The sequence below is a fragment of the Vicia villosa genome, linkage group LG1, assembly GCF_029867415.1.
Source record: "Vicia villosa cultivar HV-30 ecotype Madison, WI linkage group LG1, Vvil1.0, whole genome shotgun sequence".
Lineage (NCBI taxonomy): Eukaryota > Viridiplantae > Streptophyta > Magnoliopsida > Fabales > Fabaceae > Vicia > Vicia villosa.
Window position 1 is genome coordinate 122,622,007 of NC_081180.1, and position 72,089 is coordinate 122,694,095.

The window sequence follows — 72,089 nt, forward strand, 5'->3', positions numbered from 1 at the left end:
AGCCCTCTTGATTGGTTATTTCAAGCGGAGCAATTTTTTAATTTTTATAATATGCCACATGAGAACCGCTTATCCTTAATATCCTTTTACATGAAGGGTGATGCCCTTAGTTGGTTTAAATGGATGCATAATAGTCAATTATTATCTGATTGGGTTTCTTTTACAAGAGCTTTAGAGCTGCGTTTCGGCCCATCAACTTATGATAACCATCAGGCAGAATTGTTTAAATTAAAACAAGAAGGATCCGTGGTTGAGTATCAAACAAAATTTGAACAATTGGGCAATCAAGTGGTGGGTCTGCCACAAGATGCTATATTAAATTGCTTTATTTCTGGTCTTAATGCTGATATTAGAAATGAAATGGCAATTCAACGATCCACAAATATCTCACAAGCTATTGGGTTAGCTAAATTGATTGAAACAAAGCTCAAGGAATCTAAACCCAAATTCCCAAAAACCTATGTTAACCCTTATCCCAAACCAAACCAGCTTACCTCTACTACCCCACAACAAAAAGGCCTTTACCATTCCCCAGCCCAATCAACTTTTCGGCCCAAAAGCTCACCCACATTCCAACCGTCCCACCTACCCATTAAAAAATTATCCCAGGCCCAAATTCAGGAACGTCGAGCCCAAGGTTTATGTTTTAATTGTGATGAAAAGTTCATTCCAGGACATAAGTGTGCTACAGGCAGATTCTTAATTCTACTATGTGATGATGAGGCCATAGAACATAATCAATTGGTGGAAGAACAACTAGAACTTGTTAAAGAGACAGAGCTAGAAGATACTTATTTTCAATTGTCTACTCAAGCATTAACCGGTCAATTCTCTCCTCAAACTCTCAAATTTCGAGGAACTATTGGTGGATTACCAGTTATGATTTTAGTGGACACAGGCAGCACCCACAATATACTACAACCTTGCATTGCCCAACACCTTAATCTAAAAACTACTCCAATTCCACAGTTTTCTGTTATGGTGGGAAATGGCTCTCACCTTCAATGTGAAGGAATTTGCAACAATGTCAAATTGATTTTAAAAGAACAACAGTTTCAATTGCCTTTCTACCTCCTACCTATTGAGGGAGCTGATGTAGTCCTAGGTATGGCTTGGTTAAGGACACTTGGAACCATTCAAGCAGACTTCTCTATTCCATCAATCACCTTCAACCACAATGACTCACCCATGACTTTACAAGGAGATTCTGCCTCACTTCCCAAACACACCACTTTTCACCAATTTAAACACCTTGTCAACCAAGACTCGATTGCTTCACTACATCTCATGATTTTTCAACCCTGCCCACCCTCTCTTTCAAACACCCAACCTTCCCTTCTAGAACAACTACCCACAGATACTGCACCTCAAATTACCAACCTACTTCACAAATTTTCCAAAATCTTTCAAAATCATACAAGTTTTCCACCACCTAGACCACATGATCACCACATAAATTTACTTCCTAACACCGCCCCAGTCAACGTTAAGCCCTATAGATACCCTCACTCCCAAAAGACTGCTATGACTACCATCATTAATGACATGCTTAAAGAAGGTTTGATCACTCCCAGTCACAGCCCTTTCTCTTCTCCAGTTTTGTTAGTAAAAAAAAGGATGGCATTTGGCGATTTTGTGTTGACTACCGAGCTCTTAATGCGGTAACGGTTAAAGACAGATTCCCCATTCCCACAATAGATGAATTGCTAGATGAACTTGGTTCTGCTAAGTGTTTCACCAAATTAGATCTACGCTCAGGTTATCACCAGATCCGAATGGCATCTCAAGATACACATAAAACGACTTTTCGTACTTTCGACAGACACTATGAATTCTTGGTCATGCCCTTTGGCTTGACAAACGCACCCTCTACTTTCCAATCAGCAATGAATGATCTTTTGAGACCTTACTTAAGAAAATTCGTTTTAGTTTTTTTTGATGATATCCTAATCTATAGTTCTAATTTTACTGACCACCTTGCTCATTTACAGATTATTTTTGAGTTACTAATGTCCAATTTTTATGTGGTGAAGTTGTCTAAATGTGTGTTCGCAGTTTCTAAGGTTCATTACCTAGGACATGTTATATCTCAAGGGACAGTAACACCAGATGCAGAAAAGATTAAGGCAATTTTGGATTGGCCTCAACCACGTTCTCTCACGACACTCAGAGGTTTTTTGGGCCTTACCGGTTTTTATCGCAGATTTGTAAAACAATACGCCTCTCTCGCCGCTCCCCTCACCGATTTGCTACGATCCACTAAATTTGTTTGGAGTACATCAGCGGCCGCAACCTTTACAGAATTACAGAAACGAATGACCGACATGCCGGTCTTATCACTACCAGATTTTACAAAGAAATTTGTGGTTGAAACAAACGCTTCAGGGGTTGCCGTCGGTGCTGTGTTATCCCAAGATGGTCATCCGATCGCCTTCTTCAGCAAGAAGTTATGCCCGCGTATGCAAGCTGCTTCAGTGTATGTGAGGGAGATGTTCGCTGTAACAGAAGCGATTAAAAAGTGGCGTCAGTATTTAATCGGTCAAGAGTTCAATATCTACACAGATCAAAAGAGCTTGCGCAATCTATTGCTACAGAAAATTCAGACCCCAGAGCAACAGAAATGGGCAGCTAAGCTGCAAGGATTTAATTTTCAGATATTTTACAAACCTGGTAAGTCTAACGTGGTTGCAGACGCTTTGAGCCAGAAATACACTGCGGAAGAGCCCATGTTACTTGCCTTGTCCTCCCCCATTCCTGATATCCTCTCCAGTTGGCGTGAATATTATGCCACAAATGAGTCAGGAAAGAGTTTGATCAGAAGACTTATTCAAAATGATACTCAAACTGATTATACATTCTCAAACGGATTGTTATTCTACAAAGCCAAGATTTTTATACCTGATTTCCAACATATCCGTCCAAAGCTCCTTGCTGAATTTCACGCAACACCAACAACAGGTCATTCAGGTCTAAAAGCAACCCTTTCACGCATTTCTGCTTCCTTTTGCTGGCCAGGTTTATACAAAGAGACAAAGAACATGATTCAGAAATGCAGCGAATGTCAACATAACAAGTATCTAACACAGAAAAAACATGGACTACTTCAACCATTACCTGTCCCTAAACAAGTGTGGGAAGACATCTCGATGGACTTTATCACACATCTGCCAAACTCCTTCGGTCACACAACTATATGGGTTATTTGCGATCGTCTTACAAAATCTGCTCACTTTATCGCCATGCCTTCTCATTTCACAGCCCAGGATCTTGCTAAACGCTTTATAGTCGACGTTGCTCGTCTCCACGGTCAACCGAAGTCGATTGTCTCCGATAGGGACCCATTATTTCTCAGTACCTTTTGGAAAGCATTTTTTAAAGAACAAGGTACAATGTTAAGATACAGCACGACATATCATCCCGAAACCGATGGGCAAACGGAAGTTATAAATAGATCGATTGGAACGTACCTCCGCTGTTTTGTCAGCTCCCAGCCACGGAAGTGGTACAAGTTTCTTCACCTTGCAGAATATTGGTACAATACTTCACATCATTCGACCATTCAAATGACTCCGTTTCGGGCACTCTATGGTCGCGACCCACCCTCTTTGGTTGATTATGTTGAGGGATCTGTCTCAGAACCGGCGCTAGAAGAACTCCTGCAACAAAGACATGGGATATTTAAAACTCTAAACCACAATCTACAGAAAAGCCAGATCCAGATGGAGAAACAAGCAAACACAAAGAGAAAGGAACTTACTTTTCAGGTCGGAGACCGTGTCTTGCTCAAGTTACAACCGTACCGCCAACAAACCGTCCATAAACGTTCCTCTCAGAAGCTGACTTCACGATATTTTGGGCCTTTTACCATCGTCAAACGGATCGGACAGGTTGCCTACATGTTGGATCTCCCATCCACCTCTCGTGTTCATCCCGTTTTTCACGTGTCCCTGCTCCGTCCTTACTATGGTCATGACTCCTTGCAAGATTTTCGCCACCTTCCACCGTCACATCTCTTTCCGATTCATCCGGATCTGCAAGGCAACACGTTAGACTCAGACAAGACAACAGATTCACAAACAAAAGACAATACGTTAAACACTCACCAACATCCTTCACGTGACCAGCTTCAAGCTTCAAGGGATGATGTGTACTTTCAGGAAAACTCAGAAATTTTTTTGGACAAAGAAGAGTGGAAGCAGAAAGAGTTAGCGGAGAGAAATGGAAGTGAAGAGAAAAATAAGAATGCTAAGTCTTTGAAGCAACTTATGCCCTCCAATAACTGTGATGTTAACGTTACTTTGCCCAGAGTTAAAGTACAAAATGGCCCCACTTTGAGTGAGATTTCAATTCAACACAAGGCTCGAGGTACCCTTTCACGTGAGTCCACAGCTGTTACCAACGTTGCTTTTCCAACACACAAACAGCTGTTCCCAACTCACAAATCCGCGGCGCCTCCTGGGACAGACACGTGTCCCACGCGTGTTTCCACAAACCCTAATGTCTTCACTTCTGTACCCGGCCCAAGTCCTTGCAGCAACAAACAAAGGCCCACTCAACTTGCACCTCCCAATTTGAACCTTGAGGACAAGGTTCTTAATGGGGCCATGAGTATTGATATGAAGTTGGACCGGCCCAAGAGAAATAAAAAAATATCTGTTTTACTTAAGGATTACTATCATTAAATAGGTGCTGTTAGTAATTTTATTAAGAGTTTTTTATTGTAATTCTGGCCCATAGTCTTTAGGCCCATTAGTAGTCTAAACCCTAGCTATTTATATTGTATTTTCAGCTTTGAAAGAGTTATGAAGAAAGTATGAAGTTTGTTTAATGTCAATTTCTTTTTATGCCATTTAGATCTTAATTTAACCTAGCTACATCTAACATGAAGTCAATATATATTAAAGATAACTCAAACGGTCAAAGATACTTCAAATGATTGAACAAACTATTCTCCCGAATCAAATCATAGTCTTGAAGATCAAAACAATAATATAAGTAGTGCCAATAATATAATACACATGTTCCTCAATTCACTCTCTTTTAAACAATGAACATTTCTCACATATTAATCCAATATATATATACGCTAACAAATCTTCTCCTCTAACATTTTCATCTCATGGAAATTTTTAGATACATGTGTAAAATGTGTTTCAATAGAATTTGGTTTTCAAACAAATTAATATTTAAATAGGTAGATTTTGATATTATTCATACCGACAATAAGAATAATGAATATTTTGTTAAGAAACAAATATTTAAAAATTAGCATAATATGCTTGTAGACAATGAAAGATTAATTTTTTTTTCATTTACTTCAAACCATCAACTCTTTAGATATAATATTGTAGCATGTTTGATTTATGCTGTTATCTTTCTATTAAAATATAAAAATGTAATTGACATATGTAGCAGCTGCAGAGCCAATACAAAAGAGTGAATGAGGCTCAATACTTCGTTTGAGTTAGATTTGAATGGTAGCTTAGGAAAGCTTTTCACGCGCAAAATAAAAATAAATTGCTTTCAATGAGAGTTGAACTCATGACCTCCCGCTTACTAAACGGGTGCTCTAACCAACTGAGCTATGAAAGCTTGCTGATAAGATTCTGATACTGTAAATATTAATTCGTAATAATAATCGAATAATTATTAAAGAAATAGATTTCACTAATTTACTTCCCTGCAAAATATACACAAAATAGGTCAAACCTTGTATTAACTCGTGAATTGATGTTACATAAAGTAGTACTAGCATGTTTTTTTTTTTGGGTTTCTTAAACGTAACTGAACATTTGAGAAATTAAAATTATTTTGTTACATTCAATGCCAAAGGATAAGTCCATGTTCCATGGTCAAAGTTTACTGAAACTCAAATTAACCAACAGTAAGTCGAATAATTGATTCTTTGAACCAATTCCTGTAAAGTACACAAATCAATGACTTACATAGTTAAATTTACATCATAAAATACAAGCTGTTTATTAATCATCTTGGTGTAACATACTACAATCCTTGTGATTGGAAATAGTATAACCGTGTTCTGTCAAAAAGAGAAGTAACTACTTATTTTAAATTTCATAGAATCAATACTGTTTCTCAAATAGGGGAGCAAACGCGAGTGGATATAACTGTAACAACTTGTTTTATTTTATTTTTATCAAAACAACTCTAACAATTTATTAGAAAGTAAAATTTTGTCCAGCTACACTGGTAACCTGATGGAGCTTAACAACCCAGAATCAATTTTGACTGAAGTTACTCCTCAGTCCTCACAAGCTTTGATCAAACTTACATTGGAACAGTAAAGGCATCATTATTAGATATAAGTTAGATACAAGTGCAATAAATTTTTTTACAGCCAATTAGAGTTATTACATAATATTAAATTAAAATAGCAGTCTGTGTTCGAAAAAAGTTAAGCAATTAGGAAAGTCATTCATTAGGTTCTTAAAAAGACAACTTTATTTACTTTGTTTATTTTATTAGTTGGCTATATCATGGCTTAGCTAACAGAATCCATTTTATTTCCTGTGAAGTTACATGAAAGTCTGTCTTACTTGGATACAAAAGATATGCAACTCCATTTATAAATCCTATAACCTCACAAAACCTCTATTTTTATTGCATGAATTTCTTTTATGGAAACAAAATTCTAATCCCCCTTAAATGCAATTGCCTGAGGGGGAGAAGATATATAAATGTAAAGAAAAAACATGAAAATGACTTCACCAAGTTCTGCAGGCAAAGAATGTTTAAGTAGGGGTTCATACAACTGCCCTCTTTACATTTTCTGGCTTTCTGTATAATTTTCTACTGTACCACAACAACTTCTAAAGCTCTTTTTCTTCTAACACACCTAATCCGCGCTACCTCTTTCGTGGCAAAACAAAAAAATATTGCAAGAGAATGAATATTGCCTCTTCATCCGCTTGTAGCCCAGCCACGTGTAGCGGCTGTGGTTACTTCAAAACTCCATGATCTTTTCTTAGACATGCTGCTGTACTATGTCCAAGCAGGCAAGAGATGGTATGTGAATGGAAAGGTCACTCCAATGAGAGGTGACCAATATTATAAAGAATATGATATGAAATATCGCCACGGATCACAAAATAATTTCCTTAATGACCAAGAGAACCAACATAACAAAGCACATGATAAGAAGGACCGTCGCACACATTACCATGCCCCCCTTTTTCTGAGTTCTCTCTGCCTGCATGTCCCATAAACCAAATAATTACCATGGAGCAAAAGAGATAAAGAGAACATTATAGAGAGGGAATGAGAGAAACTGGAAACTAAAGCCAACATAAATAGTAGACAATAAAGAGAAGAAGGACCTTCTGAAGCTGTTTAAGGCCATCCTCAACTGTGGTTGCCACATTCTGAATGTTGTAGTCTATTCTATCAACAATGGTTCCCTGTGTATAGAGGATGTCAGTTTTCATAAGGGTGTGGAATTAAGAAAGTTATTGTCTCCTCCCAGAGGGAAAGGATCTGCTGACCTGGTCTATGACTAGTACTGATAAATCCTTCATAATCTGAGCAAGCTCATTAACAGATTCCACAACCTACAACAGCAAATAACAAAAACACCGAATCCGTTAAAGAGACAACTGAGTCAAATGTGTAATTAATGACAGTGCATGTGCATCTTCTTTTTTTTACCTGTTGGATCTCTTTTTCTCTTTCAACTGTGAAAGCTTCACTCTTTTTTAGCTTGGCCATTTGATGCTCGTTAAATATCTAGATATAAATGATGTGGCAGTATCAGTGATCAACAGTTAACATATATAATAATCAACTACACCCGGTACAGGGAATGATCATATGGATAATAGAATTAGTCAACTACAGTTCCAGGCTTCCGGTGAACCAGTAGCTAATATAGAGGATAAGAACATAAAAATATTAGCCCACCTCCCCCTTCTCAAGAAACACAAAGGTAAGCCCCCCAAAAAAAACCTGAAAAGGAAATAGAAATACCATATTGTCCAAGTCATCGTCTTCAAATCTAGATTTATTTCCATTTATGTTGATCTCTAGGTCAACTCCATCTGGACCCTGCATCATTATAAAATGAAAATAATGATTTAAAACAAAACCCATATGTAACATGAGAATTGAGATAGTTTCCCGACAAGGGACAGAGAGAGCAGGGGAATAAGGCAAGAAGTACAATTTTCTTCACTATAATATTCCTTCAAAACAAAAGACCGAGTATACTTCACCACTAGTTCAGTGTTAACTGATGATAGAGAAAATCAAGACTCGAGAGATTTCTTTCCCATAAGAGAAAAGAAAAAGTGACAAGTCATGAGTTTCTACAGTACTCTAAATTAGAATTCAAGGTAAATTAAATTTGTTGAGCAAAAGTGAAGCAAATTGATTTGAAAATTTAAAACATTTTTATTTATTTAATAATTGATATAAATAAACTATGCCAGTCAACCCCAAATAGAAATGCAAATGTATTTTCTTTATTAATGAATGAAAAATTGTGTAACACAAAAGCTTTTCCCTCACCTCTTTTTGCTGTCTGAGGCGCTTCAAATAAGTTGATTGTTTCTTGCGAAGCTCTACAGAGAGGCTTTGAAGGTCAGTAGCAAGAGAACGCTGCATACAGTCCAGACAATAAGAAAACGTTCAGCAAGCTACAACTAATACCATTATAGATTCTTCCAGCTACATGAGGGTGCAGAAATCAAGGCATTTTGGAGACTATTTTACCATCAATTTAAAGAAGATAAAAACGGAAGATATATGCTCATAATCGTAAATTAGAACTTAGAATAATTTTTGTTTGAAATTGGATTCTTCTTATTTACATCAGTAAACAAATGATCATGAGTAGTGTACCATATATGCTTGTCCCAACCATACAACTCAAAGCAAAAGATTTGAAATAGTTTAACAAAGTACAAAAACTTATGGTTGACTTGAATTGAAGAATACAAATAATAAGTCACTGAAACAAGGACAAGTGGAGACTGAAGAGAGAGAACATGGAGTGAGAGAGCAAATCAGTAAATAGTTATAAGTTCATTGGCCATGGTTTTAAGGTCTACTCATACCTCATAGGCTCACACTTAATTAAATGGAGCTTCTTGCTTTTTTTAGTGTTTTTTTTGAATCTTTTTCCTTTTATTTTTTCTGATTTGGAGTACGTCTACCCACCTCCCCCACTCACTGTAGTTTCTCTCTTTTCTATGATAAATACTATCCAGAAAATAGAAACGATTAACCATACGAGTGATACCATGGCAGAGGCTCTGGTTTAGCTTGTGATGATGAGCCCACAAACATTTCAACTTGAATAAATCATGTTAAGACTACAACTTGAATAAATCATGATAAAGAGTCCCGCATTAGAATAAATAAGCTCTGAAAATATGTTATAAGTGGGGGAAATCCTCACGTTACGAACCAGTTTTGTAAGGATTGAGTTAGGCCCAATCCAACTTCTAAGATGGTATCTGAGTCCATTCAAAATCCATTGGGCCACCCATTATCAGATTGCTCGGGTCACATTCCAAATGTCTAGTTCTGGGTGTGAGTTGTGTGTTAAGAGTCTTACATTGGATTCAATAAGGCTATATGGAGAGAATCCTCACCTTACAAGCTGGTTTTGTAAGGGTTGAGTTAAGCTCATCCCAAATTCTAAGAAATTGCATACATTCTTATTGGCCAAAAATAAAAATGCATGTCCTATTAAAAGCATTAAGGGAAAGTTATATAGTGATAACTACCTGCACATTTTTCCTGACATTGGAGTCCTCAGAAGGCCCTGCAGCAGCAAGTCTCCGCAGTCTCTTCTCTGATCTCTTTATCAAGTCAGTTATCTCGTGTGTTAGAGACTCAATAGCATGTTGGTCATCCTTACCGTCTCCAAACGATGGCATTAAGGCCTTCGCATGAGCCTTGGACAACTCTGCCATTTTTTTGCGAGCACGTTGCACATTTGCTGATATTTCTTCAGATACATCCACCCATGCTGGAGGTAGCCCAACAGTAATTGGATGTAGACCCTTACTGCATTCGCAAAAATAATTAATATCCTACAATTACCAAATCTTATTTAACTTGTAACATGCATGCATGTCAAAAACAATAGACAAATAATTGAAATGAGCATAATAGTTTTATAAACATATACGATCCAATTTTCGAAGGAAAAATTCCCTTTCCAAGACAATTCTAATTCCCAAAATAAAGGACAAAGAAAATAAAAAAACTTCACTGCAAATAATCATTCAGTCCACTATTACTGAACGATTGTGATTCCACTTGGTTAATTCGCACATGCAGTTAGTTAGACAGTCTGATACATGTCACAATTAGTTGGGTCTATAAATAGTAGATGATCTCGGTAATTCACTCATTCAATGCACTAGTTGAAGCATTATTCTGTTCCTTATGCTTTGCTCTAATGGTATCAGAACTCCTTTTTGTGGCAATACTGCACTACTCTGCTTTCCAAAAATGCCAAGGAACAATTGTGTGAAGCTGTACCAGCTAGTGCAGCTTCAGAAACAAATGCCACATTTTCACTTGCAATGGACCCAACAAAGATTCCAGATAGTCCTTCATCCTACTGAAAACACATCTGTATTCTTGGTCTCAATTGATGAATAAACCTATGGTTTTGAAGAAAAAGCATTATTTTCTAGATGGTAGCATTCCAATCACGATTAGGTTGATCCATGCTTCGATGCATAGGAAATGTATAATAACCAATTATGTTCTTGGATTTTAAGCTCAGTCACCCCTTCAATCACTCAGAATTTACATTGGAAGTAATGCTAAAGTGTGGAAGAATCTGGAGGAAAGGTTTTCCCAAGGAGACCTTGTCAAGGCAATAACTTGATTCTTTTAGACAGATATGTTTTATGTTTCAGACTATTATACTAAACTTAGGGCTCTTCCAAAGGAACTTGATAACCATTGACCCATAAAAGAATGTTCATGCTAAATCAAGTGCTCTTGTGATGCAATTTGAAATGCATTGATGTATAATAATCAAAATAAGGCGATTAAACTCTTGATGGGATTAAATGCTCGCAAGCAGCAGCACCGAAGACATGTTCATTTACTGACAGTGGGCCAAGGTTAATCCTCCCTCCTCTTCACTCTCTTGTTGTCGTTTCTCTATCTTTCCCTCTCTCGGTCTCTTTCTCTTAATTTTCTTCTTCCCATACTACACTTTTCTAATTTCTTCTTTTTGATTGAATCAGTATTTGATTTCATAATTTGACAGGAGCTCAATGTGGAGGTTGCAGAGCTCTCAAAGAAGATATATGTTCTAAGGTATCTGCCAAAAGCTGATTGCAGAAGCTGCAGAAAAATTATGCAATGTCGACAACAATTAAACACACAATCGCCCATCATGGATGATTGCACACTTCTTAATCATCGCATGCCGCATACATACAAATTGTTTTGATGCAGAGGGTACACAATAACACACAATTGCAAAAGATGGATCAATCTACTGGTTAGGAGTGTTAGTCTACCATGGATCACAATCATCTTGTAATATATGCATTTTCTCTTTAACTAATGTCATATACGCTTCACTAATATTCTAAGTTAAAAACTAAAACTCCTTCCACTATGGCTTCATGTTTCAATCCACAAACTTCAAAAGCATCCTTCCTTTTTTGCATTTCCGAATCATTGAAAATATATAAACCAGAAACAAACTATGGATCTAAATCAAAATGCCACGAGTGTAACCATTTTGAGAATTGATCTACGATAACACCAATAAAACTATACAAAAACTGTAAGATCTGTGAAACCGCACCTCGAACTACCGGGATCCTCAGTACTAAGCGGAGCGTAAGATCGATTCGGATTGAGAAGCGACGTACTGACCAATTCAATGACGGGACCGCCGCCGGAAGAGGTGGACGGCGGCGAAGAAATTGACGGAGCACGAACACTCTTCAATGCGTCTCTGTACTTTCGGAAAAGCGGAGTGCGATTCCGTGTCGCCATTCAGATTCCGAAGATCTGAAAGTGAAACGATACACAGAGCGAATTGAATGATGCTACGTCGTTTCGTTACAGTTTAACCAACCGGAATGAAGGAGAAAGAAAGAAGAAAAGAGTTTCGGACACAGTCAGATCGTACCCTCACGTGATCTAAGTTGACGATATAACAGAGTGGCACGTGACGTGCCTTGTACAACCGTTTGTATGCTTTGAATGGAAGCACAGTTAGTTTGGTTTACTTTAAGCATGCGATATAGTACAAATTCAAAGCTCTTTTTTTAACACCTTATTTTTTATAAATTAATTTTACACCCTAAAATTAAGATTCTTATAAAAAAACTAGGGATTTTATTTTTTATGAACAAAAATGAGGGGAAAGTTAGCAGCTGTTTATTGAGTTTTTTTTTTTTTACAAGAAATATTATATTTTTCTACTACCAAAAAAAGAAGTAAGTACCTGTTTGTAATGAATTCATTTTTAAGAATAAATGTGAGGAAAAAAATCCAAATAACCATATTTAAAAAAAAATTACACAAAAAACCAGGTTTTCAGGAAAATTAATTGTATGACCAGGTTTGGGAGGTGGTCTCCACGTAGGAGCCACCTCCCGTGGCGCCAACAGCAAAACTCTTCTTCATATGCGCCGCCATAGTGCAATTTCATCTTTCAAGCCACCTTGGGTGGCGCATACATGTAGTTTCTTTTTTTTTTCTTGTTTTAACATATGTTTTGTTTAATTTTTTTTTATTTTTAAAATTGTTTTGATTTTAACATATTTAAAAAATATATATGTTAAATTAGCGCAGATAAGATCAGTGAATCAGCTAACACGAGCGTTCATGGAAAACATTAATTCATTCATTAATTAAAAGGTACATTGAAAATAACCAACAAAAAAAGAAAAAAAAATCTAAGAAATTACTACGGTTAAAACAATGTCATTGGGTCCATGCATCATTTGAATGCAATCAATGTCGTATTTCACGTTATCCCAGAAACTTATCGTTGCTCCAGTCACAGCATCGACCCTTGTTTTAAGCCTCTTGATGCTTCTTATTTGTTCGCCTGATTCGTACTCCCCCTCTAAAAAGTTCATGAGAGTCCTCTTGAGTTGCTCGACGGAAGAGATATTCCAAAACATAACCGACATGGGAGGTTTGATTGGAAAGAATATGACATGTCCGTTCCTTCTACGATACTCCGGTTCAGGTTCGATACGCCATGTTGATCTCCGGGGCGACGGCTCTGTTGTCCGGTGACATCCATCTGGCCGAATGCGAGACATTATTGTGTTTGTGTAATTGTTTGGTGTTTGGAGTTTGTGTTTCTGTGTGTAAACTCAACCCTAGGAACCCCTAATTTATAATAGTAGTGGGTAGAAAAGGAGTATTGTTGCGTACTGTTTACAAGCACACCTAACTTGTATGATAAATGAAGGCACACTGATCAATGCATGGCTTGATGGGACTAGACGAAAGCATGCGTATTTGACTGTCCAAAATGCAGACTGAAAGTATGGGTCATGAAGACAATTTCACTACAAGACAAATACATAACTTGTTGATTTAATAAGAGATAATACAAATACATAAGCGGTACAAATACATAAGCGGTATAAATACAAATACAAATACTTAAGAAGTACAAATACAAATACAAAATACAAATGACATATAACTAATTGTTGGTGGAGGCTGATCCACGGTTAGGACAGGTATTTTTATTGTGCCCGACTTCACGACATATGCCACACTTTCGTACCATTTTCTCATGATCCATCTCGGTTCTGATCCGGGTGCTGTTTGGTCGACCTCTTTTCTTTCTCCGCATGTTGTCATTATGCCAAACCACGTCCCCTTCATACGCAGGCCAATAATCCTCCTTTGCCATCACTTGAAATGCATTGTTGTACACTCCGAGCAAGGTTTCCGCCTTGTAAATGGGAGATAAAAGTGCTAACGGATCTTGATGCGCATACGAACATGCTGCAATTACATGAGAGCATGGAAAGCGAAAGGCTTGAAATTTTCCGCAATCGCACCACCCTTCGTCTGTAAGAACCCTGTATTGTTGTCTCGGAAGGCCCTCGTTATGGTCAATCATTTCTTTAACACTGAAGGTCCGGTTGAATCGATCGAAAGATGTCACAATGTGGCTGTTGGCCTTGGCAGATTGCTCTTTCATGAATTTGATGCAGGTTTCGCTGAATACTTCCCCGGATTCTAGAACTGCACTCCAACGCTCACCTCTTCGTGCGAAAAGAGAAGTCATCCTATAGTATGTTGCTTGCACCAAGGCAATAATCGGAAGGTGTCTGATGCCCTTAAACACTCCGTTCATAGACTCCACGAGATTTATAGTCATGTGCCCCCATCGCTTCCCGTTGTCGTATGATCTGGTCCATTTCTCTCTAGCAAGATTATCCACCCATCTGCCTGCATCTGGATTTGCCGCTACAGTTTCATTTCGATAATACTGGAACGTCGGTTGAGTCAATGCATATCCGAAATTGACAAGAGTCTTCCGAAGAGCCCTGCCCTTTATCTTTCGCATGAAATTTTGTGCAATGTGTCGAATACAGTAAACATGTGTTGAAGGTGGGTTTTGCCACGCGTTTGCTGGATTGTTGTACGCACTCTCGATGGAAGCATGTCTGTCTGAAATCAGACAGAGTCCAGGTTGGGGGGCAACGTGTGTCCGAAGATTTCTGAGAAAGAAACCCCAACCTCCAGCAGTTTCTCCTTCCACAAGAGCGGACGCAACAGAAAAAATGTTACTATTTCCGTCTTGTGCCACAGCCATCAACAAGGTGCCTTTATATTTTCCGTACAACCAAGTTCCATCTATTTGAAGAATTGGTTTGCAATATGCAAATCCTTGAACACATGGGCGGAAAGCCCAGAAAAGCCTGTGGAATATCACATTTCCTTGAAGGCACGTTCCGTCTGGAGATTGCGCCGGAAGGGTCTCTAAAATAGTAACAGTTCCAGGAGCATAAATTTGAAGCGCATATAAGAAACGTGGGAGTCGTTTGTACGAATCCTCCCAATTTCCATACACAATTTCGATCGCTTTGGTCTTCGCCAGCCATGCCTTTCTATAAGACGGAGTGTAATTGTAAGTTGCAACGATATTTTTTTTGCCCTAATTTTCCTAGTTGGTCCCCACATGTAGAACCATAATTTAGCCCACTCTTATGCGTGCATGTGATCTACCTGCAACATAACACTGTATGCATGCATGCTTAGTCAATTCGGCACAAAACACGGAATGCAGGCATGTCTAGTCTATTCTGTACAGATCACAGAATGCATGCACGCCTAGTCTATTCTGCCCAAAACACAGAATGAATGTGAACCCATCTTTATTACTTTGAGATCTGTATCACATGCATGCTCACCACTTGGCTCATATCTTCACAAACACTTTGAGATCTGTATCACATACATCCCCTCTATAAATACTCTCTCGGAATACCCTCTTTTCATCAATATTTCATCTGTTATCTTCACAAACACTTATCATTTTCAAATCCGCAGAAAAGTTTCAGAGTTCTTGAAAATGGCTCAACAACTTCTTACCATGGGTGAAACCCACAGAGGAACTAGAGCGAACTTGGCGACATATGTAAGTTCATACTTATTTATTTCTAAACATCTACACTTATATGATATCCAGTTTAATCTATTTATTTGTGGTTCATAGGTTGTTGACCGATTCCGTACACGTTCTCACGCTTATGTTGAACCTGATGAGAGGATTATTCCGAATCTACAAGCATGTGGCTTCAGACATGTCATAAAAATTCACAACAACACCATAGACAGAAAATTCATCCCTGCCTTACAAGAGCGATGGAGGCCTGAAACCCACGCGTTTCATCTTCCAATAGGTGAGTGTACGGTTACTCTAGAGGATGTATATATGTTGCTTGGTCTGTCCATTTATGGGAAGGCTGTTAATGGACCTGTTCAACATGCTAATTCACTATGTGAGAGAGTGTTGGGAAGAGATCTAGTTGTGCCTACTCAAGGTTCAAGAGGCCAGGGTATCAGTCTGGCCTCCCTTAGAGCTTATTATGATGAACTCATATTGAGCGACAACTCTACCGAGGACTATGTTTGGTTAATGACTAAGGTTTATATAATGCTGATGTTTGGTAACCTTTTATTCCCAGAGTCGACAGGTAACACTGTCAACTTTTTTTATTTAAGTAAATTTGATAGTATTAGCAAGATTAGGAAATATAGTTGGGGGTCTGCCGTTTTGGCGATGTTATACCAATCGCTTTGTAAGAACGCGGTTGCCGACAAGTGCACCTTCTATGGATGTGCGTTCCTCCTACAAGTATGGGGTTGGTGGAGACTGTCTACGCTATCCCATGCAAGCAGGAACAACTACACGTTCCCTTATGCAACAAGGTACGTCTTTTTCAACGCTATCCCTTGAATGCTAACTCTCTTTTACATAAAAATCTGAAATGTTTGCTCCTTTTTTTTAGGTTCTGTGGTCCTAAATTGGATTATAGTAAGAATCAAAGGGGGAGTGTTATTTTGTATCGGGACCTATTGGATCACCTCCGAGCACAAGATGTATTACCACTAAACTTTTATATGATCATATAGATGTATTACAATCCATCATCTTTTTTAATAATATATTATTTTTTTCTCCCATGCAGTTTAATTGGAGACCATACTTGATGCTAGACCATGAGCCAAACGAGAGTGACCAAGAAGTTTGGACTGCAGTGACACCTATAATAAGGTTTAACATCGTGGAGATGCACCAATCTGACCGTGTGAGACTACAGTTTGGCATGCATCAACCAATCCCGGATCCCCCCACTGATCTGGGTCGTTGGCATATTAGAAGAGTCAATCACCAATGGGATCACGCAAATTATCGTTCATTCGCACCTGAACTTTGTGAGATGTGGAAGCAGCGTCGCCGCCGTCTACTACAATTCCCTGTTGCCCAACTCCCCATGTTTCCAGCCGCAGACTACGTTGCTTGGTATAGAACAGTCACAACCCCTGATATGTATGTGTCCGACCCCTACTACCTACACGACCCCCGCCAACATCAATACAACCAACAACCACCCCAACAACGTCAACAACGCCAACAACGCCAAACCTCCGAACAACCTTACCATGAAGAATATCAAACAACACCAACAACGCCCTACCAAAGTCCACCCATCCAACAACAATCATGGGGCTTCACCCAACAACTCCATGACGCCGACCCCTCCACTAGGCTACCCATCCAACAACAATCATGGGGCTTCACCCAACAACACTACGACGTCGGCTCCTCCACCTCCACTAGGCAACCCATCCAACAACAATCATGGGGCTTCACCCAACAACACGGCGACGCCGGCCCCTCCAACTCCAATAGGCAACCCAGCCCCGACATGGGTCTAGATGGCGAATACGACCCAAACGAGCAAATGATCACTCAATCGTCACAATACCAACAACATGGCTACTCCACACCCCAACTATCACAACACCAACAATATGGCTACACCACACCCCAACAAACAATGCCATTTTTCCAAGGCCAATCAAGCGTTGGGTTTTACCGACCATATGACGCAACTCCACCGCCAAGACCAATCTTCGAGGGCATGGGGACCCGACTATTTGACAGCAGGATACAAGACTACATGTCCAACGAGCGCAGGGAGGGGCTAATCCGAGGCCCACCTACCCAGACACAACAAGAACAACCAAGGAATAGGGGGGGTCGTGGAGAAGTGGGTCTTCGAGAACCTTCCAATCGGATTCGAACAATTTCAGATTGCGGAACTGGCGGTCGGAGGGGTCATGGTCCGAGGGGTCGCGGTCCGAGGGGTCATGAATAGCATAATATCCATGTTTTAAAAATATTCTTTTTTTTTTTCCGTATTTGTAATGTTTGTCCCGTACTTCCTGTATTTGTAATGTTTTTTTGTATTTCTTGTATTTGTAATGTTTCTTCCCTATTTATATCATTAAACACTACCTGTCTAATTATTTATTTAATAGTTTTTTTTAATTATGTTAAAAAAATTTAAGAAAAATCAAAAACCAAATAAAATAAACATGTTAAAACAAGAAAAAAAACAAAAAAAAAAAATTTAAAAAAAACAAGCAACACATATGCGCCACCCAGGTGGCTTGAAAGAAAAAAATACAAGTTGGCGCCACCCCAGGTGGCGCATATGAAGAGGAGAATTGTACCTTTACGCCACCCCAGGTGGCTCCTATATGGAGACCACCTGCAAAACCTGGTCTTACAGGTAATTTTCCTGAAAACCTGGTTTTTAGTGTAAATTTTTTTTTAAACCTGGTTATTTGGATTTTTTTTTCTAAATGTGAATCAAAAAATTTAAATGTTTTTTAAAAAAATAAAAATCACGAAGAGCAATGAAATAATTAAATGCGTTTTTATTTCTAACATTTTATTTTAAATTAAATGTACACTAAATGATTTTGAGAAATGATGGAATCTATTATAGATAGATAAATCTTTTTCAAATAATATAGGGATATAAAAGTAAAATAAGTCATTTATAGTCTTAAATTATGTGATTTTTTAATTGATAAAGAGGGTTTAAGCCTTAAAAAAATGTAATTACAAAGACACCTCCCTAAAAGAGAAAATGTCTAAACTATATGTGAACACATATTAAGAGAAAACGTCTAAATTATCCAGGAACACATACTCCTGCAAGATGATAGGTATAAATACAATAATGCTTTAACGAACAAACAAACAACATTTACAAGAGTATCAACATGCATATTCATTTCTATATACGCATGAAAAACTTGGAAGCTCTGATATTCTTCCATAAGCTCACAAATATTTGTGAGCAAAGCCAAATCATTCCCATTAGGAAAATTCTCTATGCACTCATATGGTTTCTCACGAATCTCTCTCATGAAAACCCTAAAATATCCCTATATTTTGGATATGCATATTCGAAGACGTTTTTTTCCTAAAAAATGATGACTTTGCATATGCATAACCGAAGTCACCATTTTTTTTGGAAAAAAAAAAGAGATTTCACATATGTATCTCCGAAGTCACTCTTTTTTTGAGAAAAAGGCGATGCATATCCAAAATAACCTAATATTTATTTAAAAAATTAAAATCAAGGTGAATCAATACAATTAATAGTATAATTAATTGTATTAATAAAAATATATAATTAAATATATATCATTATAATCAAGATATAATATAAATGATAAAGCTAACATGTGCCCTTAACCTAAATATAGAAAATTTATATTAGAAAACATAATAAACACATTAATTATCAACTTTTAATAAAAACAATGCATAATTTTTAAGATTTTTTTTTGACATTTACCTCTTAACATGTGCCCTTAGGATACATCTTAGCATTACCCATTAAAATTTAGTTGTCAATAATTTAAGCATAAGAATTATATCCATATTTATTTAAATAATATTTAATTTTTGAAATTTCTTATTGATCACCATAAATACTTTGATTACAATTATAATATTTTGTTTATATAATTTACTTGATAAATAGTTTAATTGTCTGAATTTTATATCTTAAAAGTGAATAAGTAGATTGTTGCATGTTCAAATTTGTATATCTACCATCAAAATCAGAGTTAAAAAGTGTGGGAGCGGAAATTTGAAAAGCGTGTTAAAATAAACTACATGATTGAATTAATGTATATATTAATGCAATGCTAGAAAAGATGATGATAAATCAACTATATTTTATAGAGTAGTCCTTTTGTGAGTGATGATATATTTGTAATTTTGGAAAGGGTAGAATTATAAATTCATCAAAGAAATCTTTTGTACACACCTTAGTTGAATATTATCCATTTAGGGATTTATTTGGGTTAAAAGTTAAACCCATTAAAAGCTTTGGTTTAGGACTGTGTGATTCAGTTCCTATTTAGGTTCGAGATTATCCCGTTATAAAATCTCGTAGGTTCTTGGTTGGCCCGATATTAAAAATCAAGATTAGCTTCAAGCTTATCCTAATATTAAAATCTTGGTAGATTCAAAACTAGTCTGGTATTAAAATCTCACGAGTTATTAGTTATCCCATGTAAAACCAAGATTTAAGGTTTGTGAGCTCAACCCGTGTAAAAGCTTGCAAAGTTTGTGGAGAGCAGACTAACCGCTTCAATCTACCGTTTATGGAGAAGGAGACTAACCACTTAAATCCACAGTTTGCGAATAAAGGACTAACCTCCTCGGTTTATCGTTTGGAAGAGAAGACTCAAACTATCATATTCCAAGTCTTTTATTAATTGGTTGGAGGTCAACCATCATTTCCTTGTATAAAGAGGTTCTTGAGTCTTTCTTACTAAAAAAACCTCAACGTTTATTGGAAACCCTCAGGATGAATTCTTGAGAAGAGGAGTAAGTCCTTTTTTTTTCTTATCGAACCTCTATAATTTTTTATGTTCCTCTTCTCTCTTAACTCTTCTAATTTCCGCAATTTATTTTTTGCTTTTTATTTTCCGCTGCTAAGTTTTCAAAAATATTTTTAAACTCTGATTTTATTCCTCAAAGTTTTTCAAAGTTAAGTTTTCATGAACCACATAATTCACCCTCCCTCTTGTGTGTGAAGTCTCAATTCTAACAAAAGTGTTTATATCGCTCTAGTCCTTGGTAGAACTAGCCGCCAAGAAGCTTTTTGATCCGACCAACACTGTGCTGAGAAGCAACGAATTAAGGAGAGTGTTTGCTGTCTGAAGCTTCAGCGAGATAAGTACTTGCAAGAAATAGAGATAATTTATACCTCTCTTACTGGGTAAGGGATACTTTGCTTCCCCTTAATCTCCCAAGTTCTCTTGCCGACCATGTGACCCATCTTGTGAGGACATTTAAGAGGAACAACCAGGCACTGATTTTTGTTTGGGGCAGTCTATCATCTGCTCAAGTGTCTCTTTTAATGACCTAGAAGAACTTAGAGTCTTTTTGTCTTGAAAATTCTGTTCTGACTCACCAACGAGCCAACTATACAAGCACCAACCTTGGAGTAATCTCGCAACCATTTGACAATGCTTTGTAGTAAGTGAAGCATTTTCACTGTCATTTACTTTTCTCGAGGGAACAAGTAATAGGAACATGTACTCAAAGATGGAGAGATCGTCTTTTGCTGAAGTAGCCATGCCGATGACACTCTTTTTTTCTTGTGTACTCGTATGCATATTACTAGAATAACATAAGAATATATGTGTATATATTGACATTTTTTGAATGAAATGCCCTTTTTACCTGTTTAAGGTGTATTTGTAGGACCGTGAATGCATAAATCTAGATATTTGTGTGAACTTACAATGTCTTCCCTCAAAGTTTATTGTATGTCACCAGAGCTATTCTTGGTAAAGGGTCAGTTCCTCTTCTCCCCACCAAATGAAAACTCAATCAAGTGTAAAATTGTTGCCAGTCCACCGTGGCCTCTGGAGTGGCTAGAAGCAAGAGTGGGTGGATCGTTATTACTCGTGAGGGATTGATTGTTGTAGTTGGAAGTGAAAAATGTCTCAAACAACACCCAATCTTTAAGTGGGGGAATTGATTATTTTAGTCAGACGTATAAAATGCCTTTAACAATACCCCTAATTTTAGGTGGGGAATTGATTGATGTAGCCAAATGTGCAAAATGTCTCTGATGACACCTCTGATTTTTTATGTGCATACTTTGTGTTCTGGGGGATTGATTGTTATATTCGAACGTACAAAGCGTACTTGACAATACCCCTGATTTTCTTTGTACCGGGCCTTGATCCCTTAGATCGTACCCCAGACTTGTTGTTACTATGCACAATCACAAAGAAACAAATGCTTAAAAAAATCATATTTAATTAATAATGGTAGGTTACCCATGTACATAAGGAGAATTATTATATAGTAACATTTATAATAAATGGAAAGGAAATATAACCAGGTGGTTAGCCTATGCTTATTCATCATGTTCGCCCATTATCGACCTAGCCACTTCTTGGGGACGAATGCCCATTATGCTGATCTGGCTGGTTAGAGAAGCTACATTAATCTACATGGCCACACCTTCTTCATTGTCTTTCTAGAGCGCTTGATAAATTATTTTTTCTCCCTTAAGATCGACATTAGTGGAGACCGACTATCCCTAAAGATTGTAGTACTTGAGTTTGAGATGCACCAGCGAGGTTACAGAGTCCAACATAACAATAAAGGGAGTTCTTATGATGCAATTGTAGATACTCCTGCAAGGGACGATAAGAAATTATGAACTAACTGCTCAAACTTCTTTTTTACTACCTACTGATATCACCATATCGACGTATCCCCAAGGACGTGTGATCGTCCCTTTGAATGCTCGCAAGTCAGATCCTTCTTTAGGAAAGAAGCTTCTTCTTTTGAGGTTCATCCTTTCGAACAACTCTGAATACATTATATCGCAGGAGATGCCCCTATAAATCAATAATTGGGAGATGTCAAATTGCTCGATAGTTGTTGTGATCACTAGGGAAAAATATTTTTGGGGATCCCTCATATCTTCTTCAAGTATCAAAATCCCAACAGGTCGCTCCAGAATCTTCGCTGACGTACCATCATCCTTTTTGTGCACGACCAATATCTCAATAATTTTTCCTCTTCATGGCCCCCTTAGAGGGGAGATTTTCCTGGGGTGCCTCTCTAGTGATGGTAGCGGTATACGAGCGCTTCCTTTTGCTGGCCTCCTCGCTCTATCCACTTGTCTTGATATATGCATCCTTCAAGGAAGATTTACCTTTAGAAGATTCCTCTATTTCTCTTTTTTCCCACCCTGACGTACTCAGTCAACAAGACCCTCATAATCCACCTTTCATTGACATCCTTCAGCTGAATGCAATCATCAATGTTATATATGTGACCTTTATGAAAACGACAAAACTTTGACTTTCCAATCCGATGTGTTTTTTTAACGGGGTCGAAGGTCGAACTCCTCCCTTCTTGAATTATGTGTTACCACAATCCTAATATATCTTATCTTGCGAAAAATAGTCAGCGAAATGTACCTGTCGTACCATCCTTGCATACCTCGGTAGGAGTCCTCATTCTGCCAGTGGAACTCCTTCCCAGCCGGGTGGCTGGAGTTGGCATCAACAGAGATGGGGTTATCGAAGCGTATGTTCAACTTCTCCTCAAAAATCATATAAGACTAGACCATATTCAACATCTTGAGTGGTTCATACATTCTTCCTCCTTATCTTAAACCTAAAGGTATTGTGCTTCAAATGAGCATTTTCAAAGATCCAACACTTAGGCCTTCTTTAACTCCTTCTACCTCAACAACAACCTGAGTAAATCAATCGATGTAATACCGTAGGCTTTCCTTCTTACCCTAGATAATTTCGTTCAAAGCAGCTTCAGTCACCTGCCGTCGCTTCCAGGAAGTAAAGTGCACATAAAAAACCGATCACACAAATCAGCCCATGACTTAATGCTCCCATTGGACATACCATTGAACCATAGTCTGGAAAGTTCGATTAAGGTCAGGGAAAATAATTGCATTTAGACGCTTCGTCAGCACCAAAGTAGTTCAATCGCTCATTGACGAGCTGCACGTGCTTGTCTGGATCTCCCTCGCCATCATACTCACTTAGCTTGCAAGGCTTTTCCAATGGATTTTGGTATCATGCTTGTTAGTGCTTTTATTGGCTGATTGGCATCTATGTTTGACTAAAACATAATAGCAGTAAAATATAATATTTATGTGAATCTTGCAAGTTTATAAAGAACAAAACAGGTACAATCAAGATGTTAGGTGGAATGTCATGACATCAACTCATGACATCGCTCCTGCAGAACTGGAAGGAAGATTCAGTTTGTACTTAACAGATACAGAATATTCTATGTGAATATTATGTAATCCTATGTGGCGCATATTTAAAGGTCAAAAGAATAATTGAAGAATCAGATCAGAAGATTGAAGATTCAGGAAGAATCAGATCAGAAGATTGAAGATTCAGCAGTTTCTAATTTAGGAAACTCATGATTGAAAGACCTTATTTGTAGCAGAATATTTTCTGCATATTTGTAACAGCAAGAGTGTTGCGATTTGTAAGCCCAAGTCCAATTGGGACCAGGTTATAAATAGGAAACTTTTATAACCTAGTTAAAAAAAAGAAAACCTGGTTTTAACGATGTAGTCATTAGGGTTTCTATAGGTAGACCACCCAGGTTGTGGGATGGCTGCCTTGTCCTTCTCGAAACCTGTAGGTTAGAGAAGTGATTGTCCTCACTCGAAACCTGTAGGTAAGAATTGAGTATTGTAAGCTTGATTGAAGCTGTGAAGCAAGATCAAGTATGTGTTCATTGTTAATTGTGTAAATAGCTGTTGCAGGGTTGTAACAGTTAGGTATCACCAGGGAGTGAGCAGAGGTTTTCTTATCTTAGATGGAGTTCTGAGATAGAGATTGCATTGGGTAGTGACTAGGTAAACCAGAGGTTGTTTATCTGTAAACCAGAGGTTGTTTATATAAAATAGTACTACTGATAGTGGAATCTTCTTCCTGGCTTGGTAGCCCCCAGAGTAGGTAGTTAGACCGAATTGGGTTAACAATTAACTGTGTTATTTATCTTCTGTATTGTTTGTTCAGTTATGAATGTTATGACTTTGTCTATAACATCAGGTTCAAAAGTGTTAGTTGTTCCTATACAGAACCATGTAAAAATTATAATCTGGTTATGTATGCTAAACATGTGTGATCCCAGGTCTCATTGACTCTTTCCTAAGAGTAATTAAATAATGGGGGATCCTTGTATTCTGCTTGTGCTACATTAATAACAGATCAGATGTCTTGACATCCGAGTCTATCATACCAGAATTTTCAATTGGTATCAGAGCAGGCATCCTGTCTATTTCTGGATGAGATCTATAAGGGATAAATTCTGGTTGTGGTAAAAGTAGAAGAGTGTTTGAACAAAGAATGTTCATATTGTATGGTCCCTTGAAGTGGAGGATGGACCTTAATGATTAGACCAACCTGACCTAAGAGCTGTGATGTTGGAACGAAGAGTGTTAAGTCCAAGGACTTCATGCGGGAGTGAAGAAATTGAATTTAAAAACAAATTCAACTGGTATTTATGAATAGAGAAGAAGCTCATCAAAACCTTCATGCGGGAGTGAAGATATTAATAAGGTAACCTCTGTTGTTTATGAGTTTGTCAAGTCAGGATTTTGGTTTGGTCTAATCAGTTGCTTGGTGCATAAACAAGCATTGTGCAAGATTGAGTAGCAATCAATCTGTAGATGTCATGCTTACTACTAACACTTAAAGTAAGCATTGTGTGAATTCTGTTGATATATGACTATTTTCCGCTGCATAGTCTCTCAGAAACCCTAGGGTTATGAAGGTTCAACAGAATGTATGGCAGGTATTGACAGCTATAATTAAAGTGTCAAAGATACTTGAGTAATCTCTCAAGTCCACTCATACTGACATGGTTTATTAGAGCTGATGAATGTCAACTGATCAATGATATTCATAATTATCTGCAAGTGTGTACCTTGGAATCTTCAAGGTTGAGGTGTTCCTAGAAGGAGGAACAGATGTCCTATCTGATGTTGGGACATTAAGAACTGGTATGCAGCTACCAGTTGAAGAACAGATGTTCTGGTGCTAAACTAATGAAGTGCGAGAACATTGGTTTGGAACCTACTTCTGGTCTGGAAGAGGAGACATCTGGCTAAGTTAATCAGGACACGATTAACATGTGCTCAGTTCCACTAAGAAAAACTCATGAAGGTATTCCTTTCTAATCCTTTATGTTGTACTTTTGAAGAGCCTATATCTGTAAGTTTCCTCTGATCAACGAAACCAGATAAGTTGCGAGTTATGTTGTTAAACAATATTGTACACGCTATTCAGCAGCTCGTTAGCGCCTTGCAATCGAAGGTTTACTTGTAGTAACTTTAAACCAGACAAAACTTCTAGTTATGCAATCAGAGGCATAATTTGATGTCCGATCGAAGGTAATTGGACAAATCCAACTATTTAAGGATTTTGGATTAGATTTGACACAGCGGAACCACCGCTTCTGGATTCCCGACGTTTTGCTGAGGAGGCGGAGGAAGAGGCTGTTGATTGATCGCTGCTTAAACTACTGTAGCGATAACATCATCTCGAGCAGCAACAAAACGAGTAACTTTGGATCTCACCATCACTCTGGATCGTAGGAACTAGAGATCTGGAGATTTGAGGAATTAAATTTGAAATGATATTCAATTGAATCGAGTGCGACAAATCTTTGTGTTCGATCTTGATTGCTCTTGATTCAGTGATTTGAGAAGATTATGAACTAATGAATCGGAGGGCGAACATGAAATTATTGAAAATGCAGGAATCAAAAGTTGATTGCCACAAACAGCACCACTATTTCGTTATAGAACCAAAAAATGGAGTGAGGATTAAAAGTGATGGTGGATCCGAGCTTCCGACGCAGTGGAGAGGGGGAGACCTGCAAGGTTATCGCTCTAACGCTCAAGTCAGTTTGTGAGAGAGGAAAGAGAATTGAAATTATGTTTGAAACATATTACCTGAATTTGAGACTTTCTCTATGTATAGTAAAGAGGAAATAACAAACTCGATATTAGTTTGGAGTGAATCGCGGGGAGCCGTTTGATGCACTTGCAGTTGAGATCTTTGTTATCTTCATGAAGAGAATTCTCGTGTACTAAGAGGATTCTGGAAGGATTACTATTCTCTCTAAGTGGTCGACAGTGGTCGGTCTAAAATACTAACTTTGCAGATTAACTCCCTCTACACCACATCAAAATCTTGGACCACCGTAGTATCACACCAGCTCGACCTCTCCGATCATATTTTTTTCATCCAACATGTCTCTATATCACTATGTCTCAATTAATTTAATTAAAAATTTCTTCTATTTAAACAAATTAAAAGTTATAAAAAATATATTTGAACAAAATTAACAAATATATCAAACATGTAGATAATTTAATTTTAAATGACAAATAAAAATTTAAAAAGAATCTTATCTTATAATAATAAATTAAAGAGCATATATAATTTAAAAAAGTGTCGCTAATATAGTACAATACACATCATTTTCCAAAAACAAAAACAAAATGATTATTACTAAAACCTTTGTAGCAGCATTTCACAGAAATTGACAAATTGACTCCCTATTTATTTATGACCTTATTCCTCACTCGTCTTTCCAGCTTGAACTTTTGGACATTTCCGAACAATGACGTGTATAAACCAAAAAACAAAAGATTAAATCAAATAAAAAAACCAAAAAAGAAAAATAAATGAATGGAGGAAGACAAATACATTGGTCACTTTTACCCTTTGTTGGTAAGGTGAAAAATTCGCGATCACATTCTTCTTCTTCATCTTCCTGTGGTTGTTTGTTCCTTCCTTCTCTCTCACTGTCTCACTTCCTCTACCAAATCCAAAACCCTAATCCTTTCACATCGCAAATCAAATCATGGACGCTGATTCCTCTTGGACTGCTCGTCTCTCTTCCGCATCCAGACGCTATCAAGCCGCTCTTCAATCTCGATCAGGTCCGTCTTCTCCCCCTTTCGCGTTTTCCCCCAATTTCGAAATTTGAAATTCGATTTTGGGTTATGTTTGGAAGCTGTTTTCAGCTGATGATTATTGTTTTTTGAAGTTGTTTATGTGCTTTGGTTGTTACTGGGAATAGAAATGAAATTATATGAATTTGGAAGTAGTGATAATTGGGATCTGTTATAAGTAGAGTTGTAAATTATAGGGCTTTACTTAATAGAAGTTTTTTTTTTTAGGTTTGTTTCTGTATAATTGTTTGTGCTTAATGATTTGTGGTTGTGTGAATGTAGATATGTTCATGGGTTTTGATGAGAACGATGTGGAAGAAGATATAAGGGAAGAGTTTCTGTGTCCGTTTTGTTCGGAGTATTTTGATATTGTTGGATTGTGCTGCCATATTGATGAAGAGCATCCAATGGAAGCAAAAAATGGGGTATGTATGACCACTTTTTGTTTGTTTCTCTTCTCTCTTCTGTTATTTTTTTTCAAACAGCTGACAAGGTTTTCAGTATTGGCTAAGAGATGCTTAAGTAGTGCAGAGCCTTAAAGTTTTTGTTCATTCCTACATGTCTTTCCTTTTTTTTTTTTGAAAGCTCGGTATCCGAACTTGCCACCAACTAATTCAAGAGAGTCAATTCCACCATCCATTAGAGGGGGGTCCATTTAAAGCAAAGCTCTGTATGGACAGGCCTAACACAGGAATTGTCTTTCCCTGTTTATTTCATATAGATGAAATCAATATTATGTTATGATGTTTACATTGGAAAAAAAGTTGTATGTTTTTTTTTTTTTTTTGTAGTTAGAGAAATCAATAGTTTTTATGGATTACAACATTTCTGCATGCAGGTATGTCCAGTTTGTGCATTGAGGGTGGGGGTTGATATGGTTGCTCACATAACCTTACAACATGGAAATATATTTAAGATATCCTTTTTTTCTCCTCAAGTTCTATTCACTTCTGCCAATTCTTAAATAATTTTTAACATGAAAATTGCAGATTTTTTAGCATTTAGTTTAACATGTTTTTTACAATATGGAACATGTTCCCATAAAGTTTTACTTATTTTAAGGTTGATCAAAATTAATATAAATTGATTTTTATGTTTAAAGTTCAAACCATACCCTATTACTTGGCTGAATCCCTTAACTAGGGAATACATGCAGCGCAAGAGGAAATCACGGAAAGGTGGATCTTATTCAACGCTTTCTTTATTGAGGAAGGAGCTGAGAGAAGGAAATTTGCAATCCCTTTTTGGTGGGTCTCAATGTATAGTGTCATCGTCTAATGCAGCACCTGATCCACTGCTGTCATCATTCATATCGCCTTTAAGTAATGAATCTATGAGTTCTCAGTCTCACACACATACTGAGACAAAATCATCCAAGAAAGGCTCGGATGAGACTGTACCAAAAAGGTATTTCTTTTCAATTTTCAAGTTCTGTAACAGATTAATCTCCTTACTTCATAGAATTCTGCTCAATATTGCTTAATTGTTCAATAAATTGGTAGGTTTTATCCTACTATTGCAATATTTTTAAGAGATTGTAATCATTGTTATGATTTTCTTCCTACTTATCATTTCTCTCACACACTAGAGTCCTGAAAAGCTTTATTTCATTGTTTCTGGAACAAATGTTTAAAAAAACAGGAAAAAGTGAATACATTCGACAGTTTTCCAATCCAAAGTGAAAACAAGATTAACAGACTTTTAAGAGACTTGTTTTCTCATATTAGTACCAACTGAGTGATGTTGGCATGTTTAATTTGTCTGAAATTTGTTTAAGGCTTATGACTTCCAACTTATTCAATTGAGTAATTTACTTGCTTTGTATAAATCCTTTTTTCCTGATTATTTTATCCTTAGTGTTTTTGCATTTGTAACTTCCACACGTCCCGCTCAATTTAGTGCTTTGTTGCAAACAATGTCTTGTTCCTTGCTAAGGGCCCTATTTTCGAACAATATTACAAAATGGCATGGGTTCTATTGTCTCCTAGTTTCTAACAAGTCTACCTTTTCTGTTCAGCCACGTGGAGACACCAACCATGTCAGTTAAAGATAAGGAGGAGAAGATGAAAAGATGCGAGTTTATTCAAGGACTGTTGATGTCCACCATACTTGATGACGATTTATGAAAAGAAATCCATCAAGATGTAATGCTTCAGTGGCGGGCTAATTCACAGATGCAATCTGCAATCTATATAGTTTGTTTACTGAAGTTGTCTATGTATGTATTCCGAGTGGAATAATAAAGAGTAGTAAGTTAATGTAATCTATGTTGTATGTGTACTGATGTTTTTAGCTCGAGTGTTTCATATGGCATCCTTAATATAAGATGGTAAGGCTTAAAGAAATAGATAAAGTTCCTTTCCGGCCACAACTTATGTTTGCCTTATGCTTCTGTCTTGTACAAAATAAACATACTAGAAATCTCAAGAGATGAAAATTTCATGTCTGGTATGATGAGAAAATTTTAGATACAACGGTATTATCTTTGCATGATGGGCATTTTTCCGTGTTGCTAAGCAGAGAATTAAAGCTTCTACACTTTAGATTATCTTTTGTTATCAAAATAATTTATGCGAGTTTATTTATAAGCACCTATTTTGATAAGCACTTATATCATAAGCGGTTAATAAGCTGTTTATCCAAACAGGCCTCTGGCTAAATAAATGATCAATACCAGTTTTATGTCAAGGGTTCTGTTATTCTTGAATGTCACTCATTGCCACTTGAGTGTCAAGGGTTTTGTTACTCTGATATTCTTTATGCATCAATCCAATCAAAACTATAGCAAATAAATAAACAAGAGAGAGTACTGCCTTTTCGAGTGTCTCGTTCTAATGTGAAGCTACCATTTGCATAACAAATGTTTATCAATCAATATAAACACTTATATATAAATTTTTACACAAGTTATTTATGTAGTAAATGATTAAACAATATTAAACTATTTTTGTATAAAAATGTCATAAAATGTTTTTATATATTCTCTCAACAGTAATTATAAAATTTATGTTTGTAGATGTTTGTAGATAGTATGGATAAATTAATCCAAATAAAAGTTATTATTATTTTAATAATAATATTTTGGAATTAATGGTTATGCACTGTCAGCATAAAAAGTTTTAAACTGTCATTTCATCACAACCATTCATAATTATTATTTTATATATAATTAAAATAAAAATCATACATAATTTAAAATTTGATGGTTACAATTCACTGACGATGTAAAACTACTTCACACCGTCGGTGTATTACTATTAAATTCTAATATTTTACAATTTAATACAACAAAATGTATATTTAAAAATGATCATCAGTCAACTTTTAACTATAAGTTAGTTGATAATTTATTTTACCAAGTACAGCCATAGATATAGATTAAGTTACCAAATAAACCAAGTAATTACAGATTTTAAACTATGAAATGTTTTAAATATAAACCACCGAGCGAGTGAGCGAAAGGGTCGGAAGCAGGTTCGGTGCAGCTTTTTCACGTCAATATTAGAAACAACAAAACTAGAGGGAAAAAAATAACCGAGGGAAACTGAGAAAGAAAGAAAGAAAGAAAAAAAATTCAGAAACCATTTTCTTTCTTTCTTCGCCTTTCTTTCTTCTTGTTTCATTCAGAAAGAAAGGCTCTCTCAGAATCCTAATGTCTGCATCTTCATCATTATTTTTCTCATTCTCATGAGCATTTAATTACAAAATAATAATATTTTTTAATTGTTACGAACGGTGTTTGATTAAATCTTCCCAACATTTAATCGTTTATTTTCTCATAAATCGATTCGGATTTTCGTTTTTTGAAAGTGTTGAATTGTTGAGGCCGAGTAATGGCGACAGAGCCAGAGCCAGAGCCAGCTTTGCCATTCTCACTCGTATCCGTTGTTGAAGACGTTATTCAAAAACATGGAAGTAGTTTAAGCGATATCAATTTGGCTACAAGAAAAGCTCAAGAAGCTTGTAAGTATCGCATTTCTTCATTCTTCGATTCTTTCGCCATGGTTTCATTCAATTCCGTTATTAGTAACATAGAAAGTACTTTGTATATGTTGTGTTGTTGAATTGTAGCTTCAAGAAGAAATGAAGCAGCGCGGTGGCTGCGAAATACAGTTGGAAATGTTGGTGGAAAAGACATGGTGGATGAACCTTCTGAACAAGATTTCAGAATTGCATTGCGAAGTGGCATTATCCTTTGCAATGCTCTCAACAAAATTCAACCTGGAGCTGTTCCCAAGGTATACATATCCGAGCATCGGAGTTAGAATCCCAATTTTATACAGTTTCAATGACTTCTTATGTCTGGTATCTGTGTGTTTGCCTGTGCTTTATTGATTATCATAATCATTGGTATGTGTGACAATAAATGAGTATGTATTGTTAGGTAGTTGAAGCCCCAAGTGACATTGATAACATTCCTGATGGGGCAGCGCTGTCTGTTTATCAATACTTTGAAAATGTGAGGAATTTTCTAGTAACTGTGGAGGAGATGGGGCTTCCAACTTTTGAAGCTTCTGATTTGGAGGAGGTGCGCTATTACAGTTTAAGTGCGATAGAGTTCATGAAATTTTGGTACTTTGAAATTAATGCAACATTATTATCGTTATTGTGATGTAATTTTATTCTGCTTTAAGATGTTTTATTTCTTTTTTCAGGGAGGGCAATGTTCGAGGATAGTGAATTGTGTTTTAGCACTTCAATCGTATAGTGAATGGAAAATGGGAGGTAAAAATGGATTGTGGAAATATGGTGGGAATCCCAAACCACGTAGCTTTGAGAAACCAGTTGTGAGGAAACGCTCAGAACCATTTACGAGGTCTTTGTCAAGAGCTAAGTCAACAGGCGACAAGGATAGTTCGCCGGGTGACCACTCTTCAAATATTGATGCTGTACTGCCTGATCCCAGTGAAGGGGTAATTAGTTAATGATCATTTTTGGTTTTTTTTAGACTAGCAATTTTTTGATAATCAAACCGAATCAGATGGTTCAACTAGTTGAACGGTGAGCTGACACTGTCTATTTGAACCATGACTCGGAAGTCTTATTGGTTCAATGTGGGATTGGGCTTTTAAAACATTTGTTCTGAGTGAGTGTACCATATGTCCATATCTGTCTGAATAACTTTTTGGATTGATATCTGCAGAGTTCTGTTCCTTCCGTGTATTCACTAATTCGTGACATTTTGCATGATAAGAAGCAAGAAGAAATTCCAATTGTAAGGATTATTGCTTATCATCAACTACACTGTATATATATGTTGCATAGCACCTCTTGGAAGAGATATTTTAGAATTTACTAATCACTAAAGAGTTAATTAATGTCTTTTGTCAGATAATGGAATCTCTGCTTAGCAAAGTCATGGAGGAGTTTGAAAGTCGCGTGCTCATCATACAACAACAAACAGTGTGTTCCAACCTCATATCAGTGAAACTGTTTAAAATAAAATTCCCCTGTGGGTGTGTTTTGCATGCATTCACATAAACACACACCCAAAATTTGATCTATATGTCTTGCTAAATTTCATTACAATTTTTATGATGACAGTCTATAACACCCCGAGAAGATAAGGCACCATCTAAAGCATTGAATTCAAATTTAAAAGCTATTGATGGTGATGAAGAGGTAAAATTTACATTTCAAAAGAGACTTTGCAAAATAATTTGTTTCACAAATCTCTACTTCTGTAAGCCAACATGTTCATTAATTGCTTATATTATGGTGCTACAGCTTGACTTAACTTTTTGTCTCATAAATTATTTAAGATGGAAGAAAATGATGATGTAGATGGTGTGAAGCACAATGGCAGTGAAGAATCAAGTAGCCAGCTTTTGAAACATCAAAACTGCCAAAACATAATTCAAAGGCAAAATGAAAACATCCAGGTAACTCATGCACGATAAGCAATATATGCAGTAACTCAAGTTGCATACTGCATGATTATGGGATGAAATGGTGATGTATAAGGAACTTAGTAAAGCTAGATTAATTCAGGAATGTAAATGATTAAGTGACGAATTTGATATTGACAATCTTCAGGAATTGAAAATGATTGTTCATCAAACAAAAGAAGGAATGCACTGTCTACATAAAAAATACAGGGAGGATTTCGTCGATCTAGCTAAGCATCTGAATAGCTTAGCTTCTTCTGCTTCTGGATATCAGAAAGTTCTAGAAGAAAACCGCAAGTTATACAATCAGATGCAGGACTTGAAAGGTGAAACCCAATTTGTTTTCAGTGTCTGATAATTAATTTCCTTCTTAGTTTTCTGAATGAGACTAGATAGTAAAACATTTTTACTTGTTTGTAGGAAATATTAGAGTGTACTGTAGAGTTCGCCCCTTAAAAGGGCAACCAAACAATCGTGGCATTGTTGGTAATGTAGAAGAAGAAAGTATTTCACTCATAATGCCTTCTAAGAATGGAAAAGAGGCGAAGAAGATATTTACTTTTAACAAAGTATTTGGTCCTTCTGCAACTCAAGGTAGGTTCTGTTGTCCTTTTAATCCAAAGGTTACTTTGTGTTGCCAAATATTCTACATAGAAATTAAAATGACCCACAATTTACAATCTTATGGATGTTTTTGCCATTCTAAGTCTATGCATAACAACGCATATTATTTCAATGGAGTTTGACGCTTAGACTTCTCATGTTTGGTTCATGGACGATTGATTCTCTTTATGTTTTACATGCAGTGGAGGTTTTCTCAGATATACAACCTCTGATTCGTTCAGTTTTGGATGGATTCAATGTTTGTATATTTGCCTATGGCCAGACAGGCTCAGGAAAAACACACACCATGGTAAGACTAAGAGAATCAGACAATAATGCTGCCCCCTCTCTGTTTTCACTTTCTAAATTGTACAAATTGTTATAATTCCTTTAGTGCTTCTTATGTGTTGATGTAGTCTGGACCAGACAATATTACCGAGGACAGAGTTGGTGTCAACTACCGCGCTTTGAGGGATCTTTTCAATCTTTCAGAACAACGGAAAGACACAATTCACTATGATATCTCTGTCCAAATGCTTGAGATATACAATGAGCAAGTGAGAGACCTGCTAATGATTGATGCTTCTAATAAAAGATATCCTTTTTGTTAATTTACCAACACTGCTAACTAATTTTTTAAATTAATGATTCTCTAGCTACTGTCTGTGATCCATTAACACTTGCATACATTAGAAATTCGCAACAGCTCCCATAATGGTATTAATGTGCCAGATGCAAACCTTGTTCCTGTTTCATCCACAGCCGATGTCTTAAATTTGATGAACTTGGGGCAAAGGAATCGGGCAGTTAGTGCTACTGCGATGAACAATCAAAGTAGTCGTTCTCATAGGTGTGTGCAGATCAAATTCATCTCTTAAATTCTTCAACTTACAGCACTGATTTTTTTTTCTTAATCAAGCTGATCAGTGAGGCTTTTCTAGCTGTGCCAAAATAAATCAAAAGAAAAGTAGTCTCAGTTAACTCTTCAAAGTCTTAACAGTCTAATAGCTATGCAGATATTGATATTTGTTGTGATGTTTGGTGAAATGCGATTGATCCTCTGTGCATGTTCATTAAGCTCAAATTTTAAACCTTGTACTTTTTCCCGTGTTATGTATATCCTTTAATAGAAAAACTAGTATCTCACTGCGCTAGACTATTACATACTTTGGTATCTTGTTTATCATATACGTTTTCCTATAAATTTATTAATCGGTACTAGCGTGTGACGTGCTAATTGCAGCTGCTTGACAGTTCATGTTCAAGGAAGAGAGCTTACGTCAGGAAATAGTCTACGTGGATGTATCCACCTAGTTGATTTGGCTGGAAGTGAGAGGGTTGATAAATCTGAGGTCATAGGAGATAGGCTAAAGGAGGCTCAACATATTAACAAGTCGCTTTCCGCTTTAGGAGATGTAATTGCTTCCCTTGCCCAAAAGCAACCACACGTTCCTTACCGAAACAGTAAACTTACTCAGTTGCTTCAGGACTCTCTTGGTATGTTCATATCCTTTCTTTTGGTATTGTTTCTTATGTTAGCTATTATGTAGCTGAATTCTGTCTATGTATTTGTATATACTTATCAGGAGGCCAAGCAAAGACACTCATGTTTGTTCATATTAGCCCGGAGCCTGAAGCTCTTGGAGAAACTATTAGTACACTTAAGTTTGCTGAAAGGGTCTCCACTGTTGAACTTGGTGCCGCAAGGGTTAATAAAAGTAGCAGCGAAGTGAAAGAGCTGAAGGAACAGGTTCTTTCTTCTTACCTTTTTTTTTCTCTGAATTGAACCACGAGTCTCTGTACGTGCAAATCGTGCACTTTCGTCATTGATTGTCTCTATCGTCTTCTATGCCAGATTGCTAGTCTACAGGCCACATTAGCAAGGATGAAGGATGGAGAGTTGGATAACTTTAAACATCCTGCAAATAGCATCACTGACATGACAAGGTCAACATCTCAATTGTCTTTCCTTGCCCCAACTAGTTGGACTTCCGGAGCTCGTAAGTTACCAAGAGATGATTCTAATAGCATCGAGGTAACATAATTAAACACGACTTCAAAAAATTCATTTATTGAATATTTGTTTTAGCTAACTTTTAAAAAGAAAATATGTATTTTCTTTTCTTTCAAAAAACTGTCCTTAATATTATGATTGCAAGTTGATTTAAACATATCTAAAATTTGAAATTCACTACTACTAATGAGAAACATCTTAGAAGTATGATATACAAGAGAATGATCTCATAATACATAGTTTCCAATCTCCAGCAGCTAATATGTCAATAGTATAACACATATTCATAAAAATGATTTGGTTCTGTAGGACCCTAAAAAGGCTGCATCCAAGCTGAAAATACAAAGCCTTGATCCTGAAGACATATATATGAATTTACCTACATGGCCACATCCACATGCTGGGGTAAATGGAAACGAGGATGACAGAGAATCAGTTTCTTGTAGAAGTATGAATAGGGATAAGAGCTTTACAACTGATGATAGCCTCACTGGACAGTCGGAAATAGAAAGCAAACATTCTCCATTGTTAAGTCCCTCATATCTTTCAGACCCTTCAAAAATATGTATGGAGGTGGCCACCACACCCACAAATGACTATGATGAGCTTGAGTTAGCAACTAGTGAATGTTCAGAATCAGACATGAGTTGGCAATCTCATTCATCCAAAACAACCGCCATCTCCAATGCTTTAGTGTCTAGACCAAAGAAATCAGTTCATCTCAAACAAGCAAAGAACTTCGAAACCAGGTATTAGTTGCTGCAGTTCATGTTGCTTGTGTTCTTTTCAAGGATCATATTATTAGAGCATTGGATTCACATACACAATCAGTGTAAAGTTTTTTTATACTCTCAATCAATCGTAATCGCCATATCACTAAAAAGGCTTGACTTTTAATCATAACTACTACTAAAGTCACACTTATCAGTGATTGTGATCTATAAACAGTTTTTAGTTTGACATTGTATCAAAACTAAATTTATTATTATTATTATTAACGAACTAACTAATTAACTAACTTGTATTTCGTTTCCTATAACTTTTCAATGTGGATAAGGAGTATGCTCCCGTCGTTGACTCCTTCATCGCCAAGGAAACAACCTATATTAGTTAGTCAACCAAGAAAGCATTCAGGTTCAGTTTCTGCTAAAAGAAGAAATGGAAATGCCAAGTGAGATAGCTGCTCCAGGGGCCAGGGACAAGCTTCCTATTTTATTTCCCCTCTGCCTAAACAATTTTTGTATATATCTATAATTTAGTTGTAAAGAGAAATGATAGGGGTTTTAATTTTTCATCATTAGAGGGACAGTGAAATAGTTGCCTCTGTTTTATAGTGTGATCATATTGCCATCCCATATCAATCTGTTTATAGGGACATAATTCTTGTACAAAAGGAGAAGAGGAAAATCCGACTTAGTTTTTAGTGTCCTATCCTCTGCTGCACTAGAACAAGAAAAGTGAAGGGGAGTAATGGAAAAGTGATAGTGTTGTTTTTATGCTCCCCATGTATTTATTGACGGTTCTCTGCAGTACCTTCAGACTGTGCGGAGTTATATGAAAAAGTTGTGAATAGGAAAAAAAATCGTGCAAGTACATAATTAATTTTACAAATTGTAAATAGGCTATGCATAAAATAGTTTCTTTAAATCATTTTGTCATAGATAAGTTATATTGAATAAATAATTTCACAGCTTTATCAACCCAAAAAAAATTTCACTGTGAAATTTAAATTCCATTTTTTGAAACAAAAACATTTTAAATGTGGGGCTTAGCTAGGGGTGGCAAAAAAGGTGGTGGCCTGCCGGGGCGGCCCGCGCACCCGCCTAAAAATGGCGGGTTGGGTTGGGATTTTGGACCCGCGCCCACCAAAGCTCGCCCCGCCAAAACCCGCCGCCCGCCTAAGCTCGCCCCGCTAAACTCCGCCGTCCGCCGAAGCCCGCATCACCTATTTGTTAAACTCGTTTCGCATTAAGTCCGACATTTTTTAGTTAATTCTAGTAATTCAAATTCTTGATGGTTTTATTTTATACATTTATTTGTAAATATATGCAATATTTCCTGAGGTAAAATTTATTTAAAAGATGCTTTATAAAAAATAAGTGAAAAATTTAATTGAAAGGTAAAAAAAAAGAATAATAATTTATTAAAAAAATGAAAGAAAAAAAATTAAAAAATAGGCGGGCAAGCCCGCCGCCCGCCAACCCGCCATCTTGGCGGGGCGGACATGATTTTTATATCCATTTTACTTGGCGGACTTGCCCGCTCCGCTCGCTTTTTGGTGGGCATTAGGCGGGGCGAGCGCGGGGCGGGGCGGGCGGCCCGTTTTGCCACCCCTAGGCTTAGCCCCCTACCATTCAAAAAAAAATTATTTGAATTATTATATAATGTTTGTTACAAGAGAGACAAAAAAAAAGATTCACCCATAATCTCCACCATTTATTTTAAAATCCAATGATTCTGATTCATTCTCATATTCTCATATAAATATGTCATTCTCATATGATATATATATATATATATATATATATATATATATATATATATATATATATATATATATATATATATATATATATATATATATATATATATATATATATATATATATATATATATTACTTGAGCTTTTGCATAGTGATTTTAATATCCAATGTTAATAAAACTAACAATTGACTTGTCATAAGAGTATCATTTATTGTAAATATTATGATAAAAGAGTAGTATAAGATTTTGTTTTTCAAAAAAAGAAAGAAGTTAAAATTATTTTAGATAAATTATATAGAAAAGACATTTAAATTTTTTATTAATTAAAAATAATTGCAAGAAAAATAAAAATATTTTTCTATAAGCTTTATGACAATATGTAAGTAGTTATTAAATTAATATATTTTTGCATATTTTAATTTTATAATAAAAAATTTATTGCAAGAAAAATAGAATTATGAATATATTTTAAAAAATAAAAAATATGTAATGAGTTATTAACAAATAATTTATATTTCCCTAAGTAAATAAATATGGATATATTTTTAAAAATAATATATTATAGGAAAATATAATTGAATATATGTACAAAAAAATTAAACTAACTATATAAATAAACTGAATTCATTTAAATATATTATAGATATATAGTTTGAAATAAATTTAAAAATTATAAACAAGGCATATTTAGAATTTGATATGACATAAAATTATTATGTGATGTTAGAAGACTTATTTTATACATATAGATCAATATATTCCAATATGTATTGTAAATTGAAAATATTTTCAGAAAATGTAGTCATATTGAAAGATATTGCTTAAGAGTAAATATTAGCATGCGTCATATCCATCCAAGTTCCAACAAAGTACAAACAACAAGAAAGGCAATATATAGTTGTCTTTCCAGCTGTTATGTGGGTTACCACCAACACGTGGCCACGCCAGCACGTCACTTTGGGATAGATACAGTTTCTTAAAAATAAATAAATTATGTTCTTTTGTTTACAATTGTCACTTTTTAAGTTTTTCCACGTACCAAGACAACCAATGATTATTGTTATTTTTTAAGAAATGATTATCCTTTTTCCAATAATATCCTAAACTTTTTAACACTTTATTTAACTTTTTCTCTCTCTATCATAATGATTAGGGGTAATTTCGACAAAACAACAAAAATACTTTCTTGAACTTTGAAATGTGACACTTAAAAAGAAACAAATTTTTTTCATAAAAGTGACAATTATAAAGGAACGGAGGGAGTAAATGATAAAGTATAAATTAAAAATGTAAATTTGTTTTATAATCAAATTTGATGACTGATCAAATCAATGAACTGCTAATTATGATTCTAGTGCTGAAGAGATTCTCCAGGCTATCCAAAACCTAAAGGCTGACTCTGCTCTAGGACCTGATGGTTTTGGGGGAGTTTTTTACCACAAATACTGGAACATAATAAAGCTTGATGTCACTAATGCTGTTTTACAGTTTTTCACTCGAGGATGGATAATCTATAATGCTAATACCTTAGTCCTTATTCTTAAAGTTAAGGAAGCTAATAGTGTTGGGCAATACAGGCCTATTGTCTTAGCTAACTTTAAGTTCAAAATCATATCCAAAATTTTGACCGCTAGATTATCTACCATCCTCCCTAATCTTATTTCTTCTTAGGCAAAAGGGATTTGTGAATTTTTTTTCAATAACCACTTTTTTAAAAACAATTTCAAAAATAACCAAGTTTTCAAATTATTTATGCAAATGACCACTTTTTTGCTATTTGAACACGTTGTCGTCAGGGGGTGGCGACAACAATACCTTGCGCCATTGGGCCTGGCGACTACGTTTAAAAAATAGGTGTACACGAGTTATTAGACCAACTTGAGTCGTCTACACGAGTTATTAGACCTCTTGCATGCTGATCATACCAGGGTCACCCGCGCTAGGTCATCCAAAATTTTATTCTTATGATTAATGTAATTGTACTTTTTTTATTTTAATATAAATTACTTGTTTTTTTAATTTTAATATAAATTACTTATTTTTTTTATTTATATTATTTTTCTACATAACAAATTCAAGTCAATAAATATAATGCATAAAATAGTAAAAAATAATAGGTAAAAAAATTAAATAAAAAAATTTGAAAAAAAAAAAAGGAAGAGGGTGTTGTCGCCAAGGGTGGCGACAACACCCATTTTTTAAACGTAGTCGCCAGGCCTAATGGCGAAATCATCTACAAGATGTTGTTGTCGCCACCCCCTGGCGACAACGTGTTCAAATAGCAAAAAAGTGGTCATTTGCGTAAATAATTTGAAAACTTGGTTATTTTTGAACTTTTTAAAAAAAAATTGGTTATTGAAGAAAAAAATTCGGGATTTGTCCCTGGTAGAAACATTAGGGTGGAATCTGCCTAACTTCTGAAGCTCTTAATACCCTTAATAACAAAAGCTTTAGTGGCAATGTTGCTTTAAAAATTGACATAGCCAGAGCCTTTGACACCCTTAGCTGGGATTTTCTCATTCACACTCTTAAACTATGTTGTCAGAATCGAGATCTTACATAAGATCGAGAGAGGACATTAAAATCGTAAAATATAAAATCGTAATTAAGATCGGAAGATCTTACTCAATTAATTTTATAAGATCGAAAGATGATAACAAGATCGTAAAATATAAGATCGTCACCAAAATCGTAAGATTTTACCAAAAAATAATACTTGAAATATTTTATATTATATATTTAATAGTGCATAACTTTGAATATTAAATATAAATCCATAAAGTCTAAATCGAAAACATAAAATAATTAAAAGTCTCAAATCTTAAACCTAAAATAACAAAGTCCATAAAATAAAATACTCAAAATTATAAAGGCTAGTACAAATCACAAATACGGCGATAATTTGGATTATCCCCCATAATGTCATCTCCTTCATCTTCACTAATCTCATCATCTCCTCCACCATCATCATCATCATCATCATCATCATCATCATCATCATCATCATCATCATCATCTCCATCACCTTCGTCTGCATTTTCTTCTTCATTGTCACTTTCTATAGTTTCAAGGACATCAAATTCATCTACATGTGTAGTTGATTTAACACCAGTACTTTGCATCAAATCTTCATCTAAGTCAGCCACATTTACATGATTACCACCTGCATTTTCTTCCTCAGCAACACACCACCAATCATCATCATCTTGGAAATCATCGATTGTTAGATCTCGCTTTTTCCTTTCAGCCTTATTCTTGGTCAATCTTGTATTTACCATCACATACACAAGATCGTTCATAGTCTGTTGTTTCAACCGGTTTCTTTTCTTCGTATGAACCTTAAAAGAGGAAATATTAAACTAAAATGCATAACATATAGTAACTATTTAAAATATATATGATAATTTGAAAACATACCATCTCAAAAGCACTCCAGTTTCTCTCACATCCAGAAGAACTGCAGGTCAAACTTAACACACGAATAGCAAAGTTTTGCAACTCTGGGTGTTCATCACCGTAAGATTCCCACCATTGAGTTGGTGTCTTGTTTTCTAGTCCACGTTGAGCTATTTCACTCCCAAAGAACCCTTTTTTACTCTTAAAATCTTCAAGCTGACCATCAATTTTATTCACCATATTCATGTCTCCTCCCATCATCCTTTTTAAACATGCATACATCCCTTGTTTAACTTCATTATCTGCTTTGAAATTAGGTTTGTAATGCAACATTGGATTAAGATAGTAACCCGCAACATGCAAAGGCCTATGCAACTGTTTGTCCCATCTGTGATCTATAATCTTCCATAAAGGTTGGTAGCTTAAGAAAGAAAAGATTAAATTAGTTCATAAAGAAATACTTATATACTGTTTATATGAAATAAATCAATTTAAGATATTTTGTAAAATTATACCTTTTTTTCTTATTATTGTAGCTAGTTTGAATTTGCTCTTTTGCCTGATCCATTGCTTCATAGATATAGCCCATGGCTGGCTTCTCATCAGAATCCACCATACGTAAGACTTTAAGTAATGGAAAAGCACCCTTAAGGCAAATAACCAAATTCTTCCAAAAGTATCTATTTGTGACTATATTTTCAACCAATTTCCCATCTTTTGTCTTGGCAAATTTACGATCCTTCCATTTCTTAGAAGTGAACATCCTATACAATTCTCCCTTCTTATCATTCAAGCAACCCAAACATAAATATGATGTTGCAAAGCGAGTGGCACCAGGTCTTATCAATTCACCTCCTGCCGTATAATGATGCAATAAAGTTATAAGACCTGTCCTAGCATAAATGTAAGTTGTGATCTTTTTACCCGAAGCAATAATCTCCTTATGCATAGGTATCTTGCTCTCAAAATCCTCTAACATTAGATCAATACAATGAGCTGCACAAGGTGTCCAATAAAGCATATTTCTCTTGTCCATCAACATTTGTCCAGCCAACTTGTAGTTTGCAGCATTGTCTGTTACAATTTGAACAACATTTTCCACCCCCACTTCCTCAACGATGTCATCCAGCATTTTGAAAACTTTATCAGATGTCTTTGAAATGCCAGATGCATCAATTGATTTTAAAAAGAAAGTTCCCATAGGACTATTGACTAAAAAGTTTATTATAGTTCTCCTCTTTTGATCCGTCCATCCATCACTCATTATTGTACATCCAAATTTTTTCCAAGCAGCTTTATGCTCCACCAATATGCTATTTATTGACTCAACTTTTGTCTTTAAATGTTTACCTCGAATGTCATGATAAGATGGTGGCTTATATCCTTTACCATATCGGGCAATCATTTCACACATCTTTATAAATTCTTCATCTTTTACAACATTAAAGGAGATAGCATTGTTGTAAAAATAAGTTGCAACTTGTAGGTCAGTATCCTCTTTTTCTTTTTTCTTAAAAGCATCGTTGATAGTTGATTGAGAAGTTATCCCCCTCTTGAAAATATTTGCAAGACTCGAAGAATCAGCTTTTTTTCTTTTACCATCTTCCACATCAACCTCTACTACATCTTCACTTAGAGTTCTCTTCTTGATGAGTTTGGTTTGCAATTTATGAACAATGGTCCACATTTCTTTGCGAACTTCATCAGGAACAGATATGCATGATTCAACATTACTATTTGTCCCTGCTAAATGATGCTTAAATCGAAAAACACCGCCGGTATATTCAGTATGACAATAGTTGCACTTGATCTTTCTTGATCCATCGTTTACGGGAGTGCCATGTTGCCATCCCACATCTTGTCTTTGACCAGCAGCATTTTTTGCAACTTTCTTATTTCTCACAGGAACTGACATACTACTATTACTACCACCAGCCATCTGTCCCATTAACAAAAAAAAGTTAAAACAAATAATTTTTATATAAAAAAATTTAATAATACAAATATTTTTTTGAAAATTAAAACATGTAGTAATAAAAAACAAATAAATAAGTAAAATTAAAAATATTATATTTGAATGTAAAATAATATCTTACAAATATATATAAATAAATAAGTAAAATTTAAAACATAATTTTTATAAAAAAAACAAGTTAAGAACATCTATTGTCACTGTTGGTCACGTGAGAAGAAGAAAAAGTTAAGAATTTATAATCTTTTTTGCTACTTCAATTTTTCCATAGCAATGATAGGACACATCCAAAAACATTTTATATTATAAAGTATTTTAATATTATTTTAAAAGGCTATCATATTGTTTTTTTTTATAAGCAAGGATTGATATTAAGAGAGCACTAGGGGTACTCTAACCCGCTTACAAAAGAGGAGCACAGAACAGAACAGAACAGAACAGCTATCAATAAAGTTGAACGGTGACGTGACGGTATATATTTCCAAGGACTAACATTAATATTATATTATTTTGAAAGCTAATACATTGAATACAATAGAGTCACATGAAATTCCAAGAGGCAAAATCAAAAGTTAGGCAATATTAAAATAAGATATACTTGGTAGAAGATGAAGCCCATAAAGAAAGACAAAAAACAGATGACGAAAACGATAAACAGTACAGAAGCGCTTACTTCTTTTCCGGCAGCAAAATTTGTGAATCTTGAAGTCATCGCCGAATTTGCAGAAACCTTCCAGTTTGGATTCAGAGCAATGGAAAAAAGTAGGTATTTACATTTTTATAGCATACGGGTTGTAAACGGGTCGCAGTTAACCCGAGTAAAAAGCCCTATATTTTTCGGATTTTGCGGGATTCACTCTCAGATTTTCAAAACTATTAATTTCGCTGTGCTTACGATCCTGCCTACGATCCAGATCGGTGGAGTGGATTAAGATCGCAAAATCGTGCGATTCCACGATCTGGATCGCGATCTTGATAACATTGCTCTTAAATACTTTGGTTTTAATGCTAAATTCCATCATTGGATTCTTGCTATCCTTAATTCTGCTACCATGTCTATTAGCTTCAATGGCAAGCAAATTGGATACTTCACTTGCTCCAATGGTGTGAGGCAAGGAGATCCTTTGTCTCCTCTTTTATTTTGCATAGCTGAAGATGTTCTTAGTAGAGGAATTACAAACCTTGTGAAAACTAACCAACTCAATCTTATTAAAGCTAACAAGTATAGTTTGGTTCCATCTCACACTCTCTTTGCAGATGACATAATAATATTCTGCAGAGGGGATGCTAAATCTCTCAAAGCTATTTTTGATCTTCTTAAGGATTATGAGAAATTCCCTGGCCAGCTCTGCAACTATTCCAAATCCCTTATTTATGTTGGTGGAATGTCTATTACTAGGCATAACAGTTTGGCTAATCTAATTGGTTTCACTATGCCTAACCCTCCATTCATCTATCTTGGTGTTCCAATTTTTGTTGGTAAACCTAAAGCTTGTTACTTTATGTATATTGCAGATAACATTAGGCTCAAATTGGTTGCTTGGAAAGCTAAAACTCTATCTATGGCTGGAAGAACTCAGCTGGTGAAATCACCAATCCTCAGCATGATGGTGCAATGCATTTCAATATATAATTGGCCTGGCAGTTTAATAAAGAAGATTGAGACTTGGATCAGAAACTTTATCTGGAGTGGGAACATGGAAAAAAAGAAACTAGTCACAGTTGCTTGGAAATCCTGTTGCAAAAAGATGAATGAAGGAGGTTTAGGAATTCCTTCCCTCAAGGCTTACAATACTGCTACAAACCTTCATCTATGCTGGAAGTTTTTGAATGTTAATCAATGCTGGTCCATTCTGCTTAAGGATAGAGTGAAAAGAAATGGAAAGATCATAAAATATGTCATTAAATCTTCAATTTGGAATGGAATCAAAGAAGCTCATGACACTTGTTGGATAGTTGCATCTAGAGCATCGGCAATGGCAACAACATTAATTTTTGGTTGGATAACTGGACAGGTGACTCCTTAGTAAACAAGTTTTAAATTCCATAAATTTTTCATCATGCCCTCACTTCCAAAGTCAGTGAATGGTGGAATAACTCTTGGCAGATTAGCAATAACATTCAACTGGCTCTTCCCTCCCTGCTAGGTATTATTTCTAAATTCTCTATCCCTGCAGTGGAGGTTCACAATCTTTTTGCTTGGAAGAATCCAACCAATGGCATTCTAACCTTGAAAGAGGCCTATAATTCAGTCATCAAACCCTGCCCCTATCTTCTTGGAATTCTTTCCCTTGGGATAGGGACTCTCATCCTTCCCACTATATGCTTGTTTGGAGGTACATTCACAAAAAGCTTCCAACTGATGAAAACATCCATATTAGGGGCTTCTTTTTTCCTTATATATGCAATCTTTGTTCATCTTGCTGTGAATCATCTGCCCATCTTCTTTTTTACTGTAAGTTTGCTAGCAACATCTGAAGATGGTTGACTAGGATTCTTAACCTGAATTTTCTCATCATGAGCATCGAGGACTGTAGGAGGATCTTATCTCTCAGCTGGTCTCCTCAAGCCAAGGCTGTTATCCATGCTAGCATTGTCTGCATTTTCTACCAGGTCTGGAATGCTAGGAATCAAGCTAGATTTGAAGATAAAATCATCTCTTGGAAGTCTTGTGTTTCCATGGTCAAGGCTCAAGCTAAGATAATGGGCAATTCCTCTCGGTGGGTTTCTAATGGTTCTATCTTAAACTTTTCTCTGTTAAAACAGTTTGACATTACTTTACATCCAAGCAACATTGCAAAAACCATGGAAGTCATTTGGTCTCCTCCAATATTGGGATGGATAAAGTGCAATATAGATGGTGTTGCTTATGGTAATCCTAGAAATTCTGCCTGTGGAGGAATCTTTAGTGACCAAATGCTAACAATATTGTGAGATTTAGTGCTTACTTAGATGGTGAGTCTCCGGAATCGGCTGAGCTCCTTGCAGCTATTATTGCCTTAGAGTTGGCAAAAGAGAAGAATTTTACTAAGCTTTGGATGGAAACGGATTGTAGTTTTGTTGTTAATGCTTGCAGTAACCATGCTTTGGTGCCTTGGAAACTCCGGTCTCGTTGGCTTTCTTGTTGGGATTACACTTTAAATATTGATTTTAGGATCTCTCACAACTTTAGAGAAGCCAATTTTTGTGCGGACTCTTTGGCTAGCATTGATTTAATTTCCAAAACTACATCTAGATTTTCTTATGTTCATGAAGATATCATTAGAGATTACTTGTTAGACAAGAAGGATACCCATAGGCTTAGACTTTGTTATTAAGGGGTCTTGGTTTACTCTCACTTGTGTTGTTTTGTTATCTCTTTTGTTTAATGATATCTTTCCTTTTTGTTTAAAATAAAAAATAAATAAAAAACAAAAAAAACTAATGACTATTGTATATCCTACTAAGTCAAACTAAAATTTCTAAGTTACTTATATAACATGATAGAGTAAAGATTTTAGTGAAATTTTTAAACTATTTTATATTATTAATACATTTCCATTAAACTCATAATTCTGTAAAAGATATTGAAAACTATTTTAATGGAAATAATATTACTACAATAATGGAAATAGTTTTATATTATTAATACATTTCAAAATTACAGATATTTTATATTATTGATACATTTCCATTTTACTCTATCATGTTATATCAGTGTAAAGATATGTTATATTATTAAAACTATTTTATATTACAAAATTACAGTGTTAAGATATTTTATATTATTAATACATTTCTATTAAATTCAAATTTATTATAGTAATTATTATAATTAAAAGTGCTATATTAGAGAAAAATTAGACCTAAAAAATTATTGCAACCAAATATCTTGCTCCAAATAATTCAACCCAATTAATAAATATTGAAAATTTTATCTTAATAGAATATAACATAGAATAAATGTATATGCAAAGACACCGTTAAATAAAGAAATAGGAAGTTGATAGTAGTGGATATAAAGGGAAGTTAAAATTTGATAATAAATCAAATATAAAATGAAAGGATATGCTAGTGGAAAGAACGAATCGTTAGATAGTTATAAATTAAAAAAAATTCCAACTTTATATTTTTAAAAATAGCGGTTGACTGATAAGCTATCTGATAGCTTATAGCTTATGACCGATGGCTGATAACTGATGACTTATAGCTTATAGCGGATGATTGAGACTGATAGCATATAAGCTCATTGAAGTGTTTGGTAAAATTAGCGGTTCAATTAACTTATAAATATAAAATGACATAAAAGATATTTAATATATAATTATTTTATTTAAATTAAAATAAATTATAAGGGTTAAAAATGGATTTTAATTGAAATAATAAGGATAAAAAAGGAAGAAAAAGTAATAAGCTATAAGACATAAGCTAAAATGCTATTTGAAATATCGTCTGGAAAATAAGCTATAAGCTAGTAAAATAAGGGCAAAATACCCTTTTTGGTCCCGTATGTTAATCTCGATGTTCATTTTGGTCCCTTAATTTTAAAAAGTTTCATATTGGTCCCATAACTCTTCAAAAGGTGTCATTTTAGTCATTTTTGTCATATTAACAACCAAAAAGTTGAAAAATCGGTCGCTAATATGTCAAATCTTAATCTTAATCTTAATATATATAAATGGAAGGTTGTCATGATGACAACCCTAGCCACGTGTCATCATGATAGCCATTCCTAGCAAAAACCCTAAAGTGTTATTTACTAATTTGACCCTACACCTAATGTGTTATTTACTAATTTGACCCTACATTAAAAATAAATAATAATAATAATAATATAATATTTCGGCACTACTATTAATAATAATCATATAAATAATAATATAATAATATATAATAATATAATATATAATAATACTATCCAGATAACAATATTAGAAATAATTTTATTTATAAATATTATAATTTTTTGTATATTATACAATAGCCAAAAATAAAAAATATAAATACAATTTTAATAAATATATAATAATATCATAACAATCAACATAATAGTAATAATATTAATAAAATACAATTTTAATAAATATATAATAATATCAGAACAATCAAAATAATAGTAATAATATTAATAAAATAATAATAAAATATTGTAAAATTATTCATCTAATAATAATAATAATAATAATAATGATAATAATAATAATGAGCTAGCTGTAAAAAAATAAAAATAAATAATAATAATAACAACCAGGATTAAATTATAAAATATCATTTTTACAATAAAATTATTTTATAATAGAGAAGAAATAAAATAAATAAATAAGATTATGATATATATATATATATATATATATATATATATATATATATATATATATATATATATATATATATATATTACAGTTTTCAATTTTATATAATTCAACATTTCAATTTAATTATAAAATATATTAAATTATTATAACAACGTAGTTAAAATTTAAAACTATCCAAAATCTTGACAACATTTCATATTTACAATTACTTGACAACATATTTAAATTAAATAAAATTATTAAAAACCCAAGAATTTCATTCACTACATGATAAATTAGTAAAATAAAGTTTATCTTTGATTAAATTATAAAATATCATTTTTACAATAAAGTTATTTTATAATAGAGAAGAAATAAAATAAATAAATAAGATTATGATATATATATATATATATATATATATATATATATATATATATATATATATATATATATATATATATATATATATATATCAGTTTTCAATTTTATATAATTCAACATTTCAATTTAATTATAAAATATATTAAATTATTATAACAACGTAGTTAAAATTTAAAACTATCCAAAATCTTGACAACATTTCATATTTACAATTACTTGACAACATATTTAAATTAAATTAAATTATTAAAAACCCAAGAATTTCATTCACTACATGATAAATTAGTAAAATAAAGTTTATCTTTGATTATATTATAAAAAATATTTATTAGTATATTTCATTAGTATTATAACAATAATAATTGTTCTTATTGGAGTTACTAAACATTAAATTAGAAATAATTATTATATTTTATAATGGTTATATTATATCAAAATAATTATTAGTATATTTCGGTTACTATCTTAATAATAATTATTCTTATTGTAGTTACTAAATATTAAATTAGTAACAATTATTATTTTATTTCATTATCCATGAAAATAAGCAAACGGGCCAAACAATTTCATTTAATGTAATATATAAAATTCAATTTTAATATATATGTATTATTTTTAAAATATAAATTGAAAAGTATTTCTTTTCTATATTTCAGAGTTAAATAATAAGTTAAAATTTTGAAATTTAAATTATACGTACTTTTAAATAAAACTTATATGATATTAAAATTAATAAAAATATATATTTAAATGAATAGCAATGAATTAAATTAATGAATAAGTTAAAAAAAATTCCATTAACTTTCACCGTTCTATTTTAAAAAATAAACAGAGTGTCCATATAAAATTTCAGAAAAAAATTTCCCGACAATATTGATAATAATTCTCTTTTGATTGTTTTATTTTTAATTTTTTATCTATTAACTACACATATATTTAAATTTTTTATTTATTTGACATTATAAATATACATAAATTACTTTAATAACATTTTTATAAAAAAAAATCATATGATTTTAAATTAAAAAAATGTTTTTTATAGATTTTATGATAATAATAATAATAATAATAATGAAATGAATAGAAATGAATGAAATTAATGAATAATTTAAAATCTATGAAAAATATAAAAAATTAATACTCCACTTAGGATACTAGAAGGTTAATGAATTAGTAAATACAATATATAAGTTTAATAATTTAAAAATGTTATTAATTGAATAAATATATAAATATAACTCATACATAAATTTAACTATTTTTTTTTTCTTTCTATTTTATAACTCCTATCATTTAACTATATTCATTCACTCACTTATTGGTGAAATAAGTATATAAATATTTTTTTTCTTTCTATTTTATAACTCCTATCATTTAACTATATTCATTCACTCACTTATTGATGAAATAAGTATATAAATATAAATATATCACATAAATATTTGAACGTTTTCTTCTATTTTATAACTGCCATTATTTAATTAGGACCATTCACCCACTTATTACATTGATATGAATTGTAATTAATAATTTGATTGACTATTATTTTAATTATTGATTATTATTCTATTCATAATCACATGTCTATAAATACTGGATATTGAGTTTTCACCATTTTCTACAAACAAATCTTTGGTGGTGTTCTTTGATTTATTTTATTATATTACCTCTTCTTTTTAATTGATATAACTTTTGTTAGTTTATTGGTCTAATTTTCTTTATAATTATTTATTGTTTGATTTGAAGATGATTTTTTTATATGTGAACTACAGGAAGAGGATACAATTTTATTGTACTATTGTTGTTTAGGAAGTCTATGAAATGTAAGTACATCTCTTTGGTCCACTTTTTTTTTATTGATATAATTTGTGTAAGTTTGTTATTCTACTTTTCTTTGTTATTTTTTTTATTGGTTAATAGGAATATGACTATTTTTTTATATTAACCAGGAGAATAAGATATAAGAGACTTTTATGCATTATTGTTGCAATGGAGGTCAATGAAGTAGTCATTCACATAAATACATGTCTTTAACCCTAATATTGGAATTACATAGTAAAATTCTTCTTTTTATTATAAATTTTTGTAAGTTTGTTATTCTACCTTTCTTTCTCATTTTCTTTTATTGGTTGATAAAAATATGCGTATTTTTTATATTAACCAGGAGAGTAAATACACCACCACTTATCCCATTTCTATTACATTAGTATGTTATTGTTGTATTTATTAATAAAGATTTCACTACAAATATTATACCCAATAAAAATATACTCTTATACACTCTTATTTATATTCAAAATAACTTTTGATGATTTCTAATCCTAAACTTTTTTAAAGCAATTATCCTACGCTAATAAACAAAAAAAGCTTGTGCACATATTATAATGCTATATTTATACACATATGGAATAAAAAATTTATATTTAAACTTTTATGTTATATTTCATTTTCTGACTCTTTAATTTTCATTGGAAAATATCTACGATAGTTAAGTTTTTTTCATAACAAAATCAATTAATTAAAATTCTTACTTTTTCTTACACAAGAGAAAATTATTAAGATTTAAGTATGATTAATTTTTACTTATTTTATGCATTGTTTAATTAATTATAAAATAATATTAAAAAATTTAATTTAAAATAGTTTAAAAAATTCCCAAATATTCATTGTGCATATTTGAATTTTTATAATTAATATAAATACAATGAAGAAAATTAAATTTATCAAAATAAGTATTAGTTATCTCAAGTTTTAAAAACTTTCTACTTTTTATTTTTAAATAAATTTATATTAATATTAAACTTAATTACATAACAATATTTTAAAATGTATTTATTCATTGAATTATATTTATCAAAAAATATTAAGAATAAATTTAAATTAGTATTTAATAAAAACACCATGGTTCCTACTATACCTTTTGTTGACTTTATATTGATATTTAAAATGATAATAATATAGATAATAACAATAATAAAAATAATTCAAATATATAATTTGCAAATACTTAACAATTTTATTTTATTTTATTTATAGAGATTATTATCTACACGTACTATATTAAGTTTTAAGAGTCAATTTAAATAAAGATTTTAAATTTTTTAATATTTACACAATAACAAATCATATAAATTAAATTTATTTATCTCCTTTTAAAAAATTAAATTTTTTTAAGTAATAAAATAATAACTCCTAAATAACCATTTTTTAAATTCTTAAAATTCAACATATTCTCAAATATTATTCTAAACTCATATATAATAATTATTCAAATAAATTTATTAAATTTTTTTTATAAACATAATCAATTGATGTTTTATATTATTCTTAAAATTCACCTTTTTCTCAAATATGTGTTTATAAAACTACATATAATAATTACTCAAATAAAATCATTTAAAAAATACTTTACAAACAAAATACTAATTTAAAATTTTGATAAAATTTAAAATTTCATAAACAACGCCAATAATATATTATAAGTTAACCGCGCAACGCGCGGGTTATATACTAGTAGGACTAAAATGACACCTTTTGAAAAGGTAAGGGACCAATATGAAACTTTTTAAAAATAAGGGACCAAAATGAACCCCGAGGATAACATATGGGACCAAAAAGGATATTTTGCCTAAAATAAGCTATAAGCTCGTGATAAAAAGACCGTTATCAAACGAGTCTAAATTATCATATGAGCTTATAAGACATAAGACATAAGATATAAAGCTCAAAAACATGTCTTACCAAATAAAGCCTAAGTCCGTGATGATTTATCAACGAATACAAATATCTGTAATACATGTACATTGAATTTGCATATGTATTCATTAACTATTGAGTAATAAAATATTCCGTTAATTCTTGTGCCTATAGTAGATTTTATCTGTGAATATTCGCAAGTACGAATTGTTTGGTCATCTCTATGTGCAAGGACTTTCATTATTACGTTAGACGCCTACACCGAGATTCAAATCATATATCTGATGATTGTGTGTGAGTTTTTATTACTTATTATCACCTAGTCTATAGATAAAAACTAATACTAATAAATAAAATTTTGATAATTATACTATTAGACAAAAAATAATTTTTCTTTTTAAAATATATGTATAAAAAAGGGCAGACATGTTCATTCATAAAAAATTAGAGAATTTCTATACCCACCTCCCTATGGGGTCACCCCAGCGAAAACCCCAGTTTACCCCTGCTTCGGAAATGCATTTCCGAAGTAATTTTTTTTTTAAATTTTCTCAGACTTCGGAAATGCATCTCCGAAAACACCAAAAGGGGGGTGTTTTCGGAGATGCACTTCCGAAAACACCTTTTTTCAGATTTTAGTGTAATTCGGAAGTGCATTTCCAAATTATGCAGAAGTCTATTCTTTTAATCCTTTTTCTAATAGTCCCGTATGAAAGATATACAAAATGTATAATATATACAAAACGGAAAAGCCGAACAAAACAAATGACATATCAACGTAAAATACTAATATAATAAATAAAATTCAAATAATATATACAGACCGAGTCATAGTGTGCGAAATATATAATCCGAATACAAAAAAAATAAACCCGGACCCCTACTGGGTATGCCTAACCCTCTCTCCCTGGGACCTCCTCTGCCGCCTGTATGCCGCCGCACGACCCGCATCAGTGACGATCCTCTCCATCACGGCGACTGCCTCTGGACCGCCCTGATCAACGATACCTCGATCCAACGCGTCCCGCCCAAGCATCTCTATCCGCAGGAAGATCGGCAGGAGATCAATGATGTGGTCATCCTCGGCCTGCTGGTTCTCCAGGATCTCCTCGTGTGCTGGCCTAGGAGCGTCGGGTCTCATCAGAGGATGTGACACCCGATAGAACCATGTGACATATCCCTCCACACTGTGCCAGTCCTGGGTGACCCGAATGCGACGATACTCCTCCGGGACCACATGACGCTCCCAATCCACAAATATGCCAGTGAGCTGCACTCGGGTCACTGTGTCGGGAGCAGCCTCAAAAGGTGACCTGAGTATCATCTGCACAAATTCAAACTGCCGCATGCACCGCTCAGGGAGATACCGCACCATGGTGTTGGTCCCGCATGCCAACCAGCCAGAATATAACGAGATGCTGTCAAAGGGGACAACATCAGTGTAGTCGCTGAATGGCCTCCAACAGATGTCATCGTGCATCGTACGGTCGAGGTACCCACGGTATGGTCCCACTGCATTGTTCCCCCTCTGGAGAACGTATCGGGCGGCCCTGGGCATGGCGTCCTCGTACTTAGGATCAACGCGGAAGCCGTGGATGCGGGGGAAGTAGGAGATGATCCAGCTCAGAAACACAAACACGATAATGTATTAAAAATAAATACAAAACATAAATGTGAAACAATTAAAATGAAACGTACCGTAAGTAGTGTGCAGAATCCGGTCAACTGCCCGGTCCTCCAGTTGGAGGCCTCATTCAGCTTCTGGTATACGTATGCCAGAACAGCTGACCCCCAGTTCCACTGGTGAACGGTAGTCAAGTCCATGAAATAGCGGAGGTAGGTCACGTCGACGTACCTTGCACTCTTGTCCACAAAGAGTGCAGCGCCTACCAAAAACATGTACTAGCACCGGAGAGCGCAACCACGGTGATACTGCACAAATAGGGCGTCATCTGCCTCCTCGGATTTGGCCTCCGCCACAAGGTGGTGCTCGAAATAAGCGCTCAGTGTGGAGAACCGGATATGAGGCCCATTTTTTTGTTTGGCACTCAAAGTCAGCAACTTCTGGCTCTATACCCAAATAGAGCGCTATCCACTCACTGGCTTCGATCCTCTGGATCCGGGAGTGGTCCAACAGCGTCCCCCTGATCGGCAAGTGGAGAAGACACTGCACATCGTGCAAGGTGATCGTCATCTCCCCAACCGGTAAGTGGAAAGAAGACGTCTCCCTGTGCCACCTCTCCACAAAGGCACCCTGCATGGCGTGGCTGATGGTGGTATACCCCGTCATGCACAACCCACTAAGCCCTGAAGCTCTCACCGCGTCGTTAAACCACTCAGCATTCGGTTTAAACAGACTGAAAACCTTCCGGGAGTGGTTCACTATTTTCAAAGTCTCTCTCTCTCTCCTGTTACAACAAAAACAAATAAAAAGTATGTTAATTAGACCGTTAAGAAAATGTTGAATAAACGGCTAAATTAAAAACGGTTAAATAATAAAGTCGGTAGGGGTGGCAAAACGGGCCGCCCGCCGCCCGCCCCGCCTTATGCCCGCCAAAAAACGAGCGGGGCGGGCATGCCCGCCAAGTAAAATGGGCATAAAAGTCATGCCCGCCCGCAAAGATGGCGGGTTGGCGGGAAGCGGGCTTACCCGCCTATTTTTATTTATATTTTTTTTAATAGATTAATAGGCTTTTTTTACCTTTTAATTAAACTTCTCACTTAGTTTTTAAAACAATTTTTTATAAAAGCAATTTTTTAACAAATTTACTTAAAAAAATATTACATATATTTATAAATAAATGTATAAAATAAACCATCAAGAATTGCAATGACTAGAATTAACTAAAAAAAATAGTGAATTTTGGAGGAGGGGCGGGCTTTGGCGGGGCGGGTATGGCGGGCGGCGAGTTTTGACGGGGCGGTCTTTGGCGAGCGGCGGGCCTAAAATCCCAACCCAACCCGCCATTTTTTGGCGGGTGCGCGAGCCGGCCCGGTGGGCCACGGCCCATTTTTCCACCCCTAAAAGTCGGGCAAATTATAAAAAATACCTCTCCCCCCAGATACGCCGAGCGACATGCTCGTGGTAGGTAATCAGCAAGGTAGTCTCACTGGGCCCTCCCGGGTAGCCCTCCTCCTGCTCCTCCTCCTCCCCGTGTGGAGGGTCAACATCTGGTACCTCCTCCGCCTCGTGGTATGTCACTGCCTCCTCCTCCTCCTCCTCTCGCTGGCGGGAAGAAGATATCCGAGCCAGACGACTCCTCGATCCAGATGCAGAGGTACCCTCATCCATCTGCACGGGAACTCGCACACGTCCCCCGCCCTGCCCCCGTCCCTGCATCGACGCCAGCTGCGCCGCTCGCTCGCGTCTAGCCGACGCAGTCTAGGTCTCTCTACCCTGTATGATGCGTGCTTGGTTGCCTGCCATGTTCCTGAAACCAATTGAAATCAATAAGAATGCGAGACAATAGAAAAAACTAAATGAATGATAAGCGCATTACTCTTTGATTAATGTTACCGCTATCTATGCATGAATATATATTACACATTCAATTTATATATATATATATATATATATATATATATATATATATATATATATATATATATATATATATATATACACACACACACACACACACACACACACAAAATACATCCATATAATTTAAAACACAACAATGGTATGAACGTTACATTCAAAAAAATAAGAATGCGAGACAATAGAAAAAACTAAAAAAATTTCATTTCTGGACAACTTTGGAAGTTCATTTCCGAAACTGGGAATTGAGGTGTTTTCGGAAATGAACTTCCAAAACACCCCTGCGAAGAAGTTTTCTGCAACTTCCATGGCAGACCCCAAAAACCAATATTAAAACAACTTGTAATGCTTCTAAACAAGTAGATGGAGCCTTTGATGCAGCCTTGGAAGTGGGTTTGCAGAAAATCTCAGAGGGGTTGAGTTTGATATTGGTTTAGGGTAAATGATTTGGGGGGAGGGGGCTGTTTTGCTAAATCTGCAAAACGCGCAGTATTTCGGAAATGCACTTCCGAAATGCTGTTTTCGGAAATGCATTTCCGAAATAAGACAAATTTTGAAAAAAAAAGGCGCTTTCGGAGATGCATCTCCGAAAACAGCATTTTCTTGCATTTCGGAAATGCATTTCCGAAGTAAGGGGTATATTTGGTTTTCACCAGAGGTGACCAAGAAAGTTGGGAGGTGGGTAAAGAAATTTCCAAAAATTATGAAGGTTATTGATTAAGGCTAATCTCACTCTACTCGTTTATCAAAATATTTTTTTACAAAATAATTATTTTTTTAAATATTAATTATTACTTTTTTAATAATAGTTATGAATTGTATTTTAAGACACATAAATATAATTTATGATAATGTTTAAACTACTAAATTTATTTTACTATTGAAAATCAAAATAAATAATATTTTTAAAAATCAACACAAAATTGAAATATGTCAAAAAAAAAGACAATGAGTATAGAAAAAAAAAACAACAGAGAAACCAAATCAGTCAGGGCAACAATACTAACAACCAAATAAAGAACTTGAAACCAAAATAATACCTCGAGAAACGTCAAACTTAGGGAAAGATGAACGAGACTACCCTTTGGTCCATAGAGGATAAAAGACAATCAAGAATACTCCTATAGGCCTAAGCACATGAGAGTACTCTTCTCCCAATTCCTAAAAGATATCAAGTGATTCACAAGATGAGTTTGACTCCATTTCTAGGACCATTAAATAATCACGTTCACCTCTTATTAACCGTGAAGTTCTTTACGCCAAAAATAACATTATTATGAGAGTTCCGAATCACCCAGATGACTGCATACCAAATTAAAGTCAGACCAAACACAATACTCTCATTTCCTTCAAACTTCTTTAACCCCTCAAATGTATCAACTAAGAAAAATGGTAAGATCAATGTTCCACCAAACCACTTATAAACTTTATATTAAATCACCGCCACAAAACTACACTGCGCAAAGAGGTGATATACCAACTCTATATGATTATGACACAAAACACAAATTGTTCCACTAGGCTCAAGAATAAATTTACACATGAAGAGGTTCACCCTTGTAGGGATTTTATCTTGCAACATTTTTCAGAAAAAAGTAATCACTTTAGAAGGAGTCATACTCTTATACTCCTTAGGAAGAGCCTAAATCACCCTATCAAATCTTCTTTAATAAATACGAAACAAAGTGGTGATAAGGTAAAAAACCAAACTCACAAAGAAGCCTTCTTGCACATCCAACTTCCTCACTCAAACATCCAACCGAAAAGCCTCCACCTACCATCCAAGAATAAAACCAGACTCCCCATGAAATTTTCTTCTAAAACAAACAAACTATACGTTCATTTGAAATCTCATACCCATTCACCATTTACCTGCGACCCCACAAACCCCTCCATATGTTGCAATTGACTAGAGATGAAGAACAACCTCCTAAAGGGAAGAGGGCCATAATCCACTCACACATCCTCCTAGAATATTATTCTCAAACCATTTTCAATAATCTTAACAACCCCTTCAATAAACTAATCAGAGACATCACCATCATTGGAGCATATGAGTGAGGTCCATTTCCATCACATGAAGACCCCCCTTAGAACGCCCACCATGCTACCTATAGAGGACGAGACGACCTGAGAATCATACCTAGCAGCAAGAATCTCACACCACATAGATAGGAAAGCCTTAAGGGCTCTCCAATACTACTTACCCAAGAGGCGAGATCAATGTGTCTCTCATCTCAAACTACTAGAGACCTTAAATTTGCAAATCCTCCCAATGCATCCAAGCAATCTTCTTCCCACCTTTAGCCACACTCCATAGAAAATTTTTGCGTTCCAACAATCTTCTTTCAAAAAGAGACCAAAAACTTCATAAAGAAAAAACATAAGACATGAATGACACTTGACACATAATTAAAAATATTATCCTTTTAAAATTAACAAACTTATTCCTCCATGAAGTGAGTCTCTTGATGAGGAGGTTGATCAAAGGCTTCCTAGTAACCATCTTCCTAAGATCTGCTTCCACCAAAAGACATAAATACTCGATCGGGAGAAAACCCACTCATCAATTCAAAAAAGTTTATATCACTTCAAAGAAGAACCTATCCACATTAATACATAACTTAAATTTACTAGATTATTTTTTAATATTAAGTATAAGAACACACTTCAAAGAAGTACATTGCATTTTTATTAATTAGTAAACGATAAACATAAGTTATATTATAGAATCTTTCTTTTTGAAATTATTTATATTAGAATAGTACTCTCTCCGGCCTGAATTATAAGCAAATATTATCTTTTTAAGTTCATTGAGTAATAAATGTATCTATCTACATAAAAGATCAGATACATCCATTATTCAATAAATCTAAAAAAAAAATATTTGTTTATAATAATGACCAGAGGGAATACATATTTTAACATATCTATTTATTTAATACTTCCTTTATCTCATATTATTTATTGCATTTAACCATTTCACATAGATTAAGAAATAGTAATAAATGAAGGAGAGAATAGTGACTTTACAAAATTACAATTAGAAGATTAAATATAAAACTATATTATTTTATTAATTAGTTGAAACATTTATTATTTTATTGGCAATAGTGGTTAAATTATTTACTACGTGTTTGCTGTATATTTTATTGGCAATAATCCATTTTAATTATAACTAAGCTTTGGCAATAATCCATTTTACAATATAATAAATTATTAATTATACTTTTTCTATTATATCATCAATCACTTTTTATTCTCTTATTTCCATTTTTAAATTTATTTTACCAATACTATCAATAAAAAATAATTTTCTAAAATTTTTCACAATTTTTTTACAATAATAATCATATTTATTATTATGTGTGAAAATGTCGAAATGATTTATAATTATAAGATAATTATAAAAAAATATTATCTTCTGAAAATGTGTGAAATAGTATCATTTAATTTCTGGTGAATAAAAAAGTAGATAAAAATCACACTACTTTTCATCCTGGATGGAGGGAGACATAGAAAAATGTTATATTTATTAGGGTTAATGAACTTTTACGTTCCTTTAAATATTTCAAATTTAATTTTTAGTCCCTCTAAAATTTTCCTTCAAGAAATCGTCCCTTCAAAATTTTTCTTTCGAACTATTGGTCCCTAACGTCAAATTTCGTAGCTAATCGGTGGCTAAAGTCGTAGCTAATCTCTAGCAAATTTGACATTAGGGACCAATAGTTTAGACGAAAAATTTTGAATGGATGATTTCTTAAAGAAAAATTTTGGAGGGACTAAAAACAAAATATGCAATATTTAGAGGGATAAAAAATTTATTAACCCTATTTATTAATTATTGATATTGAAACCAAATGTTAGCGCAATCACAGGAGAAACTTACCATATGGACGGAGAATTATAATGATGCTTGACTTTTGTTTTATCATTTCTCATAAGTTAAGTGGTGCTTGACTATAAATTGATAAAGCATTCCAATTGCCAAATGGAGTACAGCCCTGCATTTCACCTACTACCTTTGAATTTGAATATAAGATACTTTTTTGGTGTAATCATGAGAATAAAAAAAATGTTTATTATATTAAATTTGTTAATATACAAAATGTCCAATTTGATATCAATCTTACAACGATCTATTTAGTTCACAGATGAGGAACTAAATTAAATTAAGATTTGATGGTGAATTTCGGTGCTTGAGTTGGCGTGTTGATACTCTAGTCTAGCGGCAAGCACTCCAATATATAAGTTAATGATGATTGAATATGAGAAGTATTTAGAGTTAGAATAATATGTATTTAAATATATAGTCTTTGTTAGACTTTTATTCTATAATTCTAGGATATGGGTCCTTAGAACCTTTTCTATGGGACATCTATCTTGAAAGACAAATGTTCATAGATTTCAATTCGCCTTGATTTGATGGTATGGTTTGCTTCGCAGAGTATTTGGACTCGTTGTTTTGGGTCGTTTTTTCCTTGGGCTTTCATAGAGTGTGCTTCAATCCAATCCTGAACAATAGCCCCTAATCATGGACTGACTAGCCAAAGCGTAGTTTTTTTTAATTTCAACTTGTTCTTCCACGCGTATATTGGACTCAACACTCTTGAAATTAAATTTTCTAAGGAGAATTAACTTTGGAGTCGGCTCTGGCCTCTCTTGGATTTTTTGTTTATTTACTTTTCTCATATCAGAATATGACGGGACCTTATTAGTTTGTCTCCCCTATCTTATGTCACGTGGGGTCTATAACCTTTAGAGTAATGACTTAGGAACATGTGTGTCATGATTACTACTTGGGAAATGTTGGTCTAAGGATATCCTACGGAAGTGAAATGGTGGATCACGTGCACATCTTAAAATTTTCTATACGTGAATTTTGTCTCTTTGTTGGCTATCGCGGCCCCTGGGATGCCAAATCATATCATGACGTTTCTTTTGAAGTCAAACTTTTATTTTTATTGGGTAAAGTTACCTAGGATTTCATGTAAATCAACTATTTCTTTTATTAGGGAGACACAAGTCTCACAAGTTTCTCTTGAGTTTCTAATTTTAGTTATTTCTATCTTGAATGATTTATTGCTTTCCTTAATAGATTTTAAACGCTCTTTAAGAACTAAGTTGTGTTTTCTAAGTTTATCATTTTCTTTAACCAACTTAATACTCATTCTAAACAATTGTTTGTAACGTGATTTGGTTAGCTTAATAACATCTTCCTTGTAGGATGCATTTAAGCTAACTTCATCTTTTTTGTTGGAATAAGGTTCTTTATGTTTCTCTTCAAGGTTGATTTATATCCTTCTTTTCTTCTTTCGAAGATTCCACTTGAAGATGCTTTTGCTTCACGATTTCTTAAACATGATGTTCTTTCATTTGATCTTGAATCTTCCAAAGATCGTTCATCTGCTGATTACGTTCTTTCAAAGGATTCTACCAAAGTTGTTTGATAGGATTATGATGAAGTTGACGATTCTTCATTTTTTGTTTCTTCATCTTTAAGTAATTGAACTAATTCGTTAAATTTCTCTATGATTTCCTTCTTTTTTTATTTTTCCTGACATTCACGAAGGTTCCCATCTTTCGATTTAAGGATTGAATTAAGTTTCCAATTCCTAACTCTTAGACATTGGTTAGTGATAAATGTTCCAATATAAATTTTAATATTTATAAGCTTTGAGAAACATTTAAAGGTGGTATCATCATCTTCTTCTCCTCGCGTGTCCATCTCCTCTTACTCGATACTTGAAGAAATTTCATATATCATTTCAAGAGTATCTCACATTTTCTTTGGCAATTTTACAATTGTGAACATAAAAGAATTTTGTGTCATCTAGAGACATTACTATAAAACTTTTTATTTTTGAAATCTATTTCAAATGTTCTCTTTTCCTCTTTGACCCAAAGGGAATTGACTTTATTTACTACTTTTCTGTTTACTTAATAAGTATGGATAAACAGACCATTGATTATAGTTTCCCATGATTTATGATTTATACTTTGAATAAAAATTCAACACCTAACTTCCTATATTTAAAATCTACTACTACTAAAAAGATGACAACTGCAAAGTAAAATAATAGAGACATCCATCATGATAAGGATACAACAAAGGATGGGTCAAACAATGCACTTAAGTAGTTAAAGATACAAACCTTGAATGTAAATGTTTGATAAACTTGACTATCAGATAAAGCCAAACAATCTTAACTCCATCAAAAGCCTCAAGTGATCTCAAGCAAGTGTCAACGCAAGAGATTACAAACGACAAAGGCTTAAAGAATTTATCTTAAAATAGCAAGTGAGTGAAACTATGAAAAAGCAAAAAGACTTTTTTCATAGAAGTACATGGCTATAAGCACACATACTAAAACATTTTTCTCAAATGGTTTACTTAACGAAAACACTTTGAAAAATATATAGAAGTTGTATAAAACAAGATGAGAGCAATAAAATAGCCATAGAAGAATTTTTTACTTAATTTAATTGGTTATGCTAACCGATTAGATTGGCACAAATTTGAAGTTCAAGGCAAGTTGATTGCACCCAAATTCTATACGACGATTATATATCTTTGTTTTCCATATTGAGAACTTGTAAGCGATTGATTTTCAAAAACTAACCGATTGGAAAAAGTGTCAATCGATTAGAAACGACTATTTTTGCTTAAATGTTATTTCTTTTTTTGGGGAACCTCAAGCCTATAAATAGAGGCTTCATTTCTCATTTCAAATCATCTAGAATACGAATTTGTGTATTGACACTCACTCACTCTCTCCCCCCTCTCTAAAGTTTTATTTTAACTTTCTCTCACTAGTTCTTATAGCCAAATACTTTTGTGAGAAAAGTATTGTGTGTGAGTGAGATTTCTTATGTAATTCTGGAAGGGTAGAATTGCATACATTCACCAAGGTAATTATGTTTATAAACCTTGGTTTAATATTGTTTAAATATGGATTATATATGTGGTTCGAAGCTAAACCCATTAAGAGCTTATGGTTGGGAATTGGGTGATCAGTTCTTAGGGGTGAGGATTATCTAGTTTAATAATCTTCTCTTGTTTCTTGGTTGGTTGAATATTAGTGGATATAGAAATCTTCATAGGCTTAGAGATCAGCCTGGTTAAAATCTTAAGGTTTTTGGTTATCCTGTTAAAACAAATATATTTTAGAACTTGAAGACTAACATCTACAAGGTCTGTGTTCGTCGAGAGAAGACTAACCGCTTCAATCTACAGTTGGGAACGAAACTTGACCACTTCACTTTCAACAAGTTACTAGAGAAAATACAAAAAACGCTCATATCATTCGTCTTGTAATATGTTGGTTGAAGGACAACCACCACTTCCTTGTATAAGGGGGTTCGTGAGTCTTTCCTACTAGAAGCTCTCAGGTATAATTGGAAACTCTCAAGACCAAGTCTTGGGGATAGGAATAAGTCCATTTTTATTTTGACTAAACCTATATAATTTTTGGTGTTCTTCTCCTTCCTTTGATTTTTCAATATCTGCACTTTAAATATTTTATTTCCACTGCTCAGGGTTAAAAAATATTTTCAAACTCTGATTTAAATTGTCAAAAGTTTTTAGAACCATGTTTTTCCAAATCACACGATTCACCTCCCTTTTGTGTGTGAAGTCTCAAGTCCAACAAGTGACATCAGAGCCTAACTCCTATTTAAAGACTAATCATCTCGGGAGGAAGATGTCTTCCAACACAAGATCGTTTTTAAACATACCACCACCTTTTGAAAAATATAGTTTTGATATTTGGAAAATCAGATTAAAAATTTTTCTTCAAAGTATAAATCATGATTTATGGTTATAACAAATGGTGTGGTTTACCCTACTGTCATACCCCAAAATTTGCCCATCATATTTTGACTCACATGACTGTACAAGAATTGAGCATACTCATCCTTCTCCTAAGCAAAAGGGCCCCAATTAGGGTTTTGTTTCTTCTCAAGGAAAAGAGATTTTTGACATCTCGAGTGGACTTCATGGCTTACTATAGGCTTCAAGGAATCCTCATACCAAGTTTCAAGCTCTGATTCATAAGATTGCTCAGTCAACTGCTCAAATGACCAACAATCGACCAATTGTCCTAAAAGTCAACTATGGTCAAATCACAGTAAAAACTCCTGATTTTTTGTCAACATAAACATTTTGATGTCACATTTACTATTTGATCAAGGTTTGATCATGATTCATCAAGGAGAGCTAAAAAATTATCAAAAGTTCAAGTTGCTAATTTAGGGTTTTTAGGAGAGAGTCAACCCAACTTTGACTCATCATATCTCTCTCACACTTTATCATAAATTGCCCAACCAAAGCCTATTCTCAAGGAAATTTCATTCTCTACAACTTTGATGTCGGACACAAGTCCAAGAAATGCTTCCTTTGGAAGCTAGGGGGCCAACACTTTATAGGTCATTTTGAAAGTTAACAAGAAGTCATCTTTTCTCAAAGAAGTGTACATGAACATGGAAAACTCAGTTGAGATGAAATCAAATATAGATTTTAAAGTACACCTTAAGCTTTCTAAAAAGCCCAAGATCACCCTCAAATGTGGAGAATTGAGCAAGATATGATTGATGCAAATTGGGCAGTTTTGAGAAAGTTACATTGAAGCAAATACTGAGCAATCTTGGTTTTTTTTCCAGATGGGCCTATCATTTATGGTTTGAAACATGTTCTTAACATTATCCAAGACCTCTAAATCTATTCTTACATTTTTATGATTTTTATTTTTATTTATTTGGATTTTTATTCACTTAAATAATAAGTAAATCAAATAAAATGGTAAGTAAATGTATCTTTGCATATGGACTTGCATTTGGATCAACATGGAGGCCCAAAAATTCAAATTTGAGGTTCAAATTTCGTTCAAGGCAAGTGTGGGACAAGATCATGCAAAAATGGAAGGTTAAAAGACATGTTTTATCTTGTTTTGGAAACCATTAAAACACTTGATTTTTTCCTCATTTGTTTGGCCAAATCACTTCTCCTATAAGGATACAATAGAATCAGATGATAAAAAAAAAGGGCGATCCTCCCATACACTCTCCAAGCGTTCAAACTTTCACAAAATTAGGGCATAAAGAAACTTTTGGCACAGCTACTCTCATACCATTTGAAGGATTGCTTCGTGATCCTGAAGGCGGCAGGAACCTGTTCCAATCATTACTCGAGCATACAACCACTCAGAAGCCCGTGTTTCATCTTGGCCGGAGGTAGTTTTTATTAAAAATTCGATTTCGTTCATTCACGTGTTTCTAATCGATTTACTGTTCATGGTTGTGTTCAGGAGTTTAAGTAAGAAAGTTTGGACGCATAACATGTGTATTTAGGGGACTGAATCATGACCTGCCATTGTTAGGGCACTAAAGTCATGATTCTTCAAAACCTTGGTTACAGGCCATATTACCCTAAAATAATGACACCATCGTGTTCGTAGGGTGTAAATTAGTGGAACTGGTGCTTTTGTACGTTCGTTTTGGTTCTGTTTCGCAGGTACACGAACAAGTCTCGCCGGCGAAGACGAATTGGCCGCTGGCAGCGGCGGCTCTGGGCAACAGAGTTTTAATTTATGTTAATCTTGAGCGAATCCTTGAACAGCGCTTGAATATTGGTGTAGTGGAGGAAAGTGGCGTCCAAAGGTCTTGATACGTAAGGGGGGACGAGTTCGATCCCAGCCTCTTACAGTTTTCTTTTAATTTTTCTTTAAGTAACATTGCCTGTAGATCCAATGTTTCAGCCTCGTGAAGGAATACCACGCGCCTTTCAACGCCAACCGCTAGATCAACGCAAAGATGGATCAAAGAGTCCCAAACGCGACGTTCCACCATATGTTATCAAGCTGCGCACACACTGGATCAAATGCAAGAGGATGGACTGATTTTTTGGGCTTCGTTGTTGGCTCTTCACACCCTCCTATTGCAAACTGCACCCCATGTCCATGGTTTTCTTTTTTTGTTTTTTTCTTGTTAATTTTTACTAATTTCTTTTAGTTGTTTTTTTATAAATAAAATCAAAAATAAAAAACTCACAAAAGGTAGTTTTAGGTTTTTATTTTAATCAATTAGTTTAAAACTAATAATCTAGGTTTAGTTTTAATTTAATTTTAAATTAATTAGTTAATTTAGTAATAACTTTAATCAACTTGATAATCAGACTTAGATAATTAATAAATCATTGACTTTTATTTTTAGTCTTAATTAATTTAATTAGGTAATTAGTTTAAAATAGGATTAGTTTAATAATTAGTTTTAACTAGGATTAACCCTGATTTCTTCCAATTCCAAATTTAAATATTTTTACTAACTTTCTCGATTCGCTTCTCATCTCAACTCTAATGAATGTCGCGTGATTTGGTTTTTTTTAATTATTTATTTAATCGTTTATTTAAATTCTAGAAATCGATGTATAGGTTGCAAGGATATTTTTGTAATAGCGTAGATTTATGTTCCCGCATTTACTTTCCGCATATATTAACTGCTACTATTATCTGTTTAGATGTATGGCTTAGGATTGTATGACAAGATATTTAAAATCTATTGTTAGCTAACCTAATTCCAAGAATAAATAACTGAATACAACACACTTGCACGCACCCACCTTTAGGGTTTCCTCTCTCAGTTGCCTTTCGGAAAATAACAGTCAAGTCCCTCGAAGTGTGGGGGATGCCTTAGCACATGTTGCCTTCGATTCTAAATCATCATAGTCTCTTCGAAATAAAGATCATAGTCCCTTCGAGTTGCCTACGATGAAATGATCTCGTCCCTCGATGTTGCCTTCGATAAATGATGATAGTCCCTTCGGATTGCTAAGGTATCTCTACTAGTTGCCTTTCATGACTGTTCACATCTCATAGGACTTCCTACCCTCTTTATGGTATGGATAGCCTCTATGAAGATTCGATGACCCTTCGATGACCCGCACATCCAATGTATAGGACTACCTACCCTTATATGGTATGGATAGTACTATCGCTCAAGGAAAGTCTTTAGAATAGGAAAGACCTTACAAACTAAGGTAGGAACTCTTAAGTGCTTGCTCACGACAAAGATAATTCAAATGCTTTTCACATCCCGTTTTTTAACGTTGTCTTTTTAGACATTCTCAAAACAAAAGTGTTTTTCTAAACACATACTACTCCTTCAAACATTTCAAACAAATCAAAAGTGAGCTAAGCAATTAAGAGCCCGTAGATAACTACGGATGAAAAGGGTGCTTACACCTTCCCTTTTCATAACCTACCCCCCGAACTCAATCTCTTTTTAAAGAAGGTCTTTCCTGTTCTTTTATACCTTTCCTAATTGGATAAAATAAAAGTCGGTGGCGACTCTTGCTCACCGCAACATTGTTGCTTATAAAAATAAAAGTCAGTTCACCGTATTACAGAACTGGCGACTCTGCTGGGGAGAATTAAAAGAGGGGTTACCTTAGAGCTTAGATCATATAATATGCTTGTTTTGTTTGCTTTACTTTTTAAGGTTGCTTGGGAATTAAATGAAGGACGAATCCTATACCCGGATTCAAGTACACTTAAGATTAGGAGTGGCATAGTCATGGCGACCTCTTTCACATATGTGGGAGATGAGTCAATATGAAGTTCACACTTGAGTTAGGACTCCATAGCATATGCACACCTTTCTCAAATGAGGGAGGTCTATGTATGTGTCTGTGGGTGCGCCGGAGCTCAAGGACCTTTAGTCACCTTTAACCCATCTTGGCCTTTAGGAACGTAGTGGGGGGACTACTCTTGACAAATGTTGAGAACTAGTCGCTACCCGATGCTACAATTCAGATAGGTTCTCTCTCAAAGTATCATTGCATGGTGCAAATGCATCATGTCCGAGGGTGCTTTAGAAGGGCTGACAATTCTGAATAACCTGGTAGAACCTGTTGCTGATTTCATCTCATCCTTAGAAGTACCTATTGGGGAAGGGTAGTTACCTGGTCAGACTCCATGCAAGCCTTTTAACCCAAGGACTCTTGTGTAACTTGTCTGTTATCTAACCACATGATTTCATTGCAGGTTTTGATTGTAGGACATACTTGTCCTTATTACCTTGTGTGTGGCCTAATGCATTACATTTGCATGACATCATAAGCATAACATGATTTAACTAACCCTTTCAAGGATCTTATGGATTTAGGGCGCACAATTTTAGGTACTCTTATCAAGGATCGAATTCCTAATCAAGGGGCAAGAGGATTTATTTTCCTCTGTCCACATACCTTCCGATTCAGAGACTCAGTACCTATCAAGGGGCAAGAGGATTTATTTTCCTCTAGCCATGCACCTTCAAAATCAGAAGCTCCCGAATCAGAGGCGATGACCCACTCGATATGGTGAGCTTGATTTTCAAAGAAGAACATCCAAAAATCAGAGTTCTTCAAACGAAGAAGCGACCAAATCATTTTTGACGTTGCTAACTAAATTTCCAGAGATCCTTGAAAATATTGCATTTGCATTCATAACATTACATCATAGGTTTCCACCACAGGTTTCTCACCTCCTCGCTGTTTATTTCAGCATCATGAATCTCGAGCAATCAGTCAAAGACCTTCAAGCTCAGAACGCCCAGTTTCAAGATCTGATCCTGAACTTGTCCAAGGGACAAGATGAACTGAAAGCACTCCTTACCAAGAAGAAGAAGAAGGGTAAGAAGACTCTGGGGAAAAATCTTAGACCAATCTTACAACTCAGGGATGCCGAAGCCTCTGAAGATAGTGACGAAGATGAGCAAGATGATGATGCTAGTATCAAGACTGAGGCAAAAAGTAACCATGATGCTGCCAAGCCTTCTGAAGAAGAAGATTATTACCATGAGAACGAACATCCTGATAACAAATACAAGTTGCTGGAGGAACGTATGAAAGCCATGGAAATTCAAAAGGTACCCGGGCTAGATTTTGAGGATCTAGGACTCATCTCAGGGGTTGCCATTCCTCCGAAATTCAAGGCTCCGACCTTTGCTAAGTATGATGGAGTCTCATGTCCTAAGCTACACTTGAAATCATATGTGAGGAAGATTCAACCTCATACTGCTGATAAGAAGTTATGGATCCACTTTTTCCAAGAGAGTTTATCTGGAACTCAACTCGAATGGTACTATCAATTGGAAAGTACCAACATCCGTACCTGGGAAGATTTGGTTGTTGCTTTCTACATGCAATACCAATACAATGTTGATCTTGCGCCAACTCGTATGCAATTACAAAACATGTCCATGGGACCTAATGAAAACTTCAAGGAATACGCTCAGAAATGGAGAGATCTAGCAGGAAGAGTCCAACCTCCCTTGGCTGACCGAGAGCTAGTTGACATGTTCATGAGCACACTAACTGGTCCTTTCTACAGCCATCTACTTGGAAGCTATTCATCTGGTTTCACCGACCTCATATTGACTGGGGAACGTGTTGAAAGTGGTATCCGAAGCGGAAAAATTCAAGCGGCTGCATCTTCTGGTGTTATAAAAAAGCCATACAATGGGAAGAATGAATCTAACACTGTTGGGGCAGTCCTGGTCTCTAGTCAGGCACCAACACAACAACCACAGAAAGATCAGCGTAAGCAACAAGGTGGCCAACGTACTTGGAAATCCAAACCCAAGAGGTCATTCACTCCACTGCATATGCCATTGTCTCAAGCTTTGCAGCATCTTCTCAATCAGAGCCTGATAACTTTGTTGCCTCCATACTCAGCTCCAGCAAATCCTGCTCCTGGGTATAAGCATGATGCGAGATGTGATTATCATTCAAACAGTCCTGGTCATGATACAGAAGATTGTGGGCCGTTGAAGCATAAAATTCAAGACTTGATTGATGAAGGAGTTATTGAATTCGGCCAGCCAAAAAAGCCTCATAAACTCTAATGCATTAATATCTAGACGGATGGCTTTTTAGATCATTAGTTTATTTGTATTCACAATTTCTTTCCCGTTTGTTTAAACATTCGTCTTATGTCAGACTCTATTTATTTTATAATAATCATTAATGCATTGCATATGTTTGTCCTGACTTATTTCGAACTGTTATTTTAAAACTTTTGTTATTACTGGGTTTTCTTTATGATATTCAACTCTCGTTAAAGCTGTGAACCTTTTGAGGGAGGATGACGAAAATGATACCGTAACCTCGTACAGTATGCTTTTGAACAGACTGTGCTGACGATGTACAGGCATTGTTTCAAATCCCAAACAGTGGAGATATAAGGATGTTAATCCCTAGTCAACCCCTTTGAGCCTAAGGCGTAGGAGTTTTTTTTTTTTTCTTGTGCAAACTAAGACCCTTAATCATAACCTAGGGCAGGGTAGTTACTCAGCTAACTCAATTATGCTGGTAGTTCTTTTACAAGATCGGTGGTGAGTTCTTATAATCATTAAAAACTAGGCAGTCAATATCCATCAAAAGAAAGACGATTAAGTCAAAACCTATGAAGGTGACTTAGTGAAAAGAGAAACTTCCCGCTGACTGTAACTCCAAAATAAACAGTCAGGCAAAAATTAGGGATAACCAAAGTCAAAATGAGGTCACTACAAATCCTCGACAAGAATAGTACAAGAAAAAGGAGATAGATGACTGCCTTTTAAATAAACTTCAGGTTTTTGAATCTTCACCAATGTCAATGTTACAATTCCAAAGTCTTTTGGAGCACCAGCGCACAGTTAGCTGAGCATAGGATTGAAGAACATCACGAAGATTGGGATGGGCATAAACATACTTCGAGCCATTATCCTTTGTTTCTTAAAACCGTGAACCAAGCCACATTACAACCTTTGAAAGTCCTAACTGAAGCATAGTTAGTTCGAAAGCGTACTGTTACCAAAGGTATCCTGACTCCTTAAGGTTTACTATATATCCTGAGTTGACATCATGTTTTTACAAACATTGTTTTCTTACATCTTTTGTTTTACTAAAAATCGTTTTAAAGTTCAAGACAGACGTATGCATTACATTCATATGAGTGTCATTATAAAATAACTTTGTCTCCATAATTTCAAATGTTTGGGCATCAGGAAGAATCTGCATGGGGCATGACTAATGACTAAAGGTCCTCCTGACAGATAAAGTTGCAGAGATACTTCGTACGCCTGACTCAGTCAGCTAAAAAGCTTGTATATACAAGGGGCATGACACATTATTATCCCATCTATCAGGGGCAATCGAGTCACGATTCATAGAATCTCTCAAAGGCGCTGAATAACCAGAAGGGCTAGCCCATCACTAGGGGCATTTTGCATCAGTCACAAGTCTCAGCAAGAAT

At 34.7% G+C, this 72,089-nt stretch overlaps 4 protein-coding genes and 1 non-coding gene across 6 annotated transcripts; 2 read left to right on the top strand and 3 right to left on the bottom strand.

Moving 5' to 3' along the window:
- Window positions 1-5,518: 5,518 nt before the first annotated feature.
- Window positions 5,519-5,592, bottom strand: TRNAT-AGU (transfer RNA threonine (anticodon AGU)). Its single transcript has one exon. It is a non-coding gene; the product is annotated as a tRNA-Thr (tRNA).
- A 910-nt stretch (window positions 5,593-6,502) lies between these two features.
- On the bottom strand, window positions 6,503-12,195 carry LOC131644056 (tlg2p-like protein a). The gene is made up of 8 exons (XM_058914449.1): window positions 11,804-12,195; window positions 9,747-10,029; window positions 8,524-8,613; window positions 7,984-8,061; window positions 7,666-7,743; window positions 7,503-7,568; window positions 7,338-7,418; window positions 6,503-7,210 (listed from the first exon to the last, which is right to left on the bottom strand). The coding sequence occupies exons 1-8, from the start codon at window positions 11,995-11,997 to the stop codon at window positions 7,103-7,105; spliced, it is 978 nt and encodes a 325-aa protein (XP_058770432.1). The 5' UTR covers window positions 11,998-12,195; the 3' UTR covers window positions 6,503-7,102.
- Window positions 12,196-27,316: 15,121 nt separating this feature from the next.
- Window positions 27,317-30,017, top strand: LOC131644057 (protein DEHYDRATION-INDUCED 19 homolog 3-like). Its single transcript, XM_058914450.1, has 5 exons — window positions 27,317-27,554; window positions 27,849-27,991; window positions 28,405-28,482; window positions 28,717-28,973; window positions 29,584-30,017. The coding sequence occupies exons 1-5, from the start codon at window positions 27,476-27,478 to the stop codon at window positions 29,690-29,692; spliced, it is 666 nt and encodes a 221-aa protein (XP_058770433.1). The 5' UTR covers window positions 27,317-27,475; the 3' UTR covers window positions 29,693-30,017.
- A 1,072-nt stretch (window positions 30,018-31,089) lies between these two features.
- Window positions 31,090-37,567, top strand: LOC131644058 (kinesin-like protein KIN-14G). 2 transcript variants are annotated; one of them, XM_058914451.1, is made up of 18 exons: window positions 31,090-31,529; window positions 31,638-31,804; window positions 31,951-32,094; window positions 32,222-32,479; window positions 32,710-32,781; window positions 32,898-32,969; window positions 33,111-33,188; window positions 33,329-33,448; window positions 33,603-33,780; window positions 33,875-34,048; window positions 34,261-34,367; window positions 34,474-34,652; window positions 34,746-34,907; window positions 35,301-35,554; window positions 35,644-35,807; window positions 35,913-36,092; window positions 36,381-36,820; window positions 37,129-37,567. In XM_058914451.1, the coding sequence occupies exons 1-18, from the start codon at window positions 31,400-31,402 to the stop codon at window positions 37,244-37,246; spliced, it is 2,997 nt and encodes a 998-aa protein (XP_058770434.1). In that variant the 5' UTR covers window positions 31,090-31,399; the 3' UTR covers window positions 37,247-37,567. The 2 variants fall into 2 exon arrangements, with proteins under 2 accessions (XP_058770434.1, XP_058770435.1); XM_058914452.1 differs by lacking the exons at window positions 31,090-31,529; window positions 31,638-31,804 and having other exon boundaries at window positions 32,006-32,138.
- Window positions 37,568-40,608: 3,041 nt separating this feature from the next.
- Window positions 40,609-43,884, bottom strand: LOC131653196 (uncharacterized). Its single transcript, XM_058923284.1, has 5 exons — window positions 43,584-43,884; window positions 42,467-43,382; window positions 41,973-42,372; window positions 41,581-41,893; window positions 40,609-40,616 (listed from the first exon to the last, which is right to left on the bottom strand). Exons 1-5 carry the CDS (start codon window positions 43,864-43,866, stop codon window positions 40,609-40,611), a joined length of 1,920 nt encoding a protein of 639 aa, XP_058779267.1. The 5' UTR covers window positions 43,867-43,884.
- Window positions 43,885-72,089: the final 28,205 nt, after the last annotated feature.

What these genes read in the sequence shown, in the direction of transcription:
- LOC131644057 (XM_058914450.1), top strand. Translation starts at nt 27,476, where the DNA reads ATGGACGCTGATTCCTCTTGGACTGCTCGTCTCTCTTCCGCATCCAGA. An exon ending in CAATGGAAGCAAAAAATGGG is followed by an intron (nt 27,992 to 28,404) that starts GTATGTATGACC and finishes TTCTGCATGCAG; the next exon opens with GTATGTCCAGTTTGTGCATT. An exon ending in AACATGGAAATATATTTAAG is followed by an intron (nt 28,483 to 28,716) that starts ATATCCTTTTTT and finishes ACTAGGGAATAC; the next exon opens with ATGCAGCGCAAGAGGAAATC.
- LOC131644058 (XM_058914451.1), top strand. Translation starts at nt 31,400, where the DNA reads ATGGCGACAGAGCCAGAGCCAGAGCCAGCTTTGCCATTCTCACTCGTA. An exon ending in GGCAAAATGAAAACATCCAG is followed by an intron (nt 33,449 to 33,602) that starts GTAACTCATGCA and finishes GACAATCTTCAG; the next exon opens with GAATTGAAAATGATTGTTCA. An exon ending in TGAAAGAGCTGAAGGAACAG is followed by an intron (nt 35,808 to 35,912) that starts GTTCTTTCTTCT and finishes CTTCTATGCCAG; the next exon opens with ATTGCTAGTCTACAGGCCAC.
- LOC131653196 (XM_058923284.1), bottom strand. Translation starts at nt 43,866, where the DNA reads ATGTCAGTTCCTGTGAGAAATAAGAAAGTTGCAAAAAATGCTGCTGGT. An exon ending in CATCAAGAAGAGAACTCTAA is followed by an intron (nt 43,383 to 43,583) that starts GTGAAGATGTAG and finishes ATGTTGTAAAAG; the next exon opens with ATGAAGAATTTATAAAGATG. An exon ending in ACTGGAGTGCTTTTGAGATG is followed by an intron (nt 41,894 to 41,972) that starts GTATGTTTTCAA and finishes TCCTCTTTTAAG; the next exon opens with GTTCATACGAAGAAAAGAAA.
- LOC131644056 (XM_058914449.1), bottom strand. Translation starts at nt 11,997, where the DNA reads ATGGCGACACGGAATCGCACTCCGCTTTTCCGAAAGTACAGAGACGCA. An exon ending in GAGGATCCCGGTAGTTCGAG is followed by an intron (nt 10,030 to 11,803) that starts GTGCGGTTTCAC and finishes TTGCGAATGCAG; the next exon opens with TAAGGGTCTACATCCAATTA. An exon ending in CAGTACTAGTCATAGACCAG is followed by an intron (nt 7,419 to 7,502) that starts GTCAGCAGATCC and finishes CTCTATACACAG; the next exon opens with GGAACCATTGTTGATAGAAT.